The sequence below is a fragment of the Scyliorhinus canicula genome, chromosome 2 (genome assembly GCF_902713615.1).
Source record: "Scyliorhinus canicula chromosome 2, sScyCan1.1, whole genome shotgun sequence".
Lineage (NCBI taxonomy): Eukaryota > Metazoa > Chordata > Chondrichthyes > Carcharhiniformes > Scyliorhinidae > Scyliorhinus > Scyliorhinus canicula.
In genome coordinates, this window is record NC_052147.1 from 87,898,785 (window position 1) to 87,970,873 (window position 72,089).

Below are 72,089 nucleotides of genomic sequence, written 5' to 3' on the forward strand. Positions count from 1 at the left end.
CAGTGAATCTCACGGCCGGGATTCTCTGATCCCGCACCGCGTCGGAGAATCGCTGGGGGAGGGGGGCGCGAGAATCGCACGACGCCGGCCCGGCAATTCTCCGGCACCGATTCTTTGGCGCCCGCAGAATTGCCGCCGCGCCGGTCGGGAGCCATTGAAAGCGGCCCCCCTGGCGATTCTCCACGCCTCGACGGGCCGAGTGCCCGCCAAGTTTGGCCAAGCCCCGCTGGCGTGGGTTACGTATGGTCCCAGCCAGCGGGGCCTCGGAGTTCTGGCTGCGGAGGCCGTTCTGGTGAGGGGGGGGCGGGGGCATCCGACTCCGGGGGGGGGCCTCCACATGTGGTCTGGCCCGCGATCGGGGCCTACCGATCGGCAGGCTGGCTAATGCCGTGGGGGGTCTATGTTCCTCCTCGTCGGCCCCTGTAGGGCTCCGCCATATTGCCCGGGGGCCAGCGCAGAGATGGGAACCCACGCACATGCGCAGACTTGCACCGGCCGTGGTGTGCATGCATGGACCCACGCCTGCCGTGGTGCGTCGGACTTTGAGCACTGGAGCAGCGGACACCACTCCGGCGCCGTACTAGCCCCCTAGGAAGGGGTGAATACGTGGGCCTGGAGGCCCGTTGACGCTGGAGTGGCTCGTGCCGCTTTTGACTCCGGCGTCAGAACTTGGCTGCGGTATCGGAGAATCCCGGCCCACGTCAGTGGTAGGGAAACTATTGGAGAAAATTCTGAAGAAATTCAGAGGATCTATCTTCACTTGGAGAAGCAAGGTTTGATCAAGAATAGTCAGCATGGATTTGTCAGAGGGAGGTCATGCCTAACAAATTTCATTGAATTTTTTGAGCAGGTGACCAGGGGTGTGGATCGTGATAGTGCAGTTGATGTAGTTTGTTTTACAACAAATTCAAATAGCGTGGCCAATTCACCTACTCTTCACATCTTTGGGTTGGGGGGGTGGTGACCCACGCAGACATGGAGAATTTGAAAACTCTACACAGTAACCCGGGGTGGGATTGAACCCAGGTCCTCAGTGCCATGAGGCAGCAGTGCTAACCAGGGCATTATACACCGATGATTTACTGTATGAATATATATATTATATATATATATATATATATATATATCTGACCGGATACCTACAATTGGAGACATTATGAGGTTACTAAAAAGGCTTGGAGCCTTCTTAGGCTTGAAGTTAAATCTTGGAAAAAGTGAGTGCTTTTCAATTTCAACACCGAGAGGGGACAGAACATGGGTGTGATGCCATTTCAGGCAAACAGCAAGGCTTAAGGAAGACTTACAAAAGGTGGGATATTCTGCCGCTATCGCTTGAGGGCCGAGTGCAAGTAGTAAAAATGAACGTTGTACCACAATGTTTCTTTTTATTTCAGTGTCTCCTGGTCTTTTTATCTAAAGCATTTTTGTGGGGAGGGAACAATTGATCTTTTCATTTATATGGGATGGGAAGGTTCCTGGGATTCTTAAATCGTTGCTTCAGAGGCGGCGACAATTGGGCAGCCTAGTCTTACCAAATCTTGTGCACTATTACTGAGCAGTGAATGCTCAGAAGGTTTGGTGCTGGGGTAGGAAACTGATACAGTGTGGGTTCGGATGGAGGAAGGGGCAAGGAATTGGGGCTATGGGTGCTGGCTACTACACAACTCCTGTTGGCGCCATGGAAATACTTGAGGAGCCCGGTTGTGGTGTCAATACTGAAGATATGAAAGCAGTTTCACAAACATTTTAAGTTAGGGGCAGGGTCAAAACTGATGCGAGTCCGAGAAAACCATCTGTTGGAACCGGCAAAAATAGACAAAGGGTTCCAAGACTGAGAGGAAAAAGGTGTAATCACGTTGAAAGAATTGTTTCTGGAAGGTCGTTTTGCATCATTTGAAGAATTGAGGGAGAAACATAAGCTCCCGAGGAGGGAGGGCTTTAGATAGACAGATAGAACATAGAACGATACAGCGCAGTACAGGCCCTTCGGCCCTCGATGTTGCACCGACATGGAAAAAACTAAAGGCCATCTAACCTACACTATGCCCTTATCATCCATATGCTTATCCAATAAATTTTAAATGCCCTCAATGTTGGCGAGTTCACTACTGTTGTAGGTAGGGCATTCCACGGCCTCACCACTCTTTGCGTAAAAAACCCACCTCTGACCTCTGTCCTATATCTATTACCCCTCAATTTAAGGCTATGTCCCCTCGTGCTAGCCACCTCCATCTGCGGGAGAAGGCTCTCGCTGTCCACCCTATCTAACCCTCTGATCATTTTGTATGCCTCTATTAGGTCACCTCTTAACCTTCTTCTCTCTAATGAAAACAACCTCAAGTCCATCAGCCTTTCCTCATAAGATTTTCCCTCCATACCAGGCAACATCCTGGTAAATCTCCTCTGCACCCGTTCCAAAGCTTCCACGTCCTTCCTATAATGAGGCGACCAGAACTGTACGCAATACTCCAAATGCAGCCGTACTAGAGTTTTGTACAACTGCAACATGACCTCATGGCTCCGGAACTCAATCCCTCTACCAATAAAGGCCATCACACCATAGGCCTTCTTCACAACCCTATCAACCTGGGTGGCAACTTTCAGGGATCTATGTACATGGACACCGAGATCCCTCTGCTCATCCACACTACCAAGAATTTTACCATTAGCCAAATATTCCTCATTCCTGTTATTCTTTCCATAGTGAATCACCTCACACTTCTCCACATTAAACTCCATTTGCCACCTCTCAGCCCAGCTCTGCAGCTTATCTATGTCCCTCTGTAACCTGCAACATCCTTCCGCACTGTCTACAACTCCACCGACTTTAGTGTCGTCTGCAAATTTACTCACCCATCCTTCTACGCCCTCCTCTAGGTCATTTATAAAAATGACAAACAGCAACGGCCCCAGAACAGATCCTTGTGGTACGCCACTCGTAACTGAACTCCATTCTGAACATTTCCCATCAACTACCACTCTCTGTCTTCTTTCAACTAACCAATTTCTGATCCACATCTCTAAATCACCCTCAATCCCCAGCCTCCGTATTTTCTGCAATAGCCGACCGTGGGGAACCTTATCAAACGCTTTACTGAAATCCATATACACCACATCAACTGCTCTACCCTCGCCCACATATTCAGTCACCTTCTCAAAGAACTCGATAAGGTTTGTGAGGCATGACCTACCCTTCACAAAACCATGCTGACTATCCCTAATCATATTATTCCTATCTAGATGATTATAAATCGTATCTTTTATAATCCTCTCCAAGACTTTACCCACCACAGACGTTAGGCTCACCGGCCTATAGTTACCGGGTTATCTCTACTCCCCTTCTTGAACAAAGGGACCACATTTACTATCCTCCAGTCCTCTGGCACTATTCCTGTAGCCAATGATGACCTAAAAATCAAAGCCAAAGGCTCAGCAATCTCTTTCCTGGCTTCCCAGAGAATCCTAGGATAAATCCCATCAGGCCCCGGGGACTTATCTATTTTCACCTTGTCCAGAATTGCCAACACTTCTTCCCTACGCACCTCAATGCCATCTATTCTAATAGCCTGGGTCTCAGCATTCTCCTCCACAATATTATCTTTTTCCTGAGTGAATACTGACGAAAAGTATTCATTTAGTATCTCGCTTATCTCCTCAGCCTCCACACACAACTTCCCACCACTGTCCTTGACTGGCCCTACTCTTACCCTAGTCATTCTTTTATTCCTGACATACCTATAGAAAGCTTTTGGGTTTTCCTTGATCCTACCTGCCAAAGACTTCTCATGTCCCCTCCTTGCTCAGATCTGAGCTTTCGTAAAGGTCTTCCCACCTTCCACTGTTAGCCCCTTCTTCTTTGCTGGAAGAGGTGTTGGGGATAGAAGGGGGAGTTCACAGAAACATTTGACAAAGTTGAGAATGAATCACCCGTTCAAAGGGGTTGAGGACATTTGTGAAAGGTGTGGGAAGCGGCTGGCCAATCATTTGCACATGATTTGGTCGTACCTAAAACTGGCAGACTTAATGGGGTTTCTAAGCCTAGAGAAGGTTAAATTTGGCTTAAGAGAATGAGGAGGGGTTTTACAAGAGATGATGTCCGTTCATATCTCACTTTAAGGGATTAGCCTCAGTCAGCAGCTAAAAGGGGATGGGGTAGTTAGTTGATTCATTGTTTTTGGGTTGAGGGAGAGATTGTTATAGTAGTTAACTATGTGTAAAGTAAATTATGTAAAAAAACTTTGAAAAAGCTAATAAAAACGTTTATTAAAAAAAAGATGATTCCAACCAGATAACAAATAATCTACTCAACTTCCAATCGCCTTGGAGAGGAGGCTGAACCAATGGCGAGAATGAATAGGTGGGATAGTTCGAAGGGAGAGGCTATGCTAAAACTTCCAGGAACGTATCCAGCCAGATTTGGCCAACCTAACTCCCACTCTTCACAGCTCCTCAGGGAGGCTTTATTCCCCTTCCAATATAACTATGAAACAAAACATACCTGTAGAGGTGGCGCAGTGTTAGGCCCCCCGATTAACATAGGCATAGGCCTGACACAGCCACCCTTGAAAAGGGACAGACAAATTTCAGTGTCCTGATGCACAACCCATCTCACCAGCAAGGTGTGCAGCACGGTAGCATTGTGGATAGCACAATTGCTTCACAGCTCCAGGGTCCCAGGTTCGATTCCGGCTTGGGTCACTGTCTGTGCGGAGTCTGCACATCCTCCCCGTGTGTGCGTGGGTTTCCTCCGAGTGCTCCGGTTTCCTCCCACAGTCCAAAGATGTGCAGGTTAGGTGGATTGGCCATGATAAATTGCCCATAGTGTCCAAAATTGCCCTTAGTGTTGGGTGGGGTTACTGGGTTATGGGGATAGGGTGGAGGTGTTGACCTTGGGTAGGGTGCTCTTTCCAAGAGCCGGTGCAGACTCGATGGGCCGAATGGCCTCCTTCTGCATTGTAAATTCTAAGATTACACCCACTTGGCACCTGAAGAAACCAGCACAAGCGTACCAATATCTACCCCATATCTTCAGGGGAGCAGAGAGCATGGAGTCGGTGCTTTGGAATCATTAGCAAGAACAGAGATGGGAAAGTTAATGATCTTTAATCACTACCAGAATAAATCATTTTTCACAAGGTATCACTTACAAGTACCACATCCTCTGATAAATTACTTTATATAAAATGGATAAAAAGCACTTTACAAAAACAAGGTGATCACTTAAAAATCTGGACTGATCTTGACGAGAGAAGCATGAAGAAAAGCTGCATACAACAAGCAAGGGAAAGTCCTAGTGCAAGAGTAACATCACACTCCTGAACTACATAGCTGCCTTGTAACAACATCCTCGAGTTAATTTATAATTACAAATAAGTTAAAATAAAAAAACACTAACTTCAAGTAGCCTACCACAAATGAGCAAATGTTTATTATGTAGTCACAGAGCTAATGCATTTGCTACACAAAACTATAAAAAAAAAACGATTACGTTCTGTAGTTGAAGCAACTCTTGCTGCTGGTGGCTGAAACAGAAATTTAAATAATTCGGAGCTAGTCAGTGGGTACAGAAGAACTCACTGGTTCAACAAGCAATATTAATCACAAAGCAACACAACAAAGTACACGCTAGGAATGCTTTAAAAACTACAGTATGCAAGCAGCTTGGGATGAAGTCCAGTCACAAGGAAGGGTGAGGAAAGTGCAATGGTGAAGGAGAACATTGGGATCTTTGAGACGTCAGTCGTTGTGATGTGCGCATTAGTCTTCGGCTTCTTCATCCACTTGTTTAATGACAGGGACTCCTAGATTTAAAAGAGGTTACATTGTCAGAAACTTATTGGTTTTCATTCTGAAAACATAATTCAGACTTGAGGTAAAGCACAGCATTCGCTTTGGAATGGGAGAGTATTTACTCACTATCACTCATGACCTCTGAATGTTCCAAAGTGCTTCAAAACCCAATGAGACACTTTTGAAGTGCAGTCATTGTCGTAATGTCAGGAAGCACAGCTGCCAATTGTCACACAGCAAGAACCCACAAACCAATGATATGAATGACCAATTAAATTGCTTTAGCAATGTTGCCTGAGGGATTAAGTTTAGCCAGGACACTGGTCACTGCACTTTGATTGTAATCTACCATGTAATGGGCAGCAGGGTAGCATGGTGGTTAGCATAAATGCTTCACAGCTCCAGGGTCCCAGGTTCGATTCCCGGCTGGGTCACTGTCTGTGTGGAGTCTGCATGTCCTCCCCCTGTGTGTGTGGGTTTCCTCCGGGTGCTCCGGTTTCCTCCCACAGTCCAAAGATGCGCGGGTTAGGTGGATTGGCTATGCTAAATTGCCCATAGTGCCCTAATAAAAGTAAGGTTAAGGGGGGGGTTGTTGGGTTACGGGTATAGGGTGGATACGTGGGTTTGAGTAGGGTGATCATGGCTCGGCACAACATTGAGGGCCGAAGGGCCTGTTCTGTGCTGTACTGTTCTATGTTCTAATCTTTTATTCATTTGAGTTGAGACAGAGCCTCGATTAAAAGTTTAATCCAAAAACGGCAACATCCAGACTGTAAAGCATTGATTTAGTATTTATATAGCCATTAATTTTTTATAAATTTAATGTACCCAATTCTTCTTTTTCCAATCAAGCAGCAATTTAGCGTGCCCAATCCACCTACCCTGTACATCTTTAGGTTATGGGGGTGAAACCCACGCAGACACAGGGAGAATGTGTAAACTCCACACAGACAGTGACCTGGGGCCGGGATCAAACACGGGTCCTCAGTGCCATGAGGCGGCATTGTTAACCATTGCACCACCGTGCTGCCCAGCATTGACTTAGTAAAGCACTGGCATGTTATCCCAGATTGTGTGAAGTCTCTGAGTGAGACCTAAACCCCCGACTCAGAGGACTACCCATTCAAACACAGCTGACATTTGCTCTTTTTTGTTTGGTTACACACTTCCCTCACTCCTCATTGCAAACATGAAAACTGCAAACTAAATATAATGAGATATAATACACAGCACAGAAACAGACTCAGATTCTTCCTGTATTCCTTAATGGATTTGTTATTTGTTTCCAGAAGTTGAAACACGTTCAGAATTGTTAGGACCTCTATCAGGGCACCCCTCAATCTCTACTCTTTTCCAGAGGAAAGAGCCCCAACTTGTTCAATCTTTCTCAATAGCTGTAATTTCAGTTGCAAATCTTGTCTAGTACTTCTACATACCTCTTGATGATTCGGAGACCAAAACTGTGGACAGCACTCTTGTGGGCTGAACTATTCTTGATGTGACAAAATTCACTTTAAGGCGTGAAATCATCATTCTGTTGGTATGACCCTCCTGAGGTTGAGCATTCACTTCCCTTGTGAAGAGCCAAGCTTGTCAGAAAGGGAACTCCCCAAACCAGAGTCCACCAGTGTGCAATGCCTCGTTATACAATCAGTGTAAATATTGGACTTCTTTACCCCCTGTTGGTATTCTCCTGGCTGGCCTCCCATCTTGCATCCTTTGTAAACTTGAGGTTATTCAAAACTCTGCAGTGAACGTGCCGGCTGGCATCAAATTCTGTTCAGCCATCACCAGCCTACATTGGCTCCCAGTTCAGCAATGCCTTCATTTTAAAATGATCAAAGTTTTCAAATCCCTACATGGCTCATCCCTCCCGATCTCTAATGTACAGTAACTGCATTACAGTGTTAATGTAAGCCTACTTGTGACACTAATAAAGATTATTATAATGTTCTCCAGCCCCACAATCCAAGACGCCACGCTCCCTATATTCGGCTTCTAGCGCATCCCAGATTTCAATAGCTGTACCATTGGGGATGAGTCTTCAACTACCTGGACCTTATGCCCTTCCACCTCTCCCTCTCCTCCTTTAAGTAATTCCTTAAAACCTACCTCTTCGACCAAGCTTTTAGTCAACTTCCTAATGTCTCCTTAAGTGGCTCAGTGTCAAATTTTGTCTGATTATGCTCCTCTGAAGTGCCTTGGGATATTTCATGACATTAAAGATATGATATAAATACAAGTTGTTGAACAAACCCTTTCATTTATAAGACCATAAGACATAGGAGCAGAATTAGGCCACTCGGCCCATCGAATCTGCTCCGCCATTCAACCATGGCTGATATTTTTTCATCCCCATTCTCCTGCCCTCTCCCCATAACCCCTGATTCCCTTATTAATCACGAACTTATCTAGCTCTGTCTTTTTTCAAAATATTTTTCTTGACGTATTTGCTAAATTTTTACAATAACAAACAGAATAATAACAAACATCAACATGGTAAATTAAACATTTCCCACCCACCCCCTTCTATATATCCCTTAACCATATTGCACCTACCCGCTCCCCCCTTCAGACTGCTGCTTTCGCTGACATTTTAATTTTCCCCGAGAAAGTCGATGAACGGCTGCCACCTCCGAGAGACCCCAGTGTTGACCCCCTCAAAGCAAACTTTATTTTCTCCAGCTTGAGAAACCCAGCCATGCCACTGACCAAAGTCTCCACACTCGGGGGCTTCAAGTCCCTCCACATTAAAAGGATCTGATTCCGGGCTATCAGGGAGGCAAAGGCCAAAACACCGGCCTCTTTCACTCCCTGAACTCCCGGGTCTTCCGACACTCCGAAGATCGCCATCTCTGGACTTGGCACCACCCGAGTTCCTCGCACCTTAGACATTGCCTTGGCAAACCCCTGCCAGAATCCTCCAAGCTTCGGGCATGCCCAAAACATATGGACATGGTTTGCTGGGCTTCCTGCACACCTATCTTCTACCCCGAAAACCTTGCTCATCTTCGCCGCCGTCATGTGTGCCCGGTGTACCACCTTAAACTGTATTAGACTGAGCCTGGCACATGAAGGAGGAAGAATTAACCCTGCTTAGGGTGTCCGCCCACAGACCCACCTCTTAACTCCCCACCTTGCTCCTCCTCCCACTTGCCCTTCAGTTTCACCACCGGGGTCTCCTTCGCCTCCAACAACTCCTGATAGATATCCGACAGTTTCCCCTCCCCCACCCAGGTACCGGACACTACTCTGTCCTGTATCCCCCGTGGCGGCAACAGCAGAAAAGCCAACACCTGTTTCCTCAGAAAGTCCCGCACTTGCAGATTTCTGAAACCATTCCCCAGCAGCAGCTTGAACTTGTCCTCCAGCGCCTTCAGACTGGGAAAGCTCCCGTCTATGAATAGATCTCCCATCCGTCTAATTCCTGCTCTCTGCCAGCTCCGGAACCCTCCATCTATCCTGCCTGGTGCGAACCTGTGGTTATTGCAAATCGGGGTCCAGACCGACGCACCCTCCACGCTCTTATACGTCCTCCATCACCTCCAAATCCTCTGCCGCTACCACCGGGCTAGTGGAGTAACGGGCCGGCGAGAACGGCAGAGGTGCCGTTACCAGTGCTCCCAAACTGGTGCCTTTGCATGACGCCGCCTCCAACTGCTCCCATGTCGACCCCTCCCCCACCATTCACTTCCTAACCATTGCTATATTCGCCGCCTAGTAGTAGTTGCAGAAGTTCGGCAGCGCCAACCCACCCTCCCCCCAACTGCGCTCCAACAACATTTTCTTCACACACCGGGTTTTATGCACCCATACGAAGCCCAAAATAATCTTGCTTACCCACTTGAAAAAGGCCTTAGGGATGAAGATGGGAAGGCACTGGAAGGCAAACAAAAATCTGGGGAGGACCGTCATTTTCACGGTCTGTATCCTCCCCGCCAGCAAAAGCATATCCCATCTTTTAAAGTCCCCCTCCATTTGCTCCACCAGCCGGGTGAGGTTGAGCCTATGTAATGCTTCCCATTTCCGAGCCACCTGTACTCCTTGGTAGCGAAAGCTCCTCTCTACCATCCTGAGTGGCAGCTCCTTCAGTCTCCTCTCCTGCCCCCTTGCCTGGATCACAAACAATTCACTTTTTCCCATGTTCAATTTGTATCCCAAAAAACTGCCAAATTCCCCCAAGATCTGCATAACCTCACCCATCCCCTCCACCGGGCCCGAGATGTATAAGAGCAGATCGTCTGCATACAGTGACACCCGGTGCGCCACCCCCTCCACACCCCTGAACCAGCTCCTGCCACTTCCTTGATACTCTCAGCGCCATGGACAACGGCTCTATAGCCAGAGTGAACCCAGTTCGCTACCAGCGCCTGGTAGAGCAATCGCACCCAGTCGATGAAGCCCTCACCAAACCCAAACCTTCCCAGTGTTTCCCAAAGATACTCCCACTCCACCCGATCAAAAGCCTTCTCCGCGTCCATTGCAACTACCACCTCCGCCTCCTCTCCTTTTGAGGGCATCATAATTACATTCAAAAGCCTCCGAACGTTAGCATTGAGCTATCTACCCTTAACAAATCTGGTTTGGTCCTCCCCTATCACCCCCGGGACACAGTCTTCTATCCTAGTGGCCCAAATCTTAGCCAGCAGCTTGGTATCTACGTTCAAAAGCGAGATTGGCCTATATGACCCACATTGCTCCGGGTCCTTCTCTCGTTTAAGGATGAGTGAAATTGAGGCCTACGACATCGTTGGGGGGACGATTCCCCTCTCTTTAGCCTCGTTAAAGGTCTACATCAGCAGTCGTACACCGCCTCCCTTGCCCTCCTCAACTGCTCCACCGCCCTGCCTGTGGTCAACAACTCAAACTCTGCGTGTAGTTTCCGGCGCTCCCTCAGGAGCCCCGCATCCGGGGCCTCCGCATATCTTCTATTCACTTGGGAGTATTTCCTCCACTAATCTCTCCTTCTCTGCTCGTTCCACCTTTTCTCTGTGGGACCGAATCAAAATTAGTTCTCCTCTTACAACTGCTTTCAGATCCTCCCAAACCATCGCTGCTGATACCTCACCCGTATCGTTTGTATCCAGGTAATTCTGGAGGGACTTATTCACCCGCCCGCAGACCGCTTCGTCCACTAACAACCCCACATCCAGTCTCTAGAGCAGGCGTTGCCCTCTCTCCTCACTCAAGCACAAATCCACCCAATGCGGGGCATGATCAGAGACTGCAATTGCCGAATATTCCGACCCGGCCACCTTCGGAATTAACGTGTTGCTCAGAACAAAAAAAAAATCAATGCGGGAGAAAACTTTATGGACGTGAGAAAAAAAACGAAAACACTTTTGCCCCCGGCCGTTTGAATCTCCATGGGTCTACCCCCCCCCCCCCCCCCCCCCCCCCATTCTGCTCCACAGAACCCCTCAACTCCTTCGCCGCGGCAGGCCTCCTTCCAGTCCTGGATTTTGACCAGTCCAGATCGGGATCAATGACCGTGTTAAAGTCTCCCCCATGATCAGGCCGTGAGACTCTAGGTCCGGGAGTTTGCCTAACACCCGGCTCATAAATCCCACATTGTCCCAGTTCGGAGCGTATACGTTTACAAGCACCACCCGTACACCCTCCAACTTCCCACTCACCATTATATATCTTATCTGCCACAATTCTTCCAGCCTCAAACGCCACCCGCTTGCTGATCAATACCATTACCTCCCGGTCTTTGAGTCCAGCCCAGAGTGAAACTCCTGACCCATCCAACCCTTTCTCAATCTCGTCTGGTCAATAATCTTTACATGTGTCTCCTGAAGCATTGCTACGTCTGCCTTCAGCCCCTTTAAATGCTCGAAAACACGAGCCCTTTTGACCGGCCCATTCAAACCCCTCACAATCCACGTAATCAGCCTTGGGGGGCGGCGGCCTGCCACCTCCCCCCACCCTGGCCGACGAGCCATAACCTTTTTTTGGCCAGCCCAGAGCCCGCGTTCCCCGCTTCCCCGAGCTCCCCCACAAGCAGCAACCACCCCCGACCTCCCTTTTGTTCCCCAACAATAGGTCCTCCCCTGTCAGCGAAGCAGCCTCCCTCCCCCCCCACAACAACACCCGAAACCTGATCCCCCAGGTCAAGCACCATCTTAGCACATGTTCACCTCCCACCTCGCTTCCGAGAGTCAGCTGAACCATGCTGACACTGACAGCCCCCGTCCCTGGTGCCAAACAGTCTGACTCCCTATTGTTCGAACCCCTCTCCCGACATGCATAAACCATTTAACAACATCGCAGTCCCCAGTAAGTAAACAACCTCAAGTAAAAGAAATTAACATAAACCAATGAAGAAACAATCGCTTGAAACCAGACCCAACCTCCCACAGAATAGCACCAACTTCGGGGCCCCCTCCCCCCTCTGCATCCAATCTCTGCAAAAACAAAGCACCCTCAAACCACCACCCAGTCCAATACTTAACCCAGAATCCCATACAGTCTTATTTGAACCGATACAAGAATTACAAAAATTACAAACCGCCGCCACATAACTCCTTCATGACTTAAGTGTCCTTTAAGATGCTTCCAAATTCAGATCGAAGACGGGACATGGGCTGATGCCCTAGAGAGGGTTAATTCTTCCTCCTCGTGTGCGCGGCTTAGCCTCATCCAATTCAAGGTGCTGCAGCGGGCCCACATGACTGGGACGAGGATGAGTAGGTTCTTTGGGGGTGAGGACAGGTGTGTCAGGTGCTCGGGGAGTCCAGCGAACCATGCCCATATGTTCTGGGCATGCCCGGCACTGGAGGAGTTCTGGAAGGGGGTGGCGAGGACGGTGTCGAGGGTGGTGGGATCCAGGGTCAAGCCAGGATGGGGACTCGCGATTTTTGGGGTTGGGGTGGAGCCGGGAGTGCAGGAGGCGAAAGAGGCCGGTGTGCTGGCCTTTGCGTCCCTAGTAGCCCGGCGAAGGATCTTGCTACAATGGAAGGATGCGAGGTCCCCAAGCGTGGAGACCTGGATCAATGACATGGCGGGTTTCATTAAGCTAGAGAAGGTCAAATTCGCCCTGAGAGGGTCGGTACAAGGGTTCTTTAGGCGGTGGCAGCCTTTTCTCGACTTTCTGGCTCAACGATAGGGTACGGGGACAGCAGCAGCAGCAACCCGGGGAGGGAAAAGGGGAGGGAAAAGGGGAGGGAAAAGGGGGGGGGGGCCGACAATGACTATGTTTGTTTATTTAATTTTAATATTTTTAAAGTTCTTTTGTTGTTCATTAGGGTTGGGGGGGTGGGGGGGATGTGATACATGCGCCGATACGGTCTGGGGGTGTCACAGTTATTATGGGTTATTTTGTTGCATTTCATTGTTTGTCGTTATGTTTTATATTTTCTGTAAAAAATTCCAATAAAAATTATATAAAAAAAAAAGATGCTTCCAAATTCTTTACTTTGATAAATGACCATGCATCGTCCAGTACCTCAAAGCAGAAGTGCTGGTCTTTGTGCGTAACCCACAACTGTGCTGGATACAGCATCCCTAATTTCACCCCCTTCCTGAAGAGGATCGCCTTCACCAGATTAAACTCAGCACGTTTCTTGGCCAGCTCTGCTCCCAGGTCCTGATAGATGAGCACCTTGCTGTTTTCCCATATGCTGCTCCTCTCATTCTTGGCCCACCGCAAGACGTGTTCCTTGTCCGAAAAACGGTGGAAACGCACCACCATGGCCCTCGGCGGATCATTTGCCTTAGGCTTCCTTCCGAGGGCTTGAAATGCTCCATCCACTTCCAGGGGCCGAGAAAACGCCCCGGCCCCCATCAGCGTCTCCAGCATGCTCGCCACATAGCTCGCGCATCCGACCCCTCAATTCCTTCGGGGTGGCCAATGATCCTCAAGTTCTGCCTCCTGGACCTGTTCTCCAGGTCCTCCAACTTCTCCTGCATTTTCTTGTGGCGCTCATCCAACACCTCCACCTAATGCTCCAGCACGGTTAGATAGTCCTCCTGGCTAGATAACTTCAGCTCAATTTCCTGCATCGCTTTTCCTTGGGCCGCCTGATTCAATGCCACTTGATTGATCGCAGCCTTGATCGGGTCCAGCATTTCCTTTTTCAGCTCAGCGAAACAGTCCTTAAAGCACTTCATCTGCTGCTCCTTAGACCACTGAGCCACCGCTCCCTGGTCCTGACCCTCCGCCATGCTGCGCCGCTTAACCACCTCTGACTGCTTCACTCTATCTGGGCTGAGTCTTTTCACACGGCTACTTCTAGTCCAATTAGCCATACATCGGAGGGGGAATCCTTCTTAATATTGTCCACTGTACCGATCTATCCCCTGAAGTTCGAGAAAAGTCGGGAAAAAAGGTCCGAAAGTCTATTCCAGGCGGGAACTATCGAATGTGCGACCTACTCCTCCATGGTCACCACCGGAAGTCTATCTATCTCTGTCTTAAAAACACTCAGTGAATTGTCCTCCACAGTCTTCTGCGGCAAAGAGTTCCACAGATTCACCAACGTCTAGCGTTAGATTTTGTAATGGTGCTCACCATTTAGACTGCAATGTTAAAGGAATCAGATTAATCCTGTATTGATAATTAACACAGAACATAGAACATAGAACAGTACAGCACAGAACAGGCCCTTCGGCCCTCAATGTTGTGCCGAGCCATGATCACCCTACTCAAACCCACGTATCCACCCTATACCCGTAACCCAACAACCCCCCCCTTAACCTTACTTTTATTAGGACACTACGGGCAATTTAGCATGGCCAATCCACCTAACCCGCACATCTTTAGACTGTGGGAGGAAACCGGAGGAAACCCACGCACACAGGGGGAGGACGTGCAGACTCCACACAGACAGTGACCCAGCCGGGAATCGAACCTGGGACCCTGGAGCTGTGAAGCATTTATGCTAACCACCATGCTACCCTGCTGCCCCTAACTTCACTAATTATTGTGTACATATGAATTGTTTACTTCTTCAACAAGAGTAATGGGCAAAACGAACATACCGTCCAGCTTCTTCAACCGAGTGAGTCTCTTTGTTGCTTCCTCCACCCAACTGCCTTCAGACGAGTATTTCTCTTCAATAGGATTTCCTACGAAGACTAGGTCGACCAGATTAGGCAGATCAGCCAGCTTGCTAAACTCAGCTAAAAGGTAAAAGAAGACGTCAGTCAAAGTTGTGCTCATGCAAGAGACAGAGGGAGAAAGGCAGGATTGAGGGACAGAGAGGGCACGTGAGGGAGGCAAAAAGAAAGGTTGAAGGAGTTGGAGACATGACAGCATGCTAGGAGCTTGGGGGTATCACGTGGGAAACCAAGAAGTGCAGCATTTCTATCAAAGGCTTTTAATACAATGATTTGCATCTGACTTTCATGTATCCAAATAAACTAGGTTGAGTGGGCGTAATGATAACCTGTAAAGGTGGCAGTCGATAGATTCTGAAGATGGGACACTGAACTGTCAGAATGGAATCCCAGTCCTTCGAGTCTGCAGCTCGCTTTAGTGGTGTCCCCCTGTATGTGATGTGGCAGCACGGTAGCATGGTGGTTAGCATAAATGCTTCACAGCTCCAGGGTCCCAGGTTCGGTTCCCGGCTGGGTCACTGTCTGTGCGGAGTCTGCACGTCCTCCCCGTGTGTGCGTGGGTTTCCTCCGGGTGCTCCGGTTTCCTCCCACAGTCCAAAGATGTGCGGGTTAGGTGGATTGGCCATGTTAAATTGCCCGTAGTGTCCTAAAAAGTAAGGGGGGGGGGGAGGGGGGAGGGGGGGTTGTTGGGTTACGGGTATAGGGTGGATACGTGGGTTTGAATGGGGTGATCATTGCTCGGCACAACATCGAGGGCTGAAGGGCCTGTTCTGTGCTGTACTGGTCTATGTTCTATGTGATGTTGGGGCTGTAAGATCCAGCAGGTTTATACGGTTTCCTGATGGTGGGAGATAGAAGCATGTCGCTGGAAGTAAGGTGGCATGGCTGGAGGTGTGTGGTGCCACACTATTGGATACAATGCTGAAAACGGTTTAATGATTTAATCAGGGCAAGAAAGTTGAGCACAGTGGCACAACACCCTTACTGTGCCTTCTCAAGCCGACCCCTGCACATCATTTTGCACACCAACTCACCTTGCAGCTGCACCCACCCAGCAACATAGATAGGACTATGAAAGAGGTTCTGCTTTGGTATAATGAACAGCTGGGACTAAATTAAAAAGCAGAACTGCAAGGGTGATCATTTCTGGATTACTATCTGAGCCACAAGCAAATTTGTGTGGGTTAAATAAGGTTAGAGAGTTGAATGTGTGGCTCAAACATTGATCTGGAAGAATTGGATTTTAATTCATGGGCAAGAGCTAAAGAGGGATATAGAATGCTCGGACGGTCTTCACTTGAACATTACGGGGCCTGTGTGCTCATGAGTCGTCTAACTAGAGCAGCAAAAAGGATTTTAAACTAAATAATAGAGGAGGGATTACATGAGGGGAGATGTGATGAAATTCAAAGAATGGGCATGGCATTACCCAGCAGGGTTATGACATGGGTACCATAAGGTGGCAGGAAGAGACAGAGCACAAAAACTTAAGTGCACTAACCAATAAGGTCAGAATTAGCGAGAATGGTATAAAGACAGAATTAAAGACTCAGCTCCTCATTGCATGCATTTATAATATGAATTGATAGCACCCTTATAAATAAATATGGATGAGCTGATCGCTACTGCAGAGACTTGGGTGCAAGGTGACCAAGACTGGGACCTAAATATTCATGGGTTCTTGACCTTTCGCAAGGACAGTGAGCTATGAAATGTTGGTGGGGTAGCTCTGTTAATTAAGGATGACATTAATACAAATGTGAGAAATTAGTTCAGCAGATCAGGACATAGAATCAGTTTGGATAGAAAGTAGTAAATAGCACAAGTGAGAAGTCATTTGTGGGAGTAGATTATAGACCCTCTAACAGTAGCTACACTAGGATACAGGAAATAATAAAGGGGGCTTGTAAGAAAGGTGCTGCAATAATGTGATTTTAATCTTTATATAGTTTGGACAAATCGGACTGGCAAAGGTTTTAAAAAAAATTTTTTTTTTTAATGAATTTAGATTACCCAATTATTTTTTCCAATTAAGGGGCAATTTAGTGTGGCCAATCCACCTACTCTGCACATTTTTGGGCCTTGGGGATGAAACCCACGCAGACACGGGGAGAATGTGCAAACTCCACATGGACAGTGACCCAGAGCCGGGATCGAACCTGGGACCTCAGCGCCATGAGGCAGCTGTGCTAACCACTAGGCCACCGTGCTGCCCCTGGATTGGCAAAGGTAGTGGAAGATGGATCTATAGAATGCATTCAGGACAATTATTTTAAATCAGTACTCTCTAGTGCCAACCAGATAGCAAGCTATTTCAGACCTGGTAATGTGCAATGAGACAAGATTAATTAACAACCTCATAGCCTCTAGACAATATAATTTCACATTCAGTTTGAGGGTGAGAAGTGTGTATCTAAGACGAGCATCGTAATCTTAAATAAAGGCAATTACAGGGATATGAAGATAGATTGGCTAAAGTGAACTGGGAAAATAGGTTGAAGACAGGACAGGAGAGAAACACTGGCAGACACTTAATAAGCTATTTCATGACTCTCAGTAGAGATATATTCCATTGAGAAAGAAAGACTGAGAAGGATACACCATCAGCGGCTAAGCAAGAAAGTTAAGGATAGTATCAAATTAAATGAAAAATTGTATAATAATAGTAATAGGTCAGAAGATTGGACAGATTTTGGAAACCAGCGAAGAATTACTTAATAAAGGAGAGAGGAATTAGAGTACGAGAGAGTCAGGTAAAAATATAAAAACATGTTGCAAGGAGTTTCTGCAAGCATTTAAAAAGGAAAGAAAAAGGGAGGACTTTCAAACAATCACAAGTGCCATGGGCCAAGGTTTAGAAAACTCCAAGGTATATCATGGAATTCACCTGATCTTCAGCACATCAGTCAGTGGAGCAACCACGCTGCTAAAATTCGGCACAGATTTTCGGTAAAATCAACTCATGCCAAGAAATCGCATTATTTTGCTTTGTGTCGAGGGTATTGGAAACTCCCCAATAAATTTTGTTTTCACATCCCGTGGGACCATTCGACCCTGTCCAATTGTATGGCCAAGGAACGTGACTTGGGCGTTTCCAAATTCACTTTTGGCTAGGTTTACCACTAAACCCTCCTCCTGAAGTCGATCGAATAACTCCATCAGATGCTTCAAATGTTCTTTCCATGTCTGACTAAAAATCACCAGATCGTCTATGTACTCCGCACAATTGGGTAATCCTGAAACATCTTTTTTAGTTAACCGTTAAAATGTGACTGGGGCGTTTTTCATGCAAAATTGCATAACTTTGAATTGATATACACCATCTGGAATCATAAAAGCTGAAATCTCCTTCGGCCTTTCGGATAAAGGTATCTGCCAGTAACCTTTAGCAAATCTAGTTTGGAAATAAAAGCCGATTGTCCCACCCTCGCAATGCAGTCCTCCAAGTGTGGGATAGGATAAGAGTCTGTCCTTGTAACTGCATTACAGTCCACACACAATTGTTGGATGAGCTCCATTGGTTGCAACCCACTTCGACTATGCCATTTTCAAGCATACTTTCAATTTAGTTTTTAACCTGTGCCAATTTTAAAGGGTTACGTCTATATGGATGCTGTTTAATTGGAATAGCATTTCCCACTTCTACATCACGTATAGCCATTTTAGTACTTCCCAAATTATCTCCACAAACTTGCCCATTTGATATTAATAACAATTTCAGGTCAGTTTGTTTTTCCTCTGGAAGGTAATTCAGCAAATTATCCCAATTTTTAAGAACATCCTGGTTATCCAATTTAATTTGAGGAATGTCAAATTCAGAGTCATCTGGATTTGGTTTTTCACTTTGAGTTAGAATCACTAAAACCTCCTCCTTTTGCTCTCCTTCCCTTTCAAAATACCTTTTAAGCATAGTCACATGACACACAGTTTTCCTTCGATCTGGCGTTTTTAACACATAATTCACCTCACGTAATTTCCTTTCAATCTGATACGGTCCACTAAACCTTGCTTTTAAAGATTCATCTACCACTGGTAACAATACTAATCTCCACTGGCAAAACTACAAACTTTTGCTTTCTTGTCTGCTACCAGTTTCTCACATGCTGGACAACTTTTAAATGTTGTCTAGCCAATTCCCCTGCTGTATTTAATCGTTCCCTAAAATTTGACACGTAATCCAATAATGTAATTTCAGATGGCTCAATCACCAATTTCTCCTTAATCAATTTAAGTGGTCCTCTTACCTCATGACCAAAAGTTAGTTCAAAAGGACTGAATTTGGTTGACTCATTAGATGCATCCCTAATTGCAAACAGTACGAATGGAATTCCTTTATCCCAATCCTCTGGATAATCTTGGCAAAAAGCCCTCAACATTGTCTTTAATGTCTGATGCCACCTGCAATTCTGGATTGTTCGCAGTTCATTCAAATTGTTTTACTCCTAAACTATCCATAACGTCCTTGAATAACCTGGAGGTAAAATTTGATCCTTGATCCGATTGTATTTCTGTGGGTAGTCCATATCTAGTAAAGAATTTAAGTAACTCCTCCACAATCTTTTTAGCTGCAATATTACGTACTGGAATGGCCTCTGGAAACCTAGTAGACACATCCATTATAGTCAAAACATATTGATTCCCACTTTTTGTTTTAGGAAGCGTAAAAAAAAGCTTGGAACTCTCCTCCTCAAATGGCAATTAATGCTAGACCCATTGCAAATTTCAAATCTAAGATTTATAAACCTTTTTTAGTCAAAGGGTTTAAAGGCTATGGGGCAAAGGAAGGTGTATCGAGATAGATCGCAAATCAGGTATGATCTCACTGAATTGTGGAATAGTTTGAATGACTAAATGTTGCTGTGACTGTGCAGCACTCCCTCAGTACCACACTGGAGTGCTAGCCAAGATTATGGGCTCAGGTTTCTCGAATGGAACTCAAATTCACATCTGACAGGGATTCTAGCGCTTCCCAAAAAGCCATGCATTGCTCAGCACTGACACCTTTCACCAGTGTGATAATTTCAAGCCTCAATAATAGGCAGCTCTGATGATCATTAGGGTAAATCCACAACTACAAGAGCCTTGCTGTTAAGGTTAGGATTGGAGCTACTTATTGGAGCTACTGGGTGACAAGCTTGTTCTCCATAGGAACATCATTCAGCCCTTGAGCCTACTCCACCATTCCATTAAATCACTGCTGATCTGGATCTACTCACTTTGTTTCCATAGCACTTGCCTAGCGAAAACTCACCAATCACAAATATTCAAACTTTCAATGTAGTCACAATCTCAGCAGCCTTTTGGGAGTGTTCCAGATTTTCATGACCCTATTCATGGAAAATTGCTTCCTGACATCATCTCTGAACAGTCTAGCTCTAAATTTAAAGTTGTGCTTGCTTTGGACTCCTCCAGAGGGAAACGTATGCCTCTCGACACCTTATTAAATCTTGTAATTATCTTAAATACTTCAACTAATTACCTTTAGTTTTTCAATCTCACAGAAGTATACATCTACTTTATTTCACAAATGAAAACTTTTACATCTTCCAATCTACATCCATGCCAGTATTTGTAATCCACCTGAGCCATTTTTTAACACCTATAGTTTTAAAGCCTGCAGCACAGAAGCAAACACAAGTCAAATCTGTTTGCAGTTCTTTGTAGTGGCATGTTCATCTGTCATCATTCTGCATAACTTTTATGTATTGAGAAACAATAGATAAGTATCAGGTCAACAGATTGGTCGGACTCACAGGAGCCTTGGAATTATTAGATGAAAAAAGATCCATGTAATTCACCTGTCATCCTGGAAATGATATTGAAGTTGATGACTAATTATTGTAATCAATCTCTATCAAAATGTCTACAACAGACCCAGACATGAAGCGGGGAAACCCCAGAGCTGGACAGCTTTGGCAACAATAAATCCAAAGCCCTCTGTTTCTCCCAAACAGACTACACTCTACGCATCATGTTGCGAATTACTCAGCCACTGATATTTTTCCAGCTTACCATATCAACACTGTTGAAATTAAGTCAATAGTGTTGAGGGAATGGGGTAAGGAAAAACAGGCGGCTATAAAATAGAAGCATTAGATAGTGATTCAAGAGGAGCATTAGTTCACAGTAGGTCATTTATAAGGAGCGTAGAGAGGGAGAGGTTTCGGAGTATTATAATATAACCTACTTCATATATACTGACACTGACCCTTCGCTAGGCTATTAGATGATACTGTGGTGTATAATGTGGAGGGGAGCTGGGAGGCAGTGGTGTCCACGCTACCACCTTCCAGGTGATAAGAGGTCACTGGTTTGGGAACTGCTATAGAAGCTGTCACAACACCTTGTACACAGCACATACTGCAGCCATCTCTCCACGACTTTCAATTGCATTACCGTCAATCCCCCTATCAACATTCAGGGAGTTATCATTCATTAGAAATACCAGTTGCAAAAAAGGATCAAAGGTTGGGAAATATGTGGCAAGTTACTCATCTCCCAACTTCTCAAAGTCTGTCCACCACCTATAATGAGCAAGTCAGGAAAATTCCCCACTTGTCTCAATGCCTTGCCTTTTGCACTCGCATGCGGAACTCTGCCATCATTGAAGACGGGGGTGTTCTTGGAGGCTGCTCCTCCAGTTAGTTGTTCCACTACAACAACCAATAGTATTCAGAAGTTTGATTGGATTCTTTGGTTGTGGGATCTGCTATTTAGCATGCATGTAAACCTACGTTACAGCTTCACCAGGTTAACACCTCATTTTTAGGTATTCATGGTGCTGCTCCTGGCATGTTCTCCTACACTCCTCATTGAACCAGGTAGGTTCCCTTGCTTGAAGGTAATAATGGAATCAGGGATATGCCAGACCAACAGGTGGATGTGGAATATAATCCTGCTGCTGCGGGTGGCCCAGGGCATCTGGATGCCCAACTTTAAGCAGTGAGACCTGTCCTAAATCTATGCCATTTAGAACAGAGGTAGCATCACATAACACAACAGAGGGCATCCTCGTGAAGAGATGCAACTGCAGCAAGTCTATTGATGAGGATGAGGTCAAATAGGTTTCGCCCACCACCTGCCACAAGCCCAGTCAGCTAGTTATGCCAACTCAGTATGTAGTGGTGCTATCAAACCCTCCTTGGTGATGGACACTGTTCCCACCCAGAGTACCCTTGAAGTCCTTCGAATGGTGTTTAATATGAGGCAGTACATATTATCAGCTGTATACCACAGGGCGCAAATGAGAGGTGTGATGGAATACTCTCCACTTGTCCGGATGAGTGCAGCTCCAAAAACACTTAAGAAGCTCAACACCATCCAAGATAACGCATCCCACTTAATTGGCACCTCAACGACCAACCTAGATATTCACTCCCTCCAGCACTGATGCGCAGTGGCAACAGTGTGTACTATATATAAGATGCACTGCAGAAATATGCACAATATGGGGCAGCACTTTGGTTAGCACAGTTGCTTCACCACTCCAGGGTCCCAGGTTTGATTTCCGGCTTGGGTTACTGACTGTGCGTTCTCCCAGTGTCTGCGTGGGACATGCTGGTGTTGAATTGGACATTCTGAATTCTCCCTCTGTGTACCCGAACAGGCGCCGGAATGTGGCGACTACGGACTTTTCACAGTAACTTCATTGCAGTGTTAGTGTAAGCCTACTTGTGACAATAAAGATTATTAAAATTCACCAGGGCTCTTTTTCACCAAACCTCTATTATCTAGAAGGCCAAAGACAGTAAAATGAATGGGAACACCACCAACAGAAAGATTCCCTCCAAACCACACATCATCCTGACTTGGCACAAAATCACCATTCCTTCACTGTCATGGGGTCAAAATCCAGAATCTCCCTTGCCAGCAGCACTGTATATTAGAAAAAGTAATATTTTTTATAAATATTAATAATTTGTAACTTCATTTGAAGCCTACTTGTGACAATAAGCGATTGTTAATGTTGACGACTCCCAAGGCCACTCCCTCCCTTACCACTGTGCTGCCACCGCTTCCAAGGCTGCCCCTATGGTGCAACAGGACATACCCAGGAATGGTGTGGAGAAGTCTGGGACATTGGCTGTAAGATAAGATTTGGTGAGTATAACTGCAGCAGGCTGTTGTTCAACTAGTCTGTGGGCCACTTCTTCTAATTCTAGCACAAGTTCCAGACGTCGTGAGGAGAACTATGCAGAGCCAACTTGAGCAAGAGGTTTTGGAATGTCTTGAGGATATGAAGCACCATATAAATATTACATTTCTGTTAGAGGGAGTAAATTAGTTCATTGTGACAAACTCTCAATCACACAATGGCAGATTGTCACCTAGGGGCATGCAAGAACTGTGGCACAAAAGGGCAGACACCCCTCTGTTAATAGTTTAGTAGTCCTGAGCCAGAGAGATGGAATATTAATGAAGAATTAAAAATTATACAAGCAAAAGGATCAAAATAATCAAAGTACTAAGGTGGTGAAATTCAAAGCAGATTTCTCTGAACCATAATTTTTCCATCAAACTTATTGACAGCAGGAATTTAACACCTTTGGGTTGCATTAGTCTGATATTGTAAAAGTGCAGAAAGGTTCGAGAAATAGGTAGGAAGATGATCACTGTGTTACACAGCAGATCAATACTGAATTAGGTCAATTTTGCGACTACACAGTAACATGATCACAATAATGGTGGGATGATTAAGTTTCCTTTCACTTTTATTTTCTGCTCTTTATATCTGAAAGTTATGGTGCTGGGTATTGAACTATATTTGTAGCTGCATCTTACTTTAATATTCATGAAACTGAAATAGATGGGCTGAAGTTTCTCAGCGAGACCAGTAATGTTTGTTGAAAGATACTTCAGGACCGTGTCAAAAGTCAACTGTGGTTATGTTAGTCCCATTCTCACCTTAGTCAGAAGGTAGCGGGTTCAAGTGTCACTCCAAAGCTCAATACATAGCCGAGGTTGACACTCCCAATGCAATGCTAATGAGACAATGAGCCACAGCCCCGTCTGCCCTCTCAGGAGGCTGTAAAAGAATTTCTTGGTGCTATTCAAAGGGCAGGGATGTTCTTCTTGTTCACCTGGCCAATATTTATCCCTCACTTGTTATTATCACATTGCTGTTTGTAGGACAAATCCCATCTGATTTTAATGTTTCTCACTCCTAATGGTTAAAAAAGGCATCATTGACCATTACAGAACAGAAGGTTGCCATCTGACCCATTGTGTCTGTGCGAGCTCTTTAAAAGAGTTGTCTAATTTAGTCCCACTCCTATCATAATCCTGATGTGGACAGCATTGAAAGTCATAATCCCAGGTCTCTTACAAATGCTGATCTACCGTTAGCCACCAGATGGCACAAGCGCAGCTCAGACTGCTGCACTAATTCTAGAAACACATGACCATTCTGTCTTTAGTGAGGTCACAGCTGATTAACTACCTAACTCCATAAACTCACCGTTGCCTCATACCCTTTTTTAAGAATATTTTTATTAAGGCATTTGTATATAGATTAAACACAACCAAAACCAGAATAGGAACAAACAGGAAATCACATAACAAATAAATACCACCCCACCTTCCCTGCTCTCTCCTCTCCCCCGCCCCGCCCAAACTCAGTTGGCATCTCAGCCGTCCTGGAAGAAGTTGATAAACGGCTTCCACCTCCGGGCAAACCCATCCACTGATCCTCTCAAGGCGAACTTGATTTTTCCAACCTAAAGAACTCCGCAAGGTCGCTCATCCATACCCCCGGCTTCAGTGACCCTGGGTCCATCCACTCCCAACAAGATCCATTTCTGGGCTACCAGGGAGGCCGCTCTCACCTCCTGGACTTCCAGGCCTTCCGACACTCTCAATGTTGCCACTTTTGGACTTGGGACACCTTCACTTTCAGCACCTTGAGCATTATGTCCGCGAACCCATGTCAGAATCCCTTCAGCTTCGGACATGCCCAAAACATGTGAACATGGTTCGCAGGCTTCCCCGCACACACCTATTATCCACCCCCTCAAAGAACCTGCTCATCCTGGCCACCGTCATATGCGCCCTATGTACTATCTTGAACTGAATAAGGCTTAGCACATGAGGAAGATGCATTCACTCTCCTCAAAGCCTCCACCCACAACCCAGCCTCCATTCCCCCCCCCCCAATTCCTCCTCCCACTTTGGTTAACTTATACTATCAATGCTCCCTCCCAGTCCATTAACTCCTTATAAATCTCGGATACCTTACCCTCAGATCAGGAAGGGATGACACCTGCTTCCACACATAATCCCACAGCTGTAAGTACTGGAACTCATTCCCGCTGGGCAGCTCATACTCCTCTTCCACTTCCTCTAAACTCTAAAAACTGCCCCCACCACAAACAGGTCCCTAAACCGCTTGATCCCTGCCTGTTGCCACTCTCGAAACCCTGTGTCCAACTCGCCCTCGGTGCAAATCGATGATTCCCGCAGATTGGTGCCCAAATTGGGGTATCACGATAGTACAGTGGTTAGCACAGTTGCTTCGTATCTACCAGGACTGGAGTGCTGAGGTGGCCAAGAAGAGACCTGGTTTTAATCGGGCCAAGGCAGTTCTCCATCGGAAGGGGGTGAAGTTTGGAATGCTGCAGCCAGCACGACTGTGGGTCACGTTTCAGGACCGTCACCACTATTTTGAGACGCCAGATGAGGCATGGACCTTTATTCAGACTGAAAAGTTGGACTCGAACTGAGGGTTTGTTGTGGGGGGGTATTTACTGTATTGTGGAGGTGTTCTTCTTCTGATTTCGGGTTGGAAAGAGGGGACATGGGAAGGGGTGAGTGGATATGATGTGGGGGCTGTGTGAGAGTGTGGGCGCCGGTACGTAGGGGCAGGTCCCCGCTGATGAAGGGGGGGTTGGAGCCCTGGGGTCGGGAGCTGGGGGCGAGGTCGTAGAAAAAGGAGCTGCACCATGGGGGCGGGGCCAGCTCGGATGGAAAGCGCGGGCTTTTTCCTGCGCTAAGGAAGGGAGGGGCGGGGCTTGGGGGGAAGGGCGGTGCTGGCGGAGAGCGCATAATGATCGGCAGGGGGAGGCGGGGGGATTCCCACAATGGGGGGTCGTTGGAATGGCGGGAGTGGCCGGGGTCAGCAGGAGTCAGCTGACTTACGGGAGCGTAATGGAGGGAGCAGAATGGCTGGACGGTGGTCTGGCTGGGGGGGGGGGGGGGGGGGGGGGGGGGAACATGGTTGCTGCTGTATTGGCCAAAGGACAGCTGGTAGAAGAGGGAGTCGGGGCAGGGGTCCGCCGCCTGGGGGACTAGAGTGTGCGGGAGGCACGGGCACGTGGCTGATAACTTGGAATGTGAGGGGCCTGAATGGGCCGGTCAAGAGGGCCCGGGTGTTCGCGCACTTAAAGGGACTGAAGGCAGACGTGGTCATGCTTCAGGAGACATACTTGAAGGTGGCAGATCAGGTCAGGCTGAGAAAGGGATGGATGGGCAGGTCTTTCACTCGGGACTGGATGCGAAGAATAGAGGGGTTGCGATACTGGTGGGGAAGCGGGTGTCGTTTGAGGCGATGAATATTGTGGCGATTAATGTAGGTCGATACATGATGGCGAGTGGTAGGTTGCAGGGGACGCGGGTGGTACTGGTGAATGTTTATGCCCCGAATTGGGATGATGCCCGATTTATGAAACACGTGTTGAGTCGGATCCCTGATCTGGAGACGGGGGGGGGAGAAGGAGAACGGAATATTCGGCTATAGCGATCTCGGACCACGCCCCGCATTGGGTGGAGCTGGAGTTGGGGAGGAGAGGGACCAGCGCCGGCTATGGCGCCTCGATGTGGGACTGTTGACAGATGAGGTGGTGTGCGGGCGGATCCGGGGATGTATTCAAAGATACATGGAGGCCAACGATAATGGGGAGGTGCAGGTGGGGTAGTCTGGGAGGCTTTGAAAGCGGTGGTTAGGGGAGAGCTAATTTCCATTAGGGCCCATAGGGAGAAGAGAGAGAGGAGGGAGAGGGAGAGATTGGTGGGGGACATATTAAGGGTGGACAGGATCTATGCAGAGGCCCCCGAGGAGGGGCTGCTTAGGGAGCGACAAAACTTCCAAATGGAATTTGATCTATTGACCACGGGAAAAGCAGAGGCGCAGTGGAGGAAAATGCAGCGGGTGGTATATGAGTATGGGGAGAAGGCGAGCCAGATGCTGGCACACCAGCTTTGTAAGAGGGAGGCAGCGAGGGAGATTGGTGGAATTAGAGATAGAGGGGGGGATACGGTGCGGAGTGCGGTATAGGTTTGAGCCCCTGGAAGGGGGGGGGGGGGGGTGATGCGGCGATTCTTGGATCAACTGAGGTTCCCGAGGGTGGAGGAGCAGGTGGCTGGCTGGTTTGGGGGCGCCGATTGGGCTGGAGGAGCTGGTTAGGGGATTGGGGAGCATGCAGGCGGGGAAGGCTCCGGGACCGGACGGGTTCTCGGTTCAATTTTACAGAAAGTATGTGGACCTGCTGAGCCCGTTGCTGGTGAGAACTTTTAATGAGGCGAGGGAGGAGGGGACCCTGCCCCCGACAATGTCCCGGGCACTGATCTCGCTGATTTTGAAGCGGGACAAGGATCCATTGCAATGTGGATCGTATAGGCTGATTTCGCTCCTCAATGTAGACGCTAAGTTATTGGCAAAGGTTCTTGCTACGAGGATTGAGGACTGTGTCCCGGGGGTGATCCATGAGGACTAGACGGGGTTTGTGAAGGGCAGGCAGTTAAACACGAATGGGTGGAGGCTCTTAAATGTGATCATGATGCCCTCGATGGAGGGGGAAGCGGAGGTAGTGCCGGCCATAGACGCGGAGAAGGCTTTCGATCGGGTGGAGTGGGAGTATCTCTGGGAAGTGCTGCGGAGGTTTGGGTTCGGGGGAGGTTCATAAGGTGGGTCAGGCTGTTATATAGGGCCCCAGTGGTGAATGTGGCTACGAACAGGCGGAGGTCGGAGTACTTTAGGTTGTACCGCGGGACGAGGCAGGGCAGGCCCTTATCCCTTGTTTGCACTGGCAATTGAGCCGCTGGCCATGGTTCTGAGGGAGTCTAGGAACTGAAGGGGATTGGTCGGGGGGGGGGGGGGGGGGGGGGGGGGGGGGGGGCCACACCGGGTGTCGATATATGCTGATGACCTGCTGTTATATGTTGCAGTGGAGGGGATGGCGGAGGTTAGGCGGATCCTTGGGGACTTTTCGGTTTATAAGCTCAACGTGGGGAAGAGTGAGCTCTTTGTGCTACATGCGGGGGACCAGGGAAGGGGGATGGACGAGCTACCGCTGAAGAGGGCGGAGAGGAGCTTTCAATACCTGTGGATCCAGGTAGCTAAGAACGGGGTGGCCCTGCATAAGCTCAATTTGGCACGGTTGGTGGAACAGATGGAGGAGGATTTCAAGAGATGGGATATGCTGCCACTCTCCCTGGCGGGTAGGGTGCAGTTGGCAAGGACGATGGTCCTTCCGAGGTTCCTGTTCGTGTTCCAGTGCCTGCCCATCCTAATCCCCAAGGCTTTTTTAAACGGGTAAGCAGGAGCATTATGGGATTTGTATGGGCGAATAAGACCCCGAGGGTGAAGAGGGTGTTTTTGGAGTGTAGCAGGGACAGAGGGGGGCTGGCGCTGCCGGATCTATGTGGCTATTATTGGGCAGCTAATGTGGCGATGATCCGTAAGTGGGTAATGGAGGGAGAGGGGGTGGAAGGGGCTAGAGGTGGCGTCTTGTGTGGGTACGAGTCTGGGGGCGCTGGTAACGGCACCATTGCCGCTCCCGCCGACAAGGGACACAACGTGGCGGCGACTCTGAAGATCTGGGGGTAGTGGAGGCGACATAGGGGCGAGGTGGGGGCCTTGGTCTGGTCCCCGATACGAGAGAACCACAGGTTCGTTCCGGGTAGAATGGATGGGGGTTTCTGAGCTGGCATCGGGCCCCCCCTGCCATTGCGCTCCCGTTAACTAGCCCGCCCAGCTGACCTGGCAGCCCCTGTACATGGCACCAACCATCCTACCCCCTAATGATTTCCACTCCTCCTCCCCACCCCCGCTTGCACACTTCCATAATGCAAACACAAAAATAAGAAAAAGGCCACATTCTCCCTGTGTCTGCGTGGGTTTCACCCCCAGAAGCCAAAGATGTGCAGGTTAGGCAGATTGGCCACACTAAATTGCCCCTTAATTGGAAAACAAATTGGGTACTCTAAATTTATTTTAAAATATTAAAAAATGAAAGAAAGGTGCACTCACCCTCCACGTTCCTTCAGTATCCTACCACCAAACCTCACAAAAACAAACCTTCAAAGAAGACCCGTGCTGCCCTGACCATCACCCCAAAAAAAAAGAACCAAAAGGCAGAGAAAACCAACATCTCCTCACACGTGCTCCAAAGTTCAATGTCATCCTCCTCCGGCCAGTTCATTGTCTCTCAAAAACTCCATTGCCTCCTCCGGTGTCCCAAAATAATGCTCATCGCCGTTGTAGGTCACCCAGAAGCGGGCCGGGTACAGCATCCCAAACTTCTCCCCCTTCTTAAAGAGGCAGCCTTGACTCCCAGATCTTGTTATAGCTGGTGCTCGTTACCCTCCCGGGTAGATCTCATCTGCCTGGCCCACAGCAAGATCTTCTGTTTATCTAGGAACTGAAGGACCCTCACCACCATCACTCTCGATGGCTCATTTGCCTGCAGTTTCCTCATCAATGCCCGATGCGCCTGGTCGACCACCAGGGGCCGGTCGAAGGCCACCACCCCCATCAGCTGCTCCAACATTTTGGTTACATGTGAGCCAGCATCCACTCCCTCAATGTCCTCTGGCATCCCAACAATTCTTAAATTTTGTCTCCGGAAGCAGTTCTCCAGATCATAGAATCTACAATGCAGAAGGAGGCCATTCAGCCCATTGAGTCTGCACCAGCTCTTGGAAAGAGCACCCTACCTAAGACCATACCTCCACCCTGTATCCACACTCCACCCTATCCCCGTAACCCCACCTAACTTTTTTTGGACACTAAGGGCAATTTAGCAAAGCCAATCTACCTAACCTGCAGATCTTTCGACAGTGGGAGGAAACCGGAGCACCTGGAGGAAACTCCACGAAGACACGGGGAGAACGTGCAAACTCCACACAGTGACCCAAGCTGGGAATCGAGCCTGGGACCCTGGAGCTGTGAAGCAACAGTGCTAACCACTGTTTCCACTTTCTCCTTGAACCGCTTCTGGGTTGCCTGCAACAACGCAATCTCAGCCACCAACAAGGTAAGCTGCTCCTCGAGCTCCCCGACCGCCTCCTCCACTTTCTGGATCGCCTGGCTCTGGGTCTCCAGCCTCTGCCCTACCTGGTTGATCCCCGCTTTCAACAGATTTACCACCTTCGTCAGGTCCTCCTGAGCCTCCTTTCTCTGCTGGCTAAACATCTCGTTCACAAAGTCCACCAGCTGCTCCGTCGACCATTGGGCTGGTAGGGCCGACCCTTTATCCTGCACCATCTTCCTCTGTGTCGCACAAAGAGTTTCTTGCTCTTGCAGTTCCTTCCTTCCAGACCCATTTCTAATTTGCGGATCCATCCACCAATCTCACCAGGAGTAGAACTTTCCTCCACCACCTCTACACCTTTTTCCACCAGCAACCGGGGAAAATGACTAAAAAAACCGCCTCGAGCGGGAGCTACCAAATGTGCGACCACTCACTCGTGGCCGCCCATGGAAGTTCACCCCATATCATTTAATCCCTTTGGTTAACAAAAAGTCATCAATTTCAGATTCAAAATAATAATTGATCAGATTTAAAGTAATAATTGTATTTGCAGAACAATTCCAAGTGTTTCCTCATTTCACTCCTGAAAGGTCTGGCTCTAATTTTAGACAATGTCCGTCATCTCAGCTTACTTCACAAAATAAGAACTCATCTAGAAGCCCTACAGTGCAGAAGGAGGCCATTCAGCCCATGAGTCAGCACCGGCACTTGGAAAGAGCACCCTACTTAAGCCCATGCCTCCACCCCATCCGCGTAACCCAGTAACCCCACTTAACCTTTTCAACACTAAGGAGAAATTTACCATGGTCAATCCGCCTAACCTGCACATCTTTGGACTATAGGAGGAAACTGGAGCACCCGGAGGAAACCCACACAGACATGGGGAGAAAGTGCAAACTCTATGCACAGTCACCAGAGGCCGGAATTGAACCCGGATCCCTGGAGCTGTGACAGCAGTGCGATAAAGTATTAGCATGAAGAGGATTAGTTATCGAACAGGAAACAGTCAGGATATTCAGCTTGGCAAATAATAGGATAGAACATAGAACATTACAGCGCAGTACGGGCCCTTCGGCCCTCGATGTTGCGCCGACCTGTGAAACCATCTGAAGCCTACCTGACCTACACTATTCTATTTTCATCCATATGTCTATCCAGTGACCACTTAAATGCCCTTAAAGTTGGCGAGTCTACTACTGTTGCAGGCAAGGCGGTCCACACCCCTACTACTCTCTGGGACCTCATCTACTTACAATATATGTTAATGACTTGGTTGAAGGGACAGACTGTATCGCAGCCTTAAAAATAGGTAGGAAGCCTCTCTGGACAATAAAGTTAATTAGCGCAGGCAAGAAAAATGTAATGTATACACACAACTGTTTGTAAACAAGAGAAAAGCCAATAAAAAGATTTACAAAAAAAAAGGTCGGAAAGCAAATTGTGAGAACACAGAATCGGCAAAGGGATTTTGATAGGTTCAGTGAATGGGCAAAAAATTGACAGATGGAGTAGAAGGTGAAAAAATGTGAGGTTTTCCACTTAGGTGGGAAGAATAGAAAAGCAGTTTATTTAAATAGAGATAAATTGCAGAACTCTGTGATACAGAGGATTTTGGGTGACTGGTACATGAAGCAGAAATGTTGGCATGCAGGTTCAGCAAATAATTATTGTAAGGGGGCTGGAGTATTAAACTAGGGAGGTATGTTACAACCAAACAGTACGTTGGTGAGACCATACATAGAGGAGGGATTTAACTTGGTTGAAGGCGCTTCAGAGAAGGTTCACGAGGCTGATGCCCAGGATGTAGGGTTGTCTTCTGAGGAAAGGCTGAGCAGGTTGTACCTATACTCACTGGAGTTTAGAAGAGTGGGAGGTGATTTTATTGAAACATTAGATTCTCGGGGGACATGACAAGGTAGATGCTGAGAAAATGTTTCACCTTGTGGGGTATCTAGAACTAGTGAGCGCAATTTCAGAACCATTTAAGGAAAGCATTTAAGACAGAGTTAAGGAGGAATTTCTTCTCTTAAAGGGTTGTGAATCTTTGATATTCTCCACACAAACAACAATGGAGGCTGGATCATCGAATATATTCAAGACTAAGATGGATTGTTGATTGACAAGTGAGTCGAGGGTTATGGAGGGCAGGCAGGAGAATGGAGCCGAGGCCACGGGCAGACGAGACACTACCTTACTGATGGTGGAGAAGGTTGAGGATTTGAGTGACTGTCTCATGTTCCTATTTCTTACTCTATGTTCTAACAGCTTATCCTGAGGGGGTTTACTATACATTCTGGAAGTCCATATGAACAACATCTAGTTGTCCATTAATTTAATCACCTCTTCAAAAAGTTCAATCAGGCTTTGCAAATCCATGCTGGTTCTCTCTGATCAGCTGAAAATTTTCAAGATGCTCAGTCGCCCTATGGACTCCAGCAGTTTCCCAACAAAATGTTAGGATAACTGGTCTATAATTCCCCGATTTGCCACTCTCACCTCTCGAACAGCAGAGTTGCATGCAATCTTCCAATCTAAAGGGACACTTTCCGAGTCAAGATAACTTTGGAAAATTGTAGTTTGAATACCACGAGTAGGGAGATTGACCTCCCATTTCCTACCTTGTAATCAGTGTTAAGGTCAGGAAGTCACAGAATATTGGAACGCCAACATGCTGAACATTCCAGCACTGAATAGAGCACCAGAATTCGCACAGTCATCAGAAAGCTTTATCTAAGTCACAACGGTATCGACAGAAACTAGGTGATATTGCCGTTCCCTCTATGTCAGAACATTGTAGATTCAAATCCCAGCCCATAACCTTGGCTGACATTCCAGCACGGCACTATTGAAGATTCTGTCTTGCGACTGAGGCGTTAAACCAAGACCCTGACTGTCCTCTCAGGTGGGCATAAAATAGCCCATTTTGAAGACGAGGACGGGAGTTTTCCCAGGTGCCTTCCCTCAGTCAACATCTAAAAACTGATATCTGACATTCTCACTTTTGAGGAGCTTGCAGTGTAAAAATTCAGTCTGGTTTCCTACATTAGAACAGTGACTATGGGGTCGCACACTGGCACAAGTGGTTAGCACAGCTGCCTCACGGCGTCAAGGTCCCAGGTTCGATCCCAGATCTGGGTCACTGCCCGAGTGGAGTTTGCACATTCTGCCCGTGTTTGAGCGAGTTTCAACCCAAAGATGTGCAGAGTAGGTGGATTGGCCATGCTAAATTGTCCCTTAATTGGAAAAAATGAATTGGGTACTCTAAATTTAAAAAAAGAACAGTGACTACACTTCAACAATGTTTCATTGGCTGAAAGGCATTTAGGGATATACGGAGGATGTGAAAGACACTCTTTAAATGCAAGTCTTCCTTTGTTAAAAGAAGTGAAGCATACCCCAATCCTTCACTAGATTGTTCGACATGTACAGTACTCGAAGCTTCCTCATGGCATGAATTCCTTTAAGCTTCTCGATCAAGTTATACGAAATCCACAATTCTTCCAGCGTTTCCCCCACAGCCTCCTGCAGAAAGTAAAACTGATTACAGCACAAATCTTCACAGTCCCTCTGTATCACTAATTTGACATACAGCACAGGATTTGTGAATTAAACTCAAAAGGATTTGAAAGTCAGATTGAGCAATAGGCAGGTGGACATGCCATTGCTTTATTGGAGCTAATTAGCAAGCCAGAAATCAGTAAAACACAGTGAACAGGTACAGAAAAATAATTTAAAAGACTAATGGAATAATAGCCTTCATCGCAAGAAGGCTGGAAGAGGAGTGGAAGTTATGTTACAGCTGTTACTCTGGTTAGATGGGGGATCTGGAGTAAGTGTGTTCAGTTCTGGGCACTGGAAGAATATACTGATCTGGACAGTGTAGATTCACCAGAATGATACAAGAGCAAATAGGCTTAAGTTCCGATTAGATTGACTAGGCTCATGGCCCCCCCCCCCCCCCCCCCCCCCCCAAGTCTAGAAAAAATATATATGGGGTGATCTGATTCAAATGTTTAAGATGAATAAAGGATTTTCAGGGTAGATAGAGAGAAAATGGGAGAGTCCAGAATAAGGGAATAACCTTAAAATCAGAACTGTGTCATTCAGTGGTGAAATCAGAAAGTACTTCTTCACACAAAGAGTAGTCGAAATCTGGAATAAAAACAAATAATCCTGGAATAACTCATCCTGCCTGGCAGAATCTGTGGTGTGAGAAACAGAACTAATGTTTCGAGTCCAATGTGACTTTTTGGGAACTAGCTCATCTAGTAGCATCATCGACTAATTCAACTACAGGTACTAGCATTTTTGCTTTTATTAGTGAAAATTTGGAACTCAGCTTTGAAATTTCAATTGGCCCCTAGTATCCACAGCCCTTGGGAAGAACTTTCCACATTTCCCTGTGTGTGAGAAATAAAATGCTTCTTGGTTTCACTCCAGAATATCCTGGCTCTAATATCAAGATCGTGCTCTGGAAATCTGACACAGGGCTGGATATTAGGCAGAGTTAACCAAGAGTTGCTCAAAAGGGTAGGTGTAAGGAACCAATAAAGGAGGAAAGTGTGCGAGAGGCAGATCGATTTAGGGTTGGAATTCCAGAGCTTAGTGTCCAGATAGCTGAAAGCCAATGGTGAAGCAATTCAAGTTGGAAAAGTGTTGGAGACCAGAATTAGAGAATCACAGGAGGCCACCTGGCTGTTGTGTTCTTTCTGGCCCTCTAATAAATTCACCTGGTGTCACTTGCCCGGTCTTTTCCCTACAGCCCTGCACATTCTTCCTTTGCAGATAATAATCTAATTCCTTCTTGAATGCCCCGATTGAACCTGCCTCCACCACATTCCAGACCCTAACCACTCGCTGTGTGAAAATGTTTTTTTCTCATATCACTTAAGTTTGCATTTTCTTGTTCTCAATCCTTTCACAAGTGGGAACAGTTTGTCCCTATCTACTTTTCCCAGACCACTCATGATTTTGAACACCTTTATCAAATCTCCAAGAAAAAGAATCCCAACTTCTCTAATCTTACTTCATAACTGAAGTTCCTCATTGCTGAAGCCATTCTCATAAACCTCTTCTGCACTTTCTCCTGTGCCCTCACATCGTTCTTAAAATGTGGCACCCAGAACTGTACACAACACTCCAGCTGAGGCCTAACTAGTGTCTTATACAAGTTCAACATGACCTGCTTGCTCATGTACTCCATGTCCTTATTAATAAAGCCTAGGATACATAGCAACATAAGGAGGAGTAGACACTAAGAGCCTACTCTGCAGTTAATTAGATTCTAGCTGATTTTCTACCACACCACCTTCTTACACTACCCCATATCCCTTCATGTCATTGGTACCTAGAAATCTATCAATCTCTACTTTGAACATACTCAATGACTGAGCTTCCAGTTTTCTGGGGTAGAGAATTTACAAGATTCACCACCCTGGTTGAGGAAATCCCTCCTAAAACAGCCTACCTCTTATTGAGACTGTGCTCCCTTGTTGTAAATACCCCCAGCATCAGGAGAAACATCCTTCCGGCATCTACCCTGTTGAGCCCTGTAAGGATTTTGGGTACATCAATGAGATCATTCTTATAAAATGTATGCTTTATTAACTGCTCGCTTAACCTGTTCTGCCACTTTTCATGACTTATGTACAAACACACCCTGGTCTCTGCAACCGCGCTTCTTTTATATTAGTACCCTAAATTTGATATTGTCGCTCCATGTTCGTCTTACCAAAATGTATCACCTCATGTTTCTCCACAGGAAACTTCATTATCCACCTATCCACATGGTCCACCAACTTGTTTATGCCCTTTTGAAGTTCTACACTGTCCTCCTCACAGTTTACGATGTTTCCAACTTTTGTATCGTCTTCAAATTTTTAACTTTTCACTGCACAAGAAGGACTTTCCTCATGTCACCATTGCTCCCTTTGCCAATTATCTTAAAATGTGTCCTCTGGTTCTCAAGCCTTACACCAATGGGAAGTTTTCCCCCATCTACTTTGTCTAGACCCCTCAAGATTTTGAACACCTCGATTAAATCTCCTCTCAACCTTTTCTTCTCTAAGGAGGACATCCCAAGTCAATAACTGCAGGTTTCAGCAACAAGATTTAGAATTAGAGAGTGAACCTATATTGACATACCAGACCATTTAAATTCTTTATGTTGTTCCTTCCCAGAGACAGAATTGTTAATTTCTCTGGAAAACACAAAAAAAGAACATTTTACTTTGAAATAACACACAAATTGACAGGTAGAAAAAGACCAGCTGGTCTATCAAGTCAACTGAATGCTTATGATGGCTGGAGCATCATGTCTAAACACTTCAAATTTCCCCTCCCTCACCTCACTGCGAAGTTGCTTCACTGTCACTGGGGCAAAATCCTGGAAATCCTTTCCTAACTGCACTGCGAATATTCCTAAAACACATGGGCTGCAGCGGTCAGCTCAGCACCACCTTCTCAAGGGCAATTAAAGATGGGCAATAAGTGCTGGCCTAGCCAAAGGTTCTATGAATGAATACTTTAAAAAAGTTCCCAGTGAGATTAAAAGCTGTGAAAAGTCCTGGGCCAATGGAGGTAAATTATTCTGGACAATCTCTCTCTGATCCTTCAAGCGTTTTAGACGGCATTTCAATATAATCCACAAAATTCTGAACAAAGCTGAGTTTAATCCATTGTGTCCATCAATTTGTGAAGATAGATTAGATTTTTCTGGGAAGTGCTGAAACTCTTCTTTAAATATTGGGCCGGATTCTCCGTTTCTGAGTCTAAATGTTGACGCCAATGAAGAATATGTAGACCTTCACGTCAGAAAAATCGGCACCACGCCTGCCGCGATTCTGCTACTGGTGAGAGGCGAGCACCTGCGCTGCGTGGAACACCATCACAACCACGAAAAACGGTGTGGGAATCGCCGGGTCCGTGGTGGACACTCGCAGCAGGGTTGACAAGTTGCAGGCGGGCTTAAACAATACACCCCTCTACACACACTTAGCAGGGCTGAAAAGATAGGACAGGTTGTGCTGGAGCACTCATACAACCGGTTGGGGCGAGAGGGCACCCAGGGGAGGGGTGCCCTGGGTGATCTATACTACCCAGGGCACCAGGTTTAAAGTGGGCTGCCAGCGTCTCGCGCAGCTGCATATTTGCCTTGCTGGCTGCGGTGATGGTGTTGCGTATACGTCCACTCCGGCCCCACAGCCCACCTCCTGGCCACCCCCCACTACTCTTCCCAGCACCCCGGCCAGTGGCACGGCTGTCGGCAAAGTATGGCAGTGCTGGATACTGTCTGCATGCCCTCTCTCTCAGCAGCCAGGTTCACAATTTGAGAGAGCACACAGGGACCACGACGTCGGGAACTCGGCCTATCAGAGCCAGAGAATCGCGGGTGGGCGCACTAATGAAATGCGAACGGTGTTGTAACTACAGGCAGCGTGCGTTGCATTGACGCCGTTTGAGGAGGCGGGGCATCGCAATTCGCCGCCAAACCGGCACCTGCCTCGACTTTGGCATCGGAAGCTATTCTCCACTCGATCACACGCCCCAATTTCGACATCGGCCAATGGAGAATCCTGCCCATTATCATTTTGCTCAAACTCCACCCGACTTTTCCAATTCAGCAAGGGGCAAAAAAAACTTAGATATGCTTCAATGTGTTCAGCAAACAGTCATTTACTCACTGGGTCTAACTGGCTTCTATAAGGAACCTGGGCTGCAATCTCTTGTTTGAGGCAGTAACTCAATGAAACTACTGTCCCATTCCCTATTGTTAAAATACATACCAACAGAAGAAAGGGAGTCCAATTGAAATCCAATGAAGTTGGGTCATTTATTAATCCCCTATTCTAAGCTAAACTAACCTCCCCCCTCTTCTGCTGAAAAAGTCGACAAACGGTTGCCACCTCTGGGCGAACCCTAACAGTGACCCTCTCAAGGCGAACTTGATTTTCTCCAAACAGAGAAAGCTAGTCATGCCCGATAGCCAGGTCTCTGACTTTGGGGGCTTTGAGTCCCTCCAAGCTAATAGTATCCGTCACTGGGCTACCAGGGAACCAAAGGCCTGAACGTCTGCCTCCTTCTCCTCCTGGATTCCCGGATCTTCCGACACTCCGAAAGTCGCCACATCTGGACTCAGTGCCACCCTTGTTTTTAACACCGTGGACATGAAATCTGCAAACCCCTGCCAAAATTCCCTAAGCTTCGGTCATGCCCAGAACATGTGGACATGGTTCGCTGGTTCTACCGCACATTTTGCACACCTGTCTTCCACCCCAAAGAATCTGCTCATCTGGGCCACTGTCATGTGAGCCCGATGAACAACCTTAAATTGTATCAGGCTGAGCCTCACAAGTTGCGGACGCGTTGACTCTACTCAACGCGTCCGGCCATAGACCATCCTCTATCTCTCCTCCCACCTCCACCGCCCACTTGCACTTCAGCTCCTCGGTCTGCGACTCCTCTGACCCCATAGGTTCCTTGTAAATGCCAGAGACGCTCCCTTCTCCTACCCATCCTCTGTCCTGAATCCCCCTTAGCTGTAGGAGCGGGAAGGTTGACACCTGTTTACGTAGGAAGTCCCACACCTGCAGGTACCTGAATTTGTTTCCCCTCGCCAACACAAACTTCTCCTCCAGCGCCCTCATACTCGGAAAGCTCCCCTCTATAAACATATCCCCATCCTCTCAATCCCTGCTCTCCGCCATATCCGGAACCCCCCATCCATACTTCCCGGGGCAAACCGGTGATTATTACAGATTGGGGACCAGACCGATGTTCCCTTTGCTCCCACGTCTCCTCCATTGCCCCCAGACTCTCAGGGCTGCCACCACCACGAGGCTGGTGGAGTACCGTGCCGGCGGGAACGGCAGAGGTGCAGTTACCCAGACTGGTGCCCTTGCATGAAGCCGCCTCCATACGCTCCCATGCCGAGCCCTCCCCCACCACCCATAACAGAAGGATTTTTAACAGTACACTTCTTTTAGTGAGTTAAGTGGTTCTGGGGGAGGTGGGACCAGTACAAACCGGACGGTCTGCACTTGGGCAGGACTGGAACCGATGTCCTAGGGGGGGTGTTTGCTAGAGCTGTTGGGGAGGGTTTAAACTAATGTGGCAGGGGGATGGGAGCCAATGCTGGAAGTTGGAAGGTAGTAAAACAGGGACAGAAACAAAAGGAAGTAAGGGGAAAAGTGCAAGGCAGAGAAGACATAGTCAGAAATCCATAAGGGCGACAGTACAAGGTACAGTGACTGAGGGGAGCACAGTGAATAGGCCCAGTAATAACAAAAGGAATAAAACTGGAGATGTTAAGATTCAAAACAGAGGGAAAAAAACCAACATAAGTGTACCTTACCTGAATGCTCGTAGTATTCGGAATAAAGTAAATGAGTTGGTGGCACAAATCATCGTAAATGACTATGATTTAGTGGCCATTACTGAAACATGGTTAAAGGATGGTCACGACTGGGAGTTAAATATCCGAGGGTATCAAACTATTCGGAAGGACAGAGTGGATGGTAAGGGAGGTGGTGTTGCTCTGTTATTTAAGGATGACATCCGGGCAATAGTAAGGGATGACATCGGTGCTATGGAGGATAAGGTTGAATCCATTTGGGTGGAAATCAGGAATAGTAAGGCGAAAAAGTCACTGATAGGAGTAGTCTATCGGTCACCAAATAGTAACGATATGGTGGGGCAGGCAATAAACAAAGAAATAACTGATGCATGTAGAAATGGTACAGCAGTTATCATGGGGGATTTTAATCTACATGTCGATTGGTTTAACCAGGTCGGTCAAGGCAACCGTGAGGAGGAGTTTATAGAATGTATCCGCGATAGTTTCCTAGAACAGTATGTAATGGAACCTACGAGGGAACAAGCGGTCCTAGATCTTGTCCTGTGTAATGAGACAGGATTGATTCATGATCTCATAGTTAGGGATCCTCTCGGAAGGAGCGATCACAATATGGTGGAATTTAAAATACAGATGGAGGGTGAGAAAGTAAAATCAAATACTAGTGTTTTGTGTTTAAACAAAGGAGATTACAAGGGGATGAGAGAAGAACTAGCTAAGGTAGACTGGGAGCTAAGACTTTATGGTGGAACAGTTGAGGAACAGTGGAGAACCTTCCAAGCGATTTTTCACAGTGCTCAGCAAAGGTTTATACCAACAAAAAGGAAGGACGGAAGAAAGAGGGAAAATCGACCGTGGATATCTAAGGAAATAAGGGAGAGTATCAAATTGAAGGAAAAAGCATATAAAGTGGCAAAGATTGCTGGGAGATTAGAGGACTGGGAAATCTTTAGGGGGCAACAGAAAGCTACTAAAAAAGCTATAAAGAAGAGTAAGATAGAGTATGAGAGTAAACTTGCTCAGAATATAAAAACAGACAGTAAAAGTTTTTACAAATATATAAGACACAAAAGAGTGGCTAAGGTAAATATTGGTCCTTTAGAGGATGAGAAGGGAGTTTTAATAATGGGAAATGAGGAAATGGCTGAGGAACTGAACAGGTTTTTTGGGTCGGTCTTCACAGTGGAAGACACAAATAACATGCCAGCGACTGATAGAAATGAGGCTATGACAGGTGAGGACCTTGAGAGGATTGTTATCACTAAGGAGGGAGTGATGGGCAAGCTAATGGGGCTAAAGGTAGACAAGTCTCCTGGCCCTGATGGAATGCATCCCAGAGTGCTAAAAGAGATGGCTAGGGAAATTACAGATCCACTAGTGATAATTTACCGAAATTCACTAGACTCTGGGGTGGTCCCGGTGGATTGGAAATTAGCAAACGTGACGCCACTGTTTAAAAAAGGAGGTAGGCAGAAAGCAGGAAATTATAGGCCAGTGAGTTTAACTTCGGTAATAGGGAAGATGCTGGAATCTATCATCAAGGAAGAAATTGCGAGGCATCTGGATAGAAATTGTCCCATTGGGCAGACGCAGCATGGGTTCGTTAAAGGCAGGTCATGCCTAACTAATTTAGTGGAATTTTTTGAGGACATTACCAGTGCAGTAGATAACGGGGAGCCGATGGATGTGGTATATCTGGATTTCCAGAAAGCCTTTGACAAGGTGCCACACAAAAGGTTGCTGCATAAGATAAAGATGCATGGCATTAAGGGTAAAGTAGTAGCATGGATAGAGGATTGGTTAATTAATAGAAAGCAAAGAGTTGGGGTAAATGGGTGTTTCTCTGGTTGGCAATTAGTAGCTAGTGGTGTCCCTCAGGGATCCGTGTTGGGCCCACAATTGTTCACAATTTACATTGATGATTTGGAGTTGGGGACCAAGGGCAATGTGTCCAAGTTTGCAGATGACACTAAGATGAGTGGTAAAGCGAAAAGTGCAGAGGATACTGGAAGTCTGCAGAGGGATTTGGATAGGTTAAGTGAATGGGCTCGGGTCTGGCAGATGGAATACAATGTTGACAAATGTGAGGTTATCCATTTTGGTAGGAATAACAGCAAACGGGATTATTATTTAAACGATAAAATATTAAAGCATGCCGCTGTTCAGAGAGACTTGGGTGTGCTAGTGCATGAGTCACAGAAGGTTGGTTTACAAGTGCAACAGGTGATTAAGAAGGCAAATGGAATTTTGTCCTTCATTTGTAGAGGGATGGAGTTTAAGACTAGGGAGGTTATGTTGCAATTGTATAAGGTGTTAGTGAGGCCACACCTGGAGTATTGTGTTCAGTTTTGGTCTCCTTACTTGAGAAAGGACGTACTGGCACTGGAGGGTGTGCAGAGGAGATTCACTAGGTTAATCCCAGAGCTGAAGGGGTTGGATTATGAGGAGAGGTTGAGTAGACTGGGACTGTACTCGTTGGAATTTAGAAGGATGAGGGGGGATCTTATAGAAACATTTAAAATTATGAAGGGAATAGATAGGATAGATGCGGGCAGGTTGTTTCCACTGGCGGGTGACAGCAGAACTAGGGGGCATAGCCTCAAAATAAGGGGAAGTAGGTTTAGAACTGAGTTTAGGAGGAACTTCTTCACCCAAAGGGTTGTGAATCTATGGAATTCCTTGCCCAGTGAAGCAGTTGAGGCTCCTTCATTACATGTTTTTAAGGTAAAGATAGATAGTTTTTTGAAGAATAAAGGGATTAAGGGTTATGGTGTTCGGGCCGGAAAGTGGAGCTGAGTCCACAAAAGATCAGCCATTATCTAATTGAATGGCGGAGCAGGCTCGAGGGGCCAGATGGCCTACTCCTGCTCCTAGTTCTTATGTTCTTATGTTCTTATGCTTTAGGTGCTTTCACGACAGATGCAATTGTCTAAGGAGACAATAACCAGCTACAGGGGCAAGAGGCGAGGTGATGGGGCTGCACAATTGGGCATCATGGCGCTATATTCATCACCGACCCAGTCCCACTGCAATTTTACCAGTGGCAGGATAAGGCATTTGGCAGGCCATTTGCCAATTGAGATGCTAAAAGCCCCTGCCTGCCGTTTCTCAGGTTTTACCCGCTGAAGTCGCAGCAGTGGCCAGCATCCACAGAGGCGCTGCTGGGACATGACAACTGCCAGCCAATCAAATGGTCAGAAGCTCTGAGGCAGATGCCCTTCCATATGGAAACAAAATCTTGCCTCGCGCCAATTAACAGCTCAACAGCTGTTAAATGGTGGCAGGGTGACTTTTATGCCATGGGTCAGGGATCCGTCCCTAGCTTAAAATTCATTCCCAGTTTTCCCTTTGACTATTACACCCAGCATGGTATTAAACTGCTCTGATCTCATTTGTCAAATATTCTTCTCGGGATATGGGCAGCACAGGCAAGGCTATCTTTTGTTGCCCATCCCCAGCTGCCCGGAGAAGGGGGTGCCCATCCCCAGCTGCCCGGAGAAGGGGGTGCCCATCCCCAGCTGCCCTGAGAAGGGGGTGCCCATCCCCAGTGGCCCGGAGGTGGTGCCCATCCCCAGTTGCCCGGACAAGGGGCTGCCCATCCCAGTTGCCCGGTGGTGCCCATCCCCAGTTGCCCGGACAAGGGGGTGCCTATCCCCAGTTGCGGTGGTGCCCATCCCCAGTTGCCCGGTGGTGCCCATCCCCAGTTGCCCGGACAAGGGGGTGCCCATCCCCAGTTGCCCGGACAAGGGGGTGCCCATCCCCAGTTGCCCGGACAAGGGGGTGCCCATCCCCAGTTGCCCGAAGGTGGTGCCCATCCCCAGTTTCCCAAAGGTGATGCCCATCCCCAGTTGCCCGGAGGTGATGCCCATCCCCAGTTGCCCGGAGAATGTGGTGCCCATCCCCAGTTGCCCTGAGAAAGTGCTGCTCATCCCCAGTTGCTCTGAGAAAGTAGGAGTGAGCCTTTTCATTGAACCGCTGAAGTCCTTTTGGTGAAGGTGCTCCCACAATGCTGTCAGATACCAAGTCCCAGGTTTTTGTCCGAATGTCTAAGCCAGGATGGTTTATGACTTGTAGGGGGTTGAAGGGTTTGTGCTTCCCTGAACCTCCGGCCCTTATCCTTCTAGGTTCTGGAGTTCACTGATTGAAGTACTACTGAAGAAACCTTCGCGATTTTTAGAAGGGCATTGATTCTTGGGATGTGAATGTCACTGGCAAGTGTGGCATGTAGTGCAATCCCTGGTTGCAATGAAGTGGTGGTGGACCATCTTCTTTTGAATCACTGCAGTAGCTGGTAGATGCAGCTAAGTGGCTTGCTAGGCCATTTAAGAGTGGCCACAGAATAAAGAGTCGCCACAGAATAAAGAGTCAACCAACCACTGTCCTCACCTCTGCGCATCCCCAAAGAACCATGAGAGGGTTTCCCTTGTCTTTACTTTTCACGCCACTAGCCTCCTCCGCATTCAAAGGATCATCCTCCGCCATTTCCGCCAACTCCAGCATGTCGTCACCACCAAACACATCTCCTCTTCATCTCCCCTGTCTGAATTCCATTGACACCATTCCCTCTATAACAGCCTGGTCCACTCGTCTTTAACCCTGACATCCCATCCCCTTCCCACATCACCTTCCCATGCAATTGCAGAAGGTCTAACACCTGTCCCTTTACCTTCTCCTTCCTCACTGTCCCAGGCCCCAAACTCTCCTTTCAGGTGAATTTGCATTTCACATGCACTTCTTTCAATTTAGTCCACTGTATTCACTGCTAAAAATGAGCTCTACATTGGACAGATCAAATGCAGACTGGGTGCCAGCTGTGCAGAATACCTTCACTCAGTCTGAAATCATGGGCGGGATTCTCCCGCAATTGGCGGGACGGCCCGTACCGGCGCCAAGAGCGGCGCGAACCACTCCGGCGTCGGGCCACCCGGTAGTTGCCGGATCCTCCGCACTTCCGAGGGCTAGGCCGGTGCTGCCAATCGTTGGTGCCGCGCCAATTGGTGCCAAAAGGCCTCCGCCAGGTGGGGCATGCGCAGGACTGCCAGCATATTCTGGTGTATGCGCAGAACCACCGGCGTGTTTCCTTAGCATGCACAGTGGGTTTCTTCTCCGCGCCGGCCATGGCAGAGCCTTACAGAGATTGGCGAGGAGAGAAAGAGTGTCCCCACGGCACAGGCCCACCCCCAGTGGGCCCCGATCGCAGGCCAGGCCACCGTGCCCTCCCTGGGCCAGACCAGACCCCCCCCCCCCCCCCCCCCCCCCCCGAGGACCCCGCTAGATGGCCGACAAGCCAGGTCACGCCGGGATGGACCATGACCATTTCACGCAGGCTGGACTAGCTGAAAACGGGTGGCCGCTTGGCCCATTGTGGCCTGGAGAATTTCCGAGAAGGTCCCTGCGAACAGCGCAACATGATCCCCGCCCCTGCCCGAAAACCAGCACCGGAGAATTCGGCAGCCAGCGTCGGAGTAGTGGGGCGGGATTCAGGCTGCCCCCCGGCGATTCTCCGACCCGGTGGGGGGTCGGAGAATCCCGCCCATGACTCTGACATTCTTGTTGCTTGCCATTGCAATTCACCATTTTGTTCTCATGCCCACTTTTCTCTCCATGGCATGCTGCAATGTTCCAGTGAAGCCCACTGCAAACTGGAGGAACATCTCATCTCCCAATTGGACTCTTGCAGCCTTTATCATTGAGTTAAACAACTTTAGACCATGAACTCTGCCCTCCCCCCCCCCACAGGGCCAGTCTGTAAGGTTTTCTTATGTTTTGCTTTCACAGAGCGCTGAGCGTTGTTCTGCTATCTTATCTTTATGCCACTATTAGCACCTTCTTTAGTGTTAATCCTCCCCTGATTTTTGTCCATAACATGTCAAATCTCTCCTGAGCTCCCACCTATCCCTGAACTTCTATTTTGCTCCACCAGCCCAATCCATAAAATCCATCACGTTTCTGCCACTCTTCAGCTCTGAAGGGCCAAATGGACTCAAAATGTGAACTCTTTTTCTCTCTCCACAGATGCTGCCAGATCTGCTGCGTTTTTCCAGCATATTCGGTTTTTATTTCGAATTTCTAGTATCCACAGTATTTTGCTTTTATACAAGAGTCAACCAAATTAGGGTTGGATGCGAGTGACATATTCACATATTAGCAGACCAAGAAAGGACAATAGGTCTTCTTCCCCAAGGGACATTAATGAACCAGTTGGGTTTTTACAACAATCCAACAGTTTCACGACCACTTCTACTGATACCAGCTTTTTATTTCCGGATATTTTGGAAATGGAATTCAAATTCTGAAACTTTCAGAGTGGAATTGGAGCTCGTGTTCCCTGGATTATTAATTTAAATCCCTGGATTACTAGTTCAGTGATCATACCCATAGCAACAGTACACACGTACTGGATGTTCAATGGATGGTATCACAGATAGTCATGAGCATGTATGTGCCTTCTTATAGGATTAGGCAGCCGGGTTTACTAACGTAAATGGAGTCGGTAATGCACTTTTGTTCTCTTGTCGATCTCCATTAAAAAATGGAGCCCAAGAAAGGAGAGCAATACATGAACATCCTTCTAAAACCAGAAGCAATATAACCAAAATTGATATATTCTTTCATTTGTTTTCATGAAAAGAAACACACACTTACTTAGTCCATTCAAATTCGCTATCTTTTCAATGCAGTTTGTTGAAAGGGACAACTTTCTGAAAAAGGGAAGAAATGTTTTACATTTGGGACATCATCGCACATTGCACTTGCTTAAAGTGTTATTGCTGGTAAACGGTGGATAAATTGAGACAGGTAAAAACATGCAGGTCTTTGCTTTCTCTAAATGTCAAGGGTAGAGGAGATGTTGCTGAAGGAAGCTTAGCATTTTGCTGCGGTGCATCAGTAGAGAGTGCATATTGCTACCACTGTGTGTTGGAAGTGGAGGGAGTGAACGATTGAAGTGATGAATGGAGGTGTCGATCAAGCGGGCTGCTTTATGCTGTGTTGTTGCAGTTGTGCCCAATAAGGTATATTTCACCTTATCCTTGACTTGTAACTTGCAGGTGGTGGAGCGAGTTTGGGGAACCAGGATACCAGGCACTCACTATAGATTTCTAACCTGTGACTTGCTCTAGCATCCACAGCAGTTACAAAGATAACCGGCCAAAAGAGTTTGAATTATCAATCTGTTATCACACAGCCCAAGAATAGCCTACTACATTCCCAAGAGGACAGAAATTGTTTTAAAACAAAGTTGAGCAGCTAGTATTGGGGGCAACGTATAACCCCAAGTTTACAATATTGATTAAATTGACAAATAAATTACAATCAGGGTGTGAACAGGATACTACTGAGTTTCCTGATCTCAATCAGGATAGTGAACAATTAGCCTCAGTGTTCCTTAGTGTGGGGTCAGGTGGGGGTGGTGGCACAGGGGGCTAGGGTGGTGAAAGCAGCCAATGTTCCTGCCCCCTAGTGCTGGTCGAAAATGCACAAACATAGGCATCGGGCAGGGGCACGATTGAGCTTAACTGTGACACCCCTCGTGAATAAAATGGCCTAATACGCTTCGCCTCAGCTCAGGGAAAACGATCGGCCACTTAGGCAAGATAGGCATTGCTAGTGGAACTGGACCCCAACACAAGTCAGGGTCTGCAGGAGAGGGGAGAAATCTAGGAAACGTTATGGCTATTAACGTGAAAATATGCTTTTTAAGGAAGGAATAACCAGTAGAAGTTAGAGACACAAGCAAGCACTCAAGATTCCACCTGGTAAAACTTACTCGCAATTACTCAGTGTAGAGAGGGAAGCATCCATCTTTTCAATCGGGGGAACCTGGCCATACAACTTCACCTCCACGGCTTCAGCTGCTTTCTCTCCCGACTTTTCCTCCTGAAAGTCATGAATCATCCAACCCTGTCATTAATGTCCTCGAGACAAATAAATTTGCGCTATTGGTCCTTGATTTCAAAATTTTTTTAAAAAATGAATTCCTTTCTCAAAGTCACAAAGCCAATGTGCAGCGTGGACAGGGCAAGCTCTTAATCCCGAAAAAACAATTCAAATTGAATCCAATTCATGGTCCCCACAAGAGTGACATACAGAATCCAAGCTGACAAGAGGAGGCCTAACACTTAATCTCCGGCTTGATCATATGCTTGATCTTAGCCGAACGGCTGAGAAGCCTTGATTCCAAATCTAATTCTGTTAAAGAATCCGTACAGTGCGGAAGGAGCCATTCGGTCCATCGAGTCTGCACCGACCCTTCGAAAGACCACCCTACCTAGGCCCAATTCCCCACCCTATTCCTGCAACCCCACCCTAAGGAGCAATTTAGCATGGCCTATCAACCTAACCTGCACATCTTTGGTCTGTGGGAGGAAACTGGTGCACCCGGAGGAAACACACGCAGACACAGGGAGAATGTGCAAACTCCACAAAAACAACTGCCCTGCCCGAGGTCACAATCGAAACTGGAACCTGGCGCTGAGACAGCAGTGCTAACCGCTGGGCCACCATGCCGCCCTTATCCCTACCAATATCTCCAATATGCCTACAACCTTTCAAGACCTCTGAACTCCTCCTGTTCTGGCATCTTGCATGTTCCCCATTTTAGTCTTCAGTGACCTGGGCAAAAAGCCCTTTCCCTAAACCTCTGCCTCTCGATCTCTATTTCTTTCATTATGAGGCTCAATAAAACCTGCTTCCTCATGTGTCCCAATACCTCCCACATAACTTGGTATCAAGTGGGAAAGGGCAACCCAGCTAAGCTTGATTCGGTTCTCACCCAATAACAATTCAATACTCATCAGCATCAGTCATCGACTGGACGAATGGCAACTCAGTAGGTCAAGGGCAATTTGATATATACACACTTTGCAGTCAATTACACAGCAGAGAAGATTCAAACTACAGCCACTTTTTGGAACCTACCAGAATGCAAGATTAATGGCACATTACCAGACAGGGCACGTCACAATAGGTGCAGGTCTTTAAAGCTCCCAAAGTTACAGTTGATTAAGGTACAATGATCCATATGACACCCATCTCATAGAATAACACAGCAAAGCAAGAGGCCATTTGGCCCATTGTATCCGTGTCAGCTCTTTGAAAGAGCTGTTTAATTAGTCTAACTTCCATGCTCTTTCCCTATACTTCTGCAATTTTTCGGTCTTTAAGAATTTATTCAATTCCATTTTGAAACTTATTACTGAATCTATCTCCATAACCCTTTCAGTTACTGTATAATGTACAAAGGGGGTAGAAAGTGGTGATGAGGTAGAATTAGGCTGGTGAAAAGGGAAGGGACAACACTGAGCAAGGCGTCGGGAAAATCAGGAGTCAAGGATCAACATCAGAGTCTTTTATGCTCCCTCGTGGAGGTTAGTCCGTCTCCCCTCCAGTGTGTTACTTGGGGTCAGGGGGTGCGTCCATCATTGCCACTGTTACTCACCCACTTGGCTAGAGCCTCTTTAATAGTGGTTGCTTTAGCCTGGAGAAAGAAAGAAAGACAGTGTTACTGAGTGTAGGTTATGGCCAGGCTCCTGGAGTTCGGTCCAGGTGGGGGGCCGTTTGAATCACCTGGGGATGGGGGTGTTGTTGCTTCGGCGTTGGATTTGGTGGGTGTTTGTTTGCCCTGGAAAGGGGGGGGTGTTTTGTTGCCCTGGTGTGGGGGGGGGTGTTGTTGCCCCGGTGTGGGGGGGGGGGTGTTTGTTGCCCTGGTGTTTGGGGGGGGGGTTTGATGCCCCGGTGTTGGGGGGGGGGGTTTGATGCCCCGGTGTTGGGGGGGGGGGGGGGGGGGGGTGGTGGTGTTTGATGCCCAGTGTATGGGGGGGGGGGTGTTTGTTGCTCCGGTGTGGGGAGGGATGTTTGTTGCCCCGGTGTGTGGGGGGGGGGGGGGGTGTTGTTGCCCCGGTGTTGGGGGGGGGGGTTGTTTGTTGCCCCGGTGTTGGGGGGGGGGGTTGATGCCCCGGTGTTGGGGGGGGGGGGTTTGATGCCCCGGTGTGGGGGGGGGGGGGGGGGTTTGATGCCCCGGTGTTGGGGGGGGGGGGGGGGGGTTGATGCCCCGGTGTTGGGGGGGGGGGGGGTTTGATGCCCCGGTGTTGGGGGGGGGGGGGGGTTGATGCTCCGGTGTTGGGGGGGGGGGGGGGTTTGATGCCCCGGTGTTGGGGGGGGTTTGATGCCCCGGTGTTGGGGGGGGGGGGGGTTTGATGCCCCGGTGTGGGGGGGGGGAGGGGGGGTTTGATGCCCGGTGTTGGGGGGGGGGGTGTTTGATGCCCCAGTGTGTGTGTGTGTGGGGGGGGGGTCTTTGTTGCCCCAGTGTGGGGGGGGGGGGGGGGATGTTTGTTGCCCCAGTGTGTTTGGGGGGGGGGTGTTTGTTGCCCCAGTGTGGGTGGGGGGGGTGTTTGACGCCTCAGTGTGGGGGGGGATGTTTGTTGCTGGGGGGGGTTTGTTGCCCCGGTGTGGGGGGCGATTTATTGCTCTGGTGATGGGGTGCGGGGGGAGGAGTTTGTTGCTCTGGTCTCAGGATGGGGTTGGGTTGTTGCTCCAGTGTCAGGAGGGGGAGGGGGGTTGTTGTTCCAGCGTTTGGGGGAGGGGGGGGGGGGGTGGGTGCTGAGGTTTGCCTGGTGTCGGGGGATGGGGTGAGCTTTCCCCGGTGTCCAGGGGTTTGGGGGGGGGGGAGGTGGGTCGTTCTGGTGTCCGTAAGGGGAAGGGTTTACTCTGCTCTGGTGTCCAGGGGGAGGGGGCTTTTGCCCCAGTCTCGGGGATGGGCGTTTTACCCCCGGTTTTTTTTGGGGGGGGGGGGGAGGCAGGGTCGCGCTCACTCACCATGGAGCCGCTCTCCGTGCGCGCGACAGCCGCGGTTGCTAAGCAGGCAGCAAGCAGCGCGCATGCGCGTCTCCGTTCGGCCTGCAAGGAGGCGGGGCCTAAATGCAGCAACCCCAGCACCAAACACCCAGCACCTTGTCCCCAACAGCACCCTGCCCCAAACACCCAGACCCCAAACACACAGCACCCTGCCCCAAACCCCCAGACCTCAAACCCCCAGACCCCAAACACACAGCACCCTGCCCCAAACACCCAGACCCCAACTCCAAACACCCGAAACACCCAGACCCCAAACACACAGCACCCTGCCCCCAAACACCTAGCCCCCAAACACACAGCACCCTGCCCCAAACACCCAGACCCCAAACCCAAACACCCAGACCCCAAACACACAGCACCCTGCCCCAAACACCCAGACCCCAACTCCAAACACCCAGACCCCAAACACACAGCACCCTGCCCCCAAACACCTAGCCCCCAACCCCAAACACACAGCACCCTGCCCCAAACACCAACACCCTGCCCCCAGACACCCTGACCCCCCAAACACACAGCAACCAGACCCAATGTGATACCCCTATTCAAATAGGGAGGGAGGCAAAAAATGGGTAACCATAGGCCAATTAGCCTGTCATCTGTTGAAAAAAGGTTGGAATCAATCATTAATGAAATAATAGCAGCACATTTTAAAATCATAATTTAATCAAGCAGAGTCAGCATGGCTTCATGAATGGGCAAATATGTCTGATTTATTTTTCCAGTAAGTCTCAACCAGAGTGGATAGAGGGGGTCCAGTAGATGTGTGGTGTTTGAACTGCCAGAAGGTACCTCACAAAAGGTCAAGTCATAAAATAAGAGCCCATGATGTCAGAGATGGCATATTGGCATGGATATAGAATTGGATACTGAGCAGCAAACAGCGAGTGGGGATAAGTGGTTCTTTTTCAGGTTGGCAACTTGTAACCAGTGGGGTTCCACAGGGATCATAGAATTATATAACCCCTACAGTGCAGAACGAGGCCATTCATCCCATCAAGTCTACACTGGCCCTCTGAAAGAGCACCCTATCTAGGCCCACTCCCCCAGCCTATCCCCGTAACCCCACATAACCCTTGGAGACTAAGGGACAATTGATCATGGCCAATCCACCTAACCTGCACATCTTTGGACTATGGGAGGAAACCGGAGCACACGGAGGAAACCCACTCAGACGTAGGAAGAATGTACAAACTCCACACAGACAGTCACCCAAAGCCGGAATTGAACCTGGGTCCCTGGCGCTGTACCACCGTGTTGCCCTAATCAGTGTTGAGACTGCAACTGATTACAATTTATATTAATGACTTGGAGGAAGAAAGTGAATGCACTGTAGCCAAATGTGCAGGTGATACAAAAATAGGTGAAAAGACAAGTTGTGAGAGGGATACAAACAGTTTGCCAAGAGATATTGGTAAGTTAGAGTTATTGATAAGTAAGTGGGGCAAAAAGTTGGCAGATCAAGTATAATGTGGGAAAATGTGAAGTTGTTCATTTTGGAAGGGAGAACAAAAGAACAGAGTATTATTTATGGAGGAAAACTGAAGAAAGCTGCAACACAAGTTGACTTGGGGGTACTTGTGCACGAAACACAGAAAGCTAGCACACGGGTACAGCAGGTAAGCAGGAAGGCTAATGGAATGTTGGCCCTGAGTTCAAGAGGGTTGGAATATAAGAGTAGGGAGGTCTTGCTGCAACTGTGCAAGGTCCTGGTGAGATCACATCTGGAGTACTGTGAGCAGTTTTGGTCCCGTTATTTATGGTTCAGAGAAGGTTCACTAGGATGATCCCAAGGAGGGATTGTCTTATGAGCAAAGGTTAAACAGGTTGGGACTCTACTCATTGGAATTTAGTAGAATGAGAGTGGTCTCATTGGATTCTTAATGGGCTTGACAGGGTAAATACTGAGAGGATGTCTCCCCTCATGGGAGAGTCTAGGATCAGTGGGCATAGTCTCAGGTGCCAGTTTAAGACTATGATGAAGGGGGAATTTCTTCTCTCAGTGGGTTGTGTGTCTTTGGAACTCTTTGTCACAGAGAGCCGTGGGCAGAGTCTTTGTTTATATTTAAGGCAGAGATAGTTAGGTTCTTGATCAGTAAGGGAATCAAGGGTTACAGAGAAGGGGCAGGAAAATGGAGGAATATCGGATCAGCCATGATCCTGTTGAATGGTGAAGAAGGTTCGAGGGGCCGAACGGCCTACTCTTGTTCTTGTTTCTTATGGAACTATGGTGTAAAATGTGTATCATTGCTCTCTGGAATTGACTCTGATTTCTCTTCGGTGTTCCAGTTATTTACCAAGGGACAAGATTTTACCGGAGTCCTTCCATTACAATATAATAATTACTTATTGTCACAAGTAGGCTTCAATGAAGTTATTGTGAAAAGCCCCTAGTCACCATATTCTGGCGCCTGTTCGGGGAGGCCAGTACAGGAATTGAACCCGCACTGCTGGTATTGTTCTGCATTGCAAGCCAGCTGCTTAGCCCACTGTGCTAAACCAGCCCCATACTCTTGGCTAAGAGACTCTCTAATTACTTTATTGATCTCATGACTCTGGATTCCACAGCTCGAGCACAAGCCTCCCTGCGACTCGTCCATAGCAGCTAGAACATCAGAAACATCCTCAGTTTCCAATGCCCTGCAGTTACAGTTTCAAATAGCAAGCATGCTGATTACTTCCAGAATTCAAACAGCAACTAACTGACTTTCATTGAGGGGATTACTGTAGACATTTTCTAGTCATCTTTCCTCTTTTGAACTTTGTCTGGTACCGAATACCAGCTCCCAGTTGTAGATTGCATCATGGATGATAGTTTTGGAATTTACTTTTCTTCAGTTGTAAGTCTGGCTTTATCTCTCGAATTACAAGGAGCTACAAGAGACACAGGGCCCACAGCTGATTTAGTCTCTCAGCTGCTTTTCCAAACATCAGTCTTGCCTGCTGGCTATGCCCTAGCCGGATTCAAACTCAAAACAGAGAATCTCACTAAACTCCCCCCACCTTCATGGCAATGAGATACACACAACCTGTTCTCAGGTAGAAATGCAAATTAACTATTTTTTCATTCCGAAGTTTTCCTTAATTCTGGGAAATCTATTTTTGGTGGTGGAATGACTACAGCTATCATGTTTCCAGTTCTTTAAGCTAAGTAAGCCCAGCTTTCTAACTGTTAGCCTCTTCTATCAATATGCCCCCAATCTTTTAAGTGTAATCATAGAATCTCTACAGTGCAGAAGGAGACCATTTGGCCCATCGAGTCTCACAGACCCTCTGAAAGAGTACTTCATCCAAGCTCACTCCCCCGTCCTATACCATTAACCCCTTAATCTAACCTACACATCTTTTCGGTCACTTAGGGGGAATTTAGCATGGCCAACCCATCAAACCTGCACATTTTTCGGCTGTCAGAGGAAACTGGAGAACTCGGAGGAAACCCGCGCAGACACGGGGAGAATTTGCAAACTCCACACTGACTGTTACCCAAGGCCAGAATTCAACCCGGGTCCCAGACGCTGTCAGGCAGCCGTGCTAACCACTGTGCCACCATGTCGTGCAATAAACTCCATGCTTGTTGAGTTGCTTTTACTTCAGGGTTGCTTATCAATTTCTTAACTAGATGTCTTCTTTATCTACAATTAAGACTTTGATTCCCAAAACTAAAAGTTAGATTCTAAAACAAATGTGAACTGGTTATTAATACAGTGATGTAGTTCCAAGTCAGGTTTATGCGAGACTTGGAGAGGGACTTGGTGTTCCCATGCACCTGCTACCTATGTCCTTCTTGGTGGTTAGAAGCAAATTACTGCGGATGCTGGAATCTGAAAACAAGGAGATAATGCTGGAAAATCTCAGCAGGTCTTGCCGCATCTGTTGGGAGAGAAAAGGGCTAACATTTCGAGTCCAGATGATCCTTTGTCAAAGTTTTGACTTTCCAGCATTTTCTCTTTGGTTCCTTCTTGGTGGTAGTGGTCACGGATTTAGAAAGTCCTGTCGATGAAACTGAGTTTTTAGAGAGCATCTTATAGATCGTACACACTGTTAACAATGTGCATCAGTGATGGACAGAGTGGATGTTGAATGTGGTGATTGGGGTGTCCATCACATGGGCTTCTAAGTTCTGGATGGTGTTGAGTTACCTGAGGGCCGTTGAAACGGCATTCATCCAGGCAGGTGGACTGAATTACATCACATTCCTGACTTGTGTCTTGCTAAATATGGAGCGGCTTTGGGAAGTCGGACGGTGGGTTAATTGCTGGAGAATTCTCAGCCTTTGTAGCCTGATCTTATATTCAAGGTATTTTGTCATGTCCAGAAGGCATAAAGAGGTCATAAATTGTTTAAATCAAACCTGATGTTCTTGCTTATTTAAAAATGCACTTTTAGCAAAAACGTGGCTGCAACAGGTCACCTAATTTGCAAGTTGGCACAGTATTGGTCTCCTTATTTAAGGAAAGATGTATTCAAAACTGTTCAAAGAAGGTATACAAGAGCAGATGAGTGGGTTGTCCTATGAAGAAAGGTTGGATAGATTAGGATAGATAAAGTTTGTATCCACTAAGTTTAGAAGAGTAAGAGGTGACTTGACAAAACCTTTAAGATCCTGGAGTGTATTGATATGTAGATGCGGAAAGGATGTTTCCTCTTGTTGAAGAATCTTGGATTAGAGATCACTGTTTAAAAAGATGGAGTTGCTCATTTAAGACAGAGATAAGGAGATTTTTTTTCTCTCTCTTGGAAGGTCATAGGTCTCTGGAACTCTCTTCCTCAAAAGGCAGGGGAAGCAGAGTTTTTGAATATTTTAAGGCAGAGCGAGGTAGAATCTTGATTTACAAGGGGGTGAAAGGTTATCGTGGGTAGGCAAGAATGTAGGGTTGAAGTTACAGTCAGACCAGCCATGAAAAGCTAGCACTTTTCCAGGAGACACATCCGGAGTGAGACTCATCCAGAGTGGGGATTGAAACTTGGTAATTTGGTGCAGTGAGGTAATTCGGTGCAGAGTGTGAGGAGGTGCTTTTTAACCCTGGTAAGTGACTGGTAAGTAGTCTCTCTTTTTCTTTTCATTGTCTAATTTATTTATCTTTATTTTGAAATTCTAGTTGTTTAAGTTTACCAAGGGTTTAAGACATGGCAGGAGATCCCAGACCCGTGTCATGCTCCTCGTGTGCGATGTGGGAGCTCAGGGACACGTCCACTGTCCCTGGCTCCTTCACGTGCAAGAAGTGTGTTCAGTTGCAGCTCTTGTTAGACCGCTTGACGGCTCTGGAGCTGCGGATGGACTCACTTTGGAGCATCCGCGATGCTGAGGAGGTCGTGGATAGCACGTTTAGCGAGTTGGTCACACCGCAGGTGAAGGTTACTGAGGGAGATAGAAAATGGGTGACCAAAAGAAAGAGCAAGAGTAGGAAGGCAGTGCAGGTGTCCCCTGCGGTCATCTCCCTGCAAAACAGATATACCGCTTTGGATACTGTTGAGGGAGATGGCTCACCAGGGGAAGGCAGCAGCAGCCAGGTTCATGGCACCGTGGCTGGCTCTGCTGCACAGCAGGGCAGGAAGAAAAATGGCAGGGCTATAGTGATAGGGGACTCGATCGTAAGGGGAATAGACAGGCGGTTCTGTGGATGCAATCGAGACTCCAGGATGGTATGTTGCCTCCCTGGTGCAAGGGTCAAGGATGTCTCGGAGCAGCTGCAGGACATTCTGGGGGGGGGGGGGAGGGTGAACAGCCAGCTGTCGTGGTGCACATAGGCACCAACGATATAGGTAAAAAACGGGATGAGGTCCTACAAGCGGAATTCAGGGAGTTAGGAGTTAAACTAAAAAGTAGGACCTCAAAGGTAGTAATCTCAGGATTGCTACCAGTGCCACGAGCTAGTCAGAGTAGGAATGTCAGGATAGATAGGATGAATGCGTGGCTCGAGAGATGGTGCAAGAGGGAGGGATTCAAATTCCTGGGGCATTGGGACCGGTTCTGGGGGAGGTGGGACCAGTACAAACCGGACGGTCTGCCCCTGGGCAGGACTGGAACCGATGTCCTAGGGGGGGTGTTTTCTAGAGCTGTTGGGGAGGGTTTAAACTAATGTGGCAGGGGGATGGGAACCGATGCAGGAAGTTGGAAGGTAGTAAAACAGGGACAGAAGCAAAAGGAAGTAAGGGGAAAAGTGCAAGGCAGAGAAGACATAGTCAAAAATCTAAAAGGGCGACAGTACAAGGTACAGTGACTGAGGGGAGCTCAGTGAATAGGCCCAGTAATAACAAAAGGAATAAAACTGGAGATGTTAAGATTCAAAACAGAGGTAAAAAAACCAACATAAGTGTACTTTACCTGAATGCTCGTAGTATTCGGAATAAAGTAAATGAGTTGATGGCACAAATCTTCGTAAATGACTATGATTTAGTGGCCATTACTGAAACATGGTTAAAGGATGGTCACGACTGGGAGTTAAATATCCGAGGGTATCAAACTATTCGGAAGGACAGAGTGGATGGTAAGGGAGGTGGTGTTGCTCTGTTATTTAAGGATGACATCCGGGCAATAGTAAGGGATGACATCGGTGCTATGGAGGATAAGGTTGAATTCATTTGGGTGGAAATCAGGAATAGTAAGGCGAAAAAGTCACTGATAGGAGTAGTCTATCGGCCACCAAATAGTAACGATATGGTGGGGCAGGCAATAAACAAAGAAATAACTGATGCATGTAGAAATGGTACAGCAGTTATCATGGGGGATTTTAATCTACATGTCGATTGGTTTAACCAGGTCGGTCAAGGCAACCTTGAGGAGGAGTTTATAGAATGTATCCGCGATAGTTTCCTAGAACAGTATGTAATGGAACCTACGAGGGAACAAGCGGTCCTAGATCTTGTCCTGTGTAATGAGACAGGATTGATTCATGATCTCATAGTTAGGGATCCTCTCGGAAGGAGCGATCACAATATGGTGGAATTTAAAATACAGATGGAGGGTGAGAAAGTAAAATCAAATACTAGTGTTTTGTGTTTAAACAAAGGAGATTACAAGGGGATGAGAGAAGAACTAGCTAAGGTAGACTGGGAGCAAAGACTTTATGGTGGAACAGTTGAGGAACAGTGGAGAACCTTCCAAGCGATTTTTCACAGTGCTCAGCAAAGGTTTATACCAACAAAAAGGAAGGACGGAAGAAAGAGGGAAAATCGACCGTGGATATCTAAGGAAATAAGGGAGAGTATCAAATTGAAGGAAAAAGCATATAAAGTGGCAAAGATTGCTGGGAGATTAGAGGACTGGGAAATCTTTAGGGGGCAACAGAAAGCTACTAAAAAAGCTATAAAGAAGAGTAAGATAGAGTATGAGAGTAAACTTGCTCAGAATATAAAAACAGACAGTAAAAGTTTTTACAAATATATAAAACAAAAAAGAGTGGCTAAGGTAAATATTGGTCCTTTAGAGGATGAGAAGGGAGTTTTAATAATGGGAAATGAGGAAATGGCTGAGGAACTGAACAGGTTTTTTGGGTCGGTCTTCACAGTGGAAGACACAAATAACATGCCAGCGACTGATAGAAATTAGGCTATGACAGGTGAGGACCTTGAGAGGATTGTTATCACTAAGGAGGGAGTGATGGGGCTAATGGGGCTAAAGGTAGACAAGTCTCCTGGCCCTGATGGAATGCATCCCAGAGTGCTAAAAGAGATGGCTAGGGAAATTGCAGATGCACTAGTGATAATTTACCGAAATTCACTAGACTCTGGGGTGGTCCCGGTGGATTGGAAATTAGCAAACGTGACGCCACTGTTTAAAAAAGGAGGTAGGCAGAAAGCAGGAAATTATAGGCCAGTGAGCTTAACTTCGGTAGTAGGGAAGATGCTGGAATCTATCATCAAGGAAGAAATTGCGAGGCATCTGGATAGAAATTGTCCCATTGGGCTGACGCAGCATGGGTTCGTAAAAGGCAGGTCATGCCTAACTAATTTAGTGGAATTTTTTGAGGACATTACCTGTGCAGTAGATAACGGGGAGCCGATGGATGTGGTATATCTGGATTTCCAGAAAGCCTTTGACAAGGTGCCACACAAAAGGTTGCTGCATAAGATAAAGATGCATGGCATTAAGGGTAAAGTAGTAGCATGGATAGAGGATTGGTTAATTAATAGAAAGCAAAGAGTTGGGATAAATGGGTGTTTCTCTGGTTGGCAATCAGTAGCTAGTGGTGTCCCTCAGGGATCAGTGTTGGGCCCACAATTGTTCACAATTTACATAGATGATTTGGAGTTGGGGACCAAGGGCAATGTGTCCAAGTTTGCAGATGACACTAAGATGAGTGGTAAAGCGAAAAGTGCAGAGGATACTGGAAGTCTGCAGAGGGATTTGGATAGGTTAAGTGAATGGGCTCGGGTCTGGCAGATGGAATACAATGTTGACAAATGTGAGGTTATCCATTTTGGTAGGAATAACAGCAAACGGGATTATTATTTAAACGATAAAATATTAAAGCATGCCGCTGTTCAGAGAGACATGGGTGTGCTAGTGCATGAGTCACAGAAGGTTGGTTTACAAGTGCAACAGGTGATTAAGAAGGCAAATGGAATTTTGTCCTTCATTGCTAGAGGGATGGAGTTTATGTTGCAATTGTATAAGGTGTTAGTGCGGCCACACCTGGAGTATTGTGTTCAGTTTTGGTCTCCTTACTTGAGAAAGGACGTACTGGCGCTGGAGGGTGTGCAGAGGAGATTCAATAGGTTAATCCCAGAGCTGAAGGGGTTGGATTATGAGGAGACGTTGAGTAGACTGGGACTGTACTCGTTGGAATTTAGAAGGATGAGGGGGGATCTTATAGAAACATTTAAAATTATGAAGGGAATAGATAGGATAGATGCGGGCAGGTTGTTTCCACTGGCGGGTGACAGCAGAACTAGGGGACATAGCCTCAAAATAAGGGGAAGTAGATTTAGGACTGAGTTTAGGAGGAACTTCTTCACCCAAAAGGTTGTGAATCTATGGAATTCCTTGCCCAGTGAAGCAGTTGAGGCTCCTTCATTACATGTTTTTAAGATAGATAGTTTTTTGAAGAATAAAGGGATTAAGGGTTATGGTGTTCGGGCCGGAAAGTGGAGCTGAGTCCACAAAAGATCAGCCATGATCTAATTGAATGGCGGAGCAGGCTCGAGGGGCCAGATGGCCTACTCCTGCTCCTAGTTCTTATGTTCTTATGATCTTGTTGAGTGGTGGAGCAGGCTCAAGGGGCCGAGTGGCCCACTGCTGCTCCTAATTTGTTTCTCTGTATGAACAGTTCTGGAAACTTCCAACAGTAAATGGCTTGGTGACACATTTTGCCTGTTAACGCTACCATGAAGTGCCTTGTGATTTGTTTCACTCAGTTATATGAATACTGGTTGTTACTTTAGTTGTTGGACAGAGTGAGTGTGCCCCCTAGAGGTCCAGGAATTCACTACAGGGTGCATGGAGCCAGGCAGGACCCAGTTAGAGCTGCCAGCAATCCAGTGCAAATCTAAAACACTCTCACAATTGAGGTGAAGCAAAGAGTGTGGAGCAAGTTAAACACAATGAACACATTTTACCACAAATAAAAAGAAATAAGGACCATACTGTGCACAGTGACACCTTGCATGGTGCAAATAACAAACTGTACTAAATTAAGATTACTTTGTGAAATATTGTTTTAGGGGAAGCATTTATTCATGGATAGGGGTGCAATGATAAGTTTCTGCTTTCTGGCAATACTCCCTCTCCCATTCTCCTTGTAGGATCTTGTTGTTGCAAAATGGATGCCACATTTCCCTCAGTGACAATATTTCAAAAATGGTTCATCGGCTGTAAAACACTGCAGGATCCAAAAGCTGAAAATCTGAAATAAAACAGAAAGCACTGGAAACACTCAACACGTCTGGCAACACGTGTGGAGAACGAAACAGAGTTTGCAGGTGCGATTTAACAGAAATGAAACAGATTCCTGTGTCGAGCGCGTTTCGCCGGGCACCAAGAACGAACCCGCTATGAAATGGGACTGCTTCATTTCAGGGCCTCGGCAAAGAACGCCCTGCCGAGGCCGCACTCAGTCCCATTTCCTGTACTAACGAGCTCCGCTCGCCAGTGCCGGAACCCCACCATTATGCCCACCGGACCCCAACACCGTAAAGGGGGTCATCAATCCCACGCATCCCACCTAATGACAGGGCACCCCCAAAGGGACACCTTGGCACTGCCAGCCTGGGTGGCGTTGGGGTGCCAGTGTACCACCCTGCCCAGAGCCCGACATCCCAGGGGCCCCCAGTTATCTGGGAGATCCCCCAATGCCAGTAAGCCTCCAGCACTGGTGGAGACCAGTGCTAAATGGTGTACGCCCAGGGGGCGGGATTTTCCGACCAACCGCCCGGTCAGAGAATCCCCGGGGGGGGGGGGGGGGGGGGGGGGCAGCGTGAATCCCGCCCCGACGCTGCCTGCCGTATTCTCCGGCGCTGTTTTTCAGGTGGGGGCAGGATTCCCACCACGCCGGTCGGGGGCAGATTCTCCGGGCCCTGATGGGCAGAGCATCAGTCCGTTTTGGCCAGTCCCGCCGGCGTGGGTTGCGCATGGTCCCACACAGTGGGACCTGGCAGGTAAGGCGGAGTGGGAGGTCCTCGGGGGAGTTGCGGGGGGATCTGACCCCGGGGGGTCCCCCACGGTGGCCTGGCCCGCGATCGGGGCCCACCAGTCTGCGGGCTGGCCTGTTCCGTGGGGGCACTTCTGTAGGACTGTGCCATGGCTGGTGCGGAGAACAGAACCCCCCGCGCATGCGTCAAAATACAACGGCCGGTCTGCGCATATGCGGAATAATGCCGGCAGTTCCGCGCATGTGCGAATTCGCGCAGTCCCTTCGGCACCAACTGGAGCGGCGCCAACGATTCCGGCATCCACCTAGCCCCCTAGACAGGTGAGAATTCCTCACCTTCGGGGCCGTTGACGCTGGAGTCGTTGGCGCCGGTTTTCCCGCCGGCATGGTGACCTAGTCCCCGGAAGGGAGAATCCCGGCCTGTGTCTCCGAGACACGGGGGTCCAATCCCACGCCCTGGGTAACTCCAGCGAGAGCTATTCCAGTGAGCTCGACTGCACACTTAAAAATGCAAATGTAGGTCAGGCCCATTGTGGGCGGGTCCAGTTTGTGATGACTCGCGAGATCTCGCTGGATCTCCTGAGACATGATGAGCCTGATAAATCTCACGAGGCCAGTAGAACACGGCCAACATTCCAGGCTGATGATCTTTCACCATGAGAGTTCATTGAGGTGAAACGTTAAAGCTGTGTCTCTTACTGCGGGGGGTTGCGATCTTGATTAATAAGCGGGTTTAATTTGAGGTAGGGAGCATTCGGGGGGGTAGGTATGTTATGGTAAGTGGGAAGTTGGAGGGGATGCCGGTGGTCTTAGTAAATAGTTACACACCAAACTGGGCTGACGCGGAGTTTGAGACATCCTGAATTCATGGAAGGTGCTACATATGCGAGACAATGGGAGGATTTTGCCTTCATAACAATGAACTTTCCATCGGAATATTAGGAACAGGAGGAGATCATGCTTTCCCAGGACTCCATGTGTGAATCCCTCCAGTTTAGTTCCCACCCCTACCACATTACTGAGATAGCTCTCATCAAAGTCGCAAATGACATCTTACATGACTAGGATAAAGATAAACAATCCCTCTTCTTCCTTTTCATACTGTCTGCAGCCTTATACATGCTTGAAACATAAAAACTAGGAGCAGGAGTAGGCCATTGGGCCCTTCAAGCCTAATCCATCATTCAATATAATCATGGCTGGTCCTTGATCTCAATGCCATATTCCCGTTTTCTCTCAATACCCCTTGATGCCTTTAAAATCTAAAAAATGATCTATCTCTTCCTTGAATACATTCAGTGACTTGGCCTCCACGGCCTTTGTGATAGAGAACTCGACAGGTTCACTACCCTTTGAGTGAAGACATTTTTCCTCCTCTCAAGTCCTAAAAATGAGGTGGCAATTTGGTGAAGCTGCAACACAGGACTACTTGCAAGCCAGACAGCATTAGTCATATGTGATAAACAGAGTTAAGCGATCGAACAAGCAACGGATCAGATCTAAGGTCTACAGTCCTGTCACATCCAGTCGTGGATGGTGGTGGGCTATTAATGCCATATCACATGAGCCTGAAAATGCCACCAATGCGCCCGTAATAAAGGCACAGTTTGATCCATAATTCTTAAAACACATAGTGAGCGAGATTTTCCTCCCCCTGTGCAGCGTGTTCTGCGATGTGTTCAGCAGCTCGCCAGTTGCCGGTGACGGGATTTTCATCGCCGTGAAACCTGCAGCCAGGGCTGCGCCATGGGCAGAACGGTAAGATCCCGGCAGCATGATCAGCCAGAAAATCACACCCAATGTTGTAATATATTCACCAAGTCATTGTGAGCAACATCAAAGCTGCAGGGAGACCAATTTGCATTTTTATTAAGCATTACATAATATTTGCAGCACCGAAACGGGTCATGCAACCCAACTGGTCTACACCAGCAATTATGCTCTCCTCCTCCAACCCCTATTCATCTAACATAATCAACGTAACTTTTTATTTTTCCCTTGTGTGTTTATCCAGCTTCCCCTCAATCAGATTGAGATGATATAGCTCTTCACATACAGTCAGGGCAACCCAGCCGATTCAGTACATTTTGTAATGCAATTACTGTTGCAATATAGGAAACGCATTAGCTGACACGTGCACAGCAAGATCCCACAAACAGCAAAATGATAATGACCAGATAATCTGGGCGAGATTCTCGGCCTGGGAAGGGCCGAGCGGCCGTCGTAAAAAAAAAACGAGTCGCGCCGGCACCGTTCACACCTGCTCTCAGCCGGCGGGACCTTGGCGTGGAAGGATCCGTGGGCGGCCTGTGAGGGGGGTCTGACTCCGGGGGGGCCTCCGATGTGGCCTGGCCCGCGATCGGGCCCACCAATTGGCAGGCCAGCCTCTCTGGCTAGGAGCCTCCTTTCTTCCGCGCAGGTCACTGTAGGCCTGCGTCATGTTGCATCGGGGCCGGCGGAGAGAAGGGAGTCACTGTGCATGCGTGCGTTGGCACCGGTGCTCCAGTGCCGTGCTGGCCCCCTGTCGGGGCCAGAATTGCTGATCCTGGGGCTGTGTTGACGCCATTGAGAAACTTGACGGTGTTTCAGATGGCGTCAACACTTAGCCTCAGGATCACAGAATCCCGTCCCCTGTTTTAATAATATTGGTGAAGGGTTAAATAATGTCTTGGACCCTGGGGTAACTTCCCTGCTCTTCTTTCAATAAAGCTGTCAAATCTTTTACATTCATTTGAGAGGGCAAACGGAATCTTAGTTTAGCTTCTGATCCAGAATAACGTTCCATGTTGGAATCTGCGACCATCACACTCTCAGGCAGAGCAATCTCGATCAGAACAACTCGCTGCGTAAAAAGGTTACCTCCTTATCGTTCTTACTTCCTTTGCCGATCACCTTAAATGTCTCCTTTGGTTCTTGATCCTCCCACCAATGGGAAAAGTTTATCTCAATGTACTCTGTCCAGACCCCTCATGATTTTGAGCTGCGAGATCAAATCTCCTCACAACATTCTCTTCTCCAAGGAGAACTTCTCCTTCTACTTTCATTGTGTCAGCACCACAGACGGATATCTGTATTCCACCAACATTTCTATGGGTAGTGCTGGCTAAACCAGGCATGACCTTCTCCGATGGTAACCCTGATAATGAAAACATTAAAATGGGAATAATCGAGAAATGAGCCTTGACCATTTCTTTTTTTTAAATATAATTTTTATTGGAATTTTTTACAGAAAATATAAAACATAACGACAAACAATGAAATGCAACAAAATAACCCATAATAACTGTGACACCCCCCAGACCGTATCGACGCATGTATCACATCCCCCCACCCCCCAACCCCAATGAACAACAAAAGAACTTTAAAATAAATTAAAATTAAATAAACAAACAAACATAGTCATCGTCCGCCCCCCCCCTTTTCCCTCCCCCTTCCCCCCTCCCCCCCGGGTTGCTGCTGCTACTGTCCCTGTACCCTATCATTGAGCCAGAAAGTCGAGAAAAGGCTGCCACCGCCTAAAGAACCCTTGTACCGACCCTCTCAGGGCGAATTTGACCTTCTCTAGCTTAATGAAACCCGCCATGTCATTGATCCAGGTCTCCACGCTTGGGGGCCTCGCATCCTTCCATTGGAGCAAGATCCTTCGCCAGGCTACTAGGGACGCAAAGGCCAGCACATCGGTCTCTTTCGCCTCCTGCACTCCCGGCTCCACCCCAACCCCAAAAATCGCAAGTCCCCATCCTGGCTTGACCCTGGATCCCACCACCCTCGACACCGTCCTCGCCACCCCCTTCCAGAACTCCTCCAGTGCCGGGCATGCCCAGAACATATGGGCATGGTTCGCTGGACTCCCCGAGCACCTGACACACCTGTCTTCACCCCCAAAGAACCTACTCATCCTCGTCCCAGTCATGTGGGCCCGGTGCAGCACCTTGAATTGGATGAGGCTAAGCCGCGCACACGAGGAGGATGAATTAACCCTCTCCAGAGCATCAGCCCATGTCCCGTCTTCGATCTGTTCCCCCAGTTCCCGCTCCCACTTAGCTTTCAGCTCCTCTACTGACGCCTCCTCCGCCTCCTGCATAACCTTGTAGATATCAGATATCTTCCCCTCTCCGACCCAGACCCCCGAAAGCACCCTGTCGCTCACCCCCCTCGCGGGAAGCGAAGGGAATCCCTCCACCTGCCGCCTAGCAAATGCCTTTACCTGCAGATACCTGAACATGTTCCCCGGGGGGAGCCCAAATTTCTCCTCCAACTCCCCCAGGCTCGCAAACCTCCCATCAATAAACAGGTCCCTCAGCTGTCTGATGCCCGCTCTATGCCAACTCTGAAATCCCCCATCAATGTTCCCCGGGACGAACCTATGGTTCCCCCTTAACGGAGCCTCCATCGAACCCCCCACTTCTCCCCTATGTCGCCTCCACTGCCCCCAAATCTTGAGGGTAGCCGCCACCACCGGACTCGTGGTATACCTCGTAGGAGGGAGTGGCCACGGCGCCGTTTCCAGGGCTCCCAGGCTTGTATCTCCACAGGACGCCCTCTCCATCCATTTCCATGCTGCCCCCTCCCCCTCCATTACCCACTTGCGCACCATCGACACATTGGCCGCCCAATAATACCCCGAGAGATTGGGTAACGCCAGCCCCCCACCCCCCATCTCTACCCCGCTCCAAGAAGACCCTCTTCACCCTCGGGGTCCCATGCGCCCAAACAAAGCTCATGATGCTGCTAGTCACCCTTCTAAAAAAGGCCCTAGGGATAAAGATGGGCAAACACTGAAAAAGTAACAAGAACCTTGGGAGAACCGTCATTTTGACGGACTGCACCCGCCAACGATAGCGGCACCATGTCCCACCTTTTAAATTCCTCCTCCATCTGCTCCACCAGCCTGGTAAAATTAAGCTTATGGAGAGTCCCCCAACTCCTGGCCACCTGCACCCCCAGGTTTCTGAAACTCTTCACTGCTCTCTTAAATGGGAGTCTCCCAATTCCCTCCTCCTGATCACCCGGGTGTACTACAAATACCTCACTCTTGCCTAAATTTAACTTATAGCCCGAGAAGCCCCCACATTCCGCTAACAGCTCCATCACCCCCGGCATTCCCCCTTCTGGATCCGCCACATACAACAGCAGGTCGTCCGCATACAGTGATACACGATGTTCCTCCCCACCCCGCACCAGACCCCTCCATCTCCCTGACTCCCTCAACGCCATAGCCAAAGGTTCAATCGCCAGTGCAAAGAGCAAGGGGGACAGGGGGCACCCCTGCCTGGTCCCACGGTAGAGCCTAAAGTACTCCGATCTCCTTCCATTTGTAACTACACTCGCCATCGGAGCCGCGTAGAGCAGCCTCACCCATTTGATGAATCCCTCCCTGAATCCGAACCGCTCCAGCACCTCCCACAGGTACCCCCACTCAACTCTATCAAACGCTTTCTCTGCATCCAGCGCCACCACTATCTCCGCCTCCCCCTCCACTGCCGGCATCATAATAACATTTAGCAGTCTCCGCACATTAGCCTTGACCATTTCAAGAGATGAGGTTTTGACTATTTTCTTTGGCAGCTTGTTCCATTGTGGAATCATCCTTGGGAAGAAAGATTGTTGAAACAACTATCTTGGAAACAAATGGGGTGGGATTCTCCATCCAACAATGCCCCAGAATCGCGAAGCACAATCTGGCAGAGAATTGCGGGTCAGCTATAATCGAGGCTCGCACTGGGCGCCCAATGGAATGCCATGTTCCTGTGCGTCGACAACAGTGTGAATACTTTCTACGGCGCATATAAAGTTAATGCCATTGGCATATCACTAGCAAGCCTGTCCTGGTATTATTCGGGCCTCCTGTGATGCTCTGCCTCCACCAGGAGGAATTACCGATGAGGAGTTTCACTTGTGATATTTAAAATCGGGAAACAGGCACCATGGCTGCTGAGGGCGAGGGTTGAATAGGTGATGTTTGCAAAGGCGCAGCTATGGGCTGCTGGTCCTGCCGTTGGACCTGACCAGGGGTGGGTGTGGGGATGAGATAGGAGGGAGGGGGTGAGAGGACATGCGGGGGTAGGGGCTGCAGAGACTGCCGGGGCCACAGTATAGCCTGTTAGACCTGGTTGGGCACTATGCACTACGCACTATGCTAACATGCATGCCTTTCATCTCCCTGCAGACAATGGATATCGGAATCCGGTCAGGATTGGTTGGCATCTGCCTTGCCGTCGCAGCCCTGAGGGATGCACGGAGGCTGTATGAGCAGGAGCAACTTGGGGAGGGCCTGCAGCAGCAGAGCCTGCCCCAGAGGAACAGGAGCCAGCTGGTGAGGATGGAGAGTCGGCCGTCTAACAGGCTGAGGAGAATGTGGGAAGGAGGGCCACATTAGGCCACGTGTGTACCGGCAGCACCTGTCGTTTGAGGACGTGCAGACGTGGCGTGTCATCAAAGACTCCAGCTGAGCAGGGGGACCATTCGGCATACCTGCTGGATCATGATGCACCTGGAACAGTGGGGATATGGAGGATACACGCTCCTGGTGGCTGTCAAGATGATGGTTGCCCTGAATGTTTCCACCAAAGGGTCCTTCCAGGCGCTGAGTGGGGACCTGTCTGTGATATCGTGGACCTTGGTGTACAGGTACATCCGTGCCATCATGGAGGCTCTATATACCTGGTCGGCACAATTTATCAACTTCAATGTGGGCCGAGCTCATTACATTCACCTCCCAACATCAGGTCTGGGCTTGCGACATCCTCCCAACTGTCCTGATTTGAGACAATTCACACTCTTTAACCTGTGATTATCCCTCTCTCCAGTCGCACCATCTGGACCTATAAAGACTTAATTACCAACAAAGACTCGCATTCATAGTATCGTCTTGCATTATTGACTTTGCCTATATATTGGTTGGAACCCACCTCATCATTCACCCGAGGAAGGAGCAGTGCTCCGAAAGCTAGTGATTCGAAACAAACCTGTTGCACTTTAACCTGGTTTTTGTAAGACTTCTTACTGTTCTCACCCCAGTCCAACACTGGCATCTCCACATCATTAAAAACATTTAAAGACTCTGCTTCCATTGTATCTTCCATCTAGCCTGAGGAATAGAACCGCTGTCAAAAAGGTACAGGTTGAGGTTAATTTATTGTAGGAAGAAGAGAAGCACTCTTCCCATTGATCAAGAATGCCAAACATTTGGTCAGAGATTATTATTTAAAATGTGTGTTGAATAAATATGAGGCTGGTCCCTGTTACACAACAGTCACAGTCAGAGAGAGGATTGTCAGATAAAACTTTGTAGCCCTATCAACCAGCTGAGGAAAATAGATTACTGATGGTTTTAATCCATCGCCCAATCTGTCAGGGGTTCAGTGCACGATTTAACTGAAATGAAACAGATTCCCATGTTGAGCGCATTTAGCTGGCTGTTTCCCAGCACTGGCAGCGCCAAGAACGATCCCACTTGAAATGGGCTTCATTTCTGGGCCCTACCGAGGCCGCACAAACGATCTCCGCTTGTCAGTGCAGGGAGGGACTTTAATGAAATGAAAATTGCTTATTGTCACGAGTAGGCTTCAATGAAGTTACTGTGAAAAGCCCCTAGTCGCCACATTCCGGCGCCTGTCCGGGGAGGCTGGTACGGGTATCGAACCGTGCTGCTGGCCTGCTTGGTCTGCTTTAAAAGCCAGCGATTTAGCCCAGTGAGCTAAACCAGACCCTGGCGTCCATTAAAATGGCGTCCAAGCACTAGACCGCCCACCGTGGCCTCCAGACCCCCCCCCCCCACCTAATATTAGTGGGTCCTTGAGCCCCCCCGATCCCCACCTCATAAGGGCAGTTCGCCCTCGGGCCCGGTCCCCAGCATGGGTAAGATGCCAGGTGCAGTGCCATCTGGACACCCTGGCATTGCCACAGTGCCCAGGTAGCATCAGAGGTGCCGGGATACCACCCTGCCCAGAGCCCAACCACCCTGATCATCTGGGAGACACCCTCAAAGGCCGGGATGCCTGATTCCACGTTTGTGGCACCTCTTGGAGTCTCCAAGGCAAGGCTGTTGGGTAACTCCAGCACGAGCATTTTCAAGTGAGCCTAACTGCACATTTAAATATGTAAAATATTCAAGTACCCTGCTACCACTGCCTTTTGGGGAAGAGAGTTCCAAATACTCAAAACACTCTTGGGGAGGTGGTAGCATTATGGTATTGTCAGTGGACTAGTAATCCAGAGACCCAAGATAATGATCTGGGATCCTGGGTTCAAATCCCACCATGGCAGATAGTAAAATTCAATAATAATCTGGAATTAGAAATCTAATGATGACCATGAAACCATTGCCGATTGTCATAAAAACCCATCTGGTTCATTAATGTCCTTCAGGGAAGGAAATCTGCCACCCTCAACCGGTCTACACTACATGTGACTCCAGGCCCGCACAGCAATGCGGGTGACTCTTAACTGCCCTCCACTAAAATGGCCTAGCAAGCCACTCAGTTCAAGGGCAATTAGGGATGGGCAACAATTGCTGGCCCAGCCAGTGATGCCCACATCCCAAGAACGATTTTAAAAATCTTATGAGAGAAAAAACATCTCCTTATCTCTGTTTAAATGGGTGACTCCTTGGGCGGGATTCTCCCGTACCCGGCGGGGCGAGAGGTCCCGGCGCCAAGGAGTGATGTGAACCACTCTGGCGTCGGCCCGCCCCAAAGGTGCGGAATCCTAGGCCGATGCCGGAGTGGTTTGCGCCCCGCCGGCCGGTGTGGAAGGCCTTTGGTGCCACACCAGCCGGGGCTGAAGGGACTCCGCCAGCTGGCACGGGTCCGTGCATGCGCGGGAGCGTCAGCGGCTACTGACGTCATCCCAGGTTCAGTGAACCGTGAAGAAAAGAGTCCAGAAATCTCAGGATCTATGGAAAGTCAGACAGACATTGGTTGTACTTGTCTATTGGGCCGTGCCTCAACTAATAGAATGTTAAGTATTAATCTGGTTGTTATTTGCCTTCTAAATTAGCAATTGTTATTTTTGACAAGATTATTCTTCCACGAGAATTTTTTTACTCTTGGATCCTTACAAAACGGTCTCCTTCTGTGCTTTAATATTTGACAATTCCCTGATGTCTGTTTGCTGCATCTTTTAATACAGCATGCCTTCAAGGAACTGGGTATCTTATAACATCATTAGTTAGCGAACATGCGAATGACAAACCCTACAGCATGTTGTAAGATTCATATTTCACACTAGATCATTATGGAGGCCATTCTGAAACTCGATTCCCTCAAGAGAATTGCTTGTGTTAAATCAATTGCAGCCTAAATGGACTCGTACGTCATTTTTAAACTGGAACTCTCTTGAAAATAGTAAGAAGGATTTTCAGGAAAGATTGTTGAATGCTGTCCCCATTTGATTATAACCAGTGAGTTGAGTTTGGTCAATTATTTCTCATTCTGCATTCTGTTCTGTAGAACCTCCCGTGACCTTAACATAGAACAGTACAGCACAGAAAAGGACATTTCAAAGTGCTTTGCAGCCAATTAAACACATTAGAAGAGTAATCGCTGTTGTAATGTAGGGAATGCAGCAGAAAATTTATGGAAAGTTAAGTTCTACAAACAGTAAGGAGGTGAATGACTCAATAATTTGTTGTTCAGTGGTGGTGATTGAAAGGGACCATCGAGAACTTCCCTGCTCTCCTTCGAAATTGTGCCTTGGGATGTTTCCTTTTTAACAGCAGCATCCCAGACAGTGCAGCACTTCCTCAGTACTGCACCAAAGTGTCGGCCTAGATTGTGTGGGACTTGAAGCCACAAACCTTCGACTCGGACAAAGGGTTGTGATCAACTGAACCATGGCCGATATATTCCATCCTATAAGGTGTTATTTTAATGAATTGGCTTTACTGCTCTAAAAGAGATAATGGGCTGGATTCACCTTTTTTGAGGCTAAGTGCAGAGGAGCTGTGGCGTTTTATGTGAAAAAGATTGGCAGCACCACCTCACCGATCCTGCGAGCGGTGAGGGGCGAGCAGCGGCACCGCATAAAACCCCCAGTGCCGACGATATAAATGGCCTGAGAATGGCCGTATCCGTGGACACCTCTTCGCGCGCGACAACCTGCAGCGGTCATGCTGTAAAACATGGCGCCAGGATGCGCGGACCCGATCTGCCAGATAGTGCCCCCTGGCCTCCCGCTCGCCACCCCTTGGCCACCTCCCACCAGTCCCCCCAGCCCTCGCGGAAGCTCCACCGGCCAGCAGCACGGCTTCCGCCCGACTGTGGCGCCGCTGGACACATTCCGCAGCCATCACACCGGGTTCCCGACCGCTGAGACCACACATCAACAGCGCAGTCGGGAACTCGGCCCATCGAGGACGGAGCATCGGGGAAGGGCCTTCAGATGACGCCGCCCAGGAGCATACAAACTCTGCATCAAACTGGCGCCGCCCCCGATTTAAGCATCAAAAGGGATTCTCCGCCCAATCGCCGATTATGAAATCGGAATTGGGGAACGGTGAATTCCGCCCATAATGTATGTCCATTGTATTCTGAACAGATTGTCTGATGGATTAAAACCATTTTCCTCAGCTGGTTCATGGTGCTACAAAATTTTACCTGACACTCTTCTGACTGTTGTACAGCAGGAACTAGTCTTGCATTTATTAAACACACAATTTAACGTGTGTTTAACAACTGCCATATTGGCCTGGAATCAGGGCGAGGCTGTGGAGGTTGGATGTGTTGAGCGGTTTTGTGAGACTGAATGAGAGGGAATAGCGGCAAGTTGCTTTAAGGAGGAGGTTTGTCTTTAAATAGTGCAGAGGGGAGGCAATGATTTTTATAGGCACTAATGACTCTCAGAAGAGCACTTATCTCTGCAGAGACTAACTTCTACTTTTATTGCACTCCAATAACTCGGCGTTCCTTCAACTCTGGCTCTTATGCATCTCATAATGTTCTATGTTCTATGTCCATGATCTTTGCCCTTCCCTCGTTGGCTGTGCCTGCAGTTTTCCAGGTCCTAAGCTCCGGAATTCCGTCTCCAAATCTCTCTTCCTCTGTGCCTCTCTCTTCATGATGCTCCTTGAAACCTATTTCTTAAGTCAAAGTCATGTGTCCTAATTTGTTAGCGAAGGTAGCATCGTAAACTAGGTGAATTTGGATTTCAAATCCCATCATGGCATTTTGTGAATTTTAATTCAGTGATTTAAGTAAC

General features: G+C 47.9%; 1 protein-coding gene across 1 annotated transcript; it reads right to left on the reverse strand.

Moving 5' to 3' along the window:
• Nucleotides 1–5,087: 5,087 nt before the first annotated feature.
• dnal1 (dynein, axonemal, light chain 1) lies at nucleotides 5,088–50,344 on the reverse strand. The gene is made up of 8 exons (XM_038782237.1): nucleotides 50,266–50,344; nucleotides 48,890–48,928; nucleotides 47,219–47,328; nucleotides 46,096–46,151; nucleotides 36,243–36,298; nucleotides 33,494–33,620; nucleotides 14,776–14,916; nucleotides 5,088–5,801 (listed from the first exon to the last, which is right to left on the reverse strand). Exons 1-8 carry the CDS (start codon nucleotides 50,266–50,268, stop codon nucleotides 5,758–5,760), a joined length of 576 nt encoding a protein of 191 aa, XP_038638165.1. The 5' UTR covers nucleotides 50,269–50,344; the 3' UTR covers nucleotides 5,088–5,757.
• Between the last annotated feature and the right edge of the window lie 21,745 nt (nucleotides 50,345–72,089).

Coding starts and splice junctions, on each gene's coding strand:
- dnal1 (XM_038782237.1), bottom strand. Junction 47,329..48,889: donor AAGAGGCTCTAGCCAAGTGG/GTGAGTAACAGT, acceptor CATGACTTTCAG/GAGGAAAAGTCGGGAGAGAA. Junction 5,802..14,775: donor TCGGTTGAAGAAGCTGGACG/GTATGTTCGTTT, acceptor TTTTAAATCTAG/GAGTCCCTGTCATTAAACAA.